Genomic DNA, 72,089 nt, shown 5'->3' on the forward strand with positions numbered 1-72,089 from the left:
GACTATCAACTTCCACTTCAATCCCCCACACTCTCCTCATTTCAGGGGAGCCTGGGAAAGGGAAATTAGAGCAGTGAAGTCAGCTCTGCAAGTAGTCCTTAAAGACCAAGTTGTGGCCAAAGAAGTCCTACTCACAGCCCTCATAGAGGTTGAGGGCATTTTGAACTCTAAACCACTCGGCTATGCATCAGCTGACACAGCTGACCCAGATCCCATCCCACCAAATCTTCTCTTGATGGGGCGGCATGATTCGGCACTACCCCAGGCAGTTTACGGCCCCTCAGGTACTGTTTCGAACAGAAGATGGAGACACAGTCAGGTCATCAGCGACCACTTCTGGAAGCGGTTCATACAGAACTACCTCCCAGGACTGCAACTCCGACAGAAATGGAGGAAGTCCACTGACAACATGGCAGTGGGACAAGCTGTTATGATTGTGGACTCTAATCTGCCTAGAGGCCTTTGGCCTGTGGGTACCATTTCCAAAGTTTTCCTGGGCTGATGGCATTGTTCGAGCTGCCGAGGTCAAGGTTAAAGACAGTACCTATGTTCACCCGGTAACTAAGCTTGTGGAACTTCCCAAAGTTCCTGAGAACTCAAATGATACTGTCTCAAAGTAGAAGGACTTTAGGATGAGTGTATTTGCATACAAATACTGGGGCAGCTGTTAAAAGTCCACTTGTTTACTGCACCTTGTTTAGACTAAGTCACCCACGATGCACCTCAGTATTGTACTTCCAGTTGGGAATGTGTTCAGTGCGGTTCTGCACAGCTGAGAGGTGCATCGGAGGAGTAACGTATTTACTTGCATTCCTGTGTGAGTTGATACTGTCACGATGAGTTGTGTGGCTGTCAGTGGCTGGACCCACGTGCAGGACTCGGAGACAAAACATTAACTTAAACGACAGCTTTATTTGCTGGTGAGTCACCCTTGGCGATACATAAACAACAACTTAAACTAACTAGACTGGAGATGCTGAAGGTAGACGACAATGAATACACACACAACAAACGTGGAGGACGCAACAACTGGCAGGGAAAAACACAGGGCTTAAATACATAGTGAGGTGATTAGCGAATGTGAAACAGGAGGAGAGCACAGCTGGGACTCATCAGACATGACAAGACAAGGGGAGGCAAAACTCAAAACATTGACATAGTACACAGACTTTCAAAGTAAAACAGGAAACTGAACAGACATGGACTAAACTAGGGGATACAGTGACAGAACAAGAGACACACTGACAGAAATGACTGTATACTAACAGAAGTAACACAGAACCATGACCTAAGAAGGAGAACACAAGAAATGCCAAGGACCTAGAGAGTTAGGAATACTAGCGACAGAAATCAAACCCAAGAGAATCAAAACACATCATGAAATCAAAGATAACTAATACAAACAGAAAAACACTGAGTCCACAGACTCAGGACCGTGACAAATACTGTGTGCGTGCTTACCACATGACTACACACATACACACACTCACACCCCCTTTACTTACATTTGAATGTTGTAATTCAATCGCATCCCTGCCAACGCTGTTCATCCTGTTGATGCCATCTGCCACCTCCTTATTAAAGTTATTTGAACTACATCACTGTGGAGTACCATTCCTTCTGACCGAGGAGAAGCGTGATAGGCAATCAGTGCAAACATATATTACACATCCACTTCTATTTGAAAATCATTTCATGTTAAGGATCACTGCCATTGAAGAAAGCTGGGTCTCCAACAACAACCAAGTGGTTTCATCAGTTTCCCCTGGAAGAGTGCAAAGTTTCCAAAACCAAAGTTGCACAGCCAGTCTGGAGCAAATCTGGGAGCAACTGAATTAGTCCCCAATGAGTTCTACCATAATGTGCAGAGGAATTTGAGTAGTCTGAGGGAGAGCAATCAGCAGAAACTTATTCAACTATGGTAAGTGCCAACTACCACAGATGACACCAGAGTTTTTTAGCCACGCCAATCTTTGCTTGCCCTTAGTCCTATTTGCTAGATTTATCTCCATGTGGTTCTCTCCACTTCCTGAACATAGAAATGAAGGATCACCATTTTGACAAACAGGATGAGGCCATTTAACACTATAAACCTATAGACTACAGCCCTACACGCCAACACAAATCCCTGTCCTAATGAGGTCACACATGATCCTTCCTTTAGTATTTAGGTATGGACACAAAACTGAGAACACAAAGTAAAGCAGAAAAACGGCACAAAGAGACTTTAAAGCTGATGCCTGACTGGTCATCATTTCATTACCTGTTGAAGTTCAGGGTTTGGCTACTGAGCTGGGGTTTATATTTGACTAAGCAATAACATCACTCTGGGTTCTTGGCTGTATAGCTCACTTTTCACCCAAAAAAGCAAATATCAGCCAAGTGCAAGTATCAGTCAAACATTAAACAACATGTATATTTTTAAAGGTGCCTAAGTAATACTTCAGTCAAGTTTTATTCTTCTGGCAACTTAAAAGACTGTAATGACAAAATAAAGCATTGTGTCTCTGATGAAAAATGTGGATAAAAAGGGCAAAGCAAAGCATCTGCATTTAACTTTTATCCTCATTTTAGTCTGGGCCAGTATTTTAATAACTAAATCAGGTTTACCTTTTTCTTTTTTAAAAAACACAAAATACTTTGGCAGAAGGCATTACTGAAATTAAGTACTTTAAATCAAACTCACATTTTTGTTTCTTTGTCTGATTAGCATAACAGTGTATGCCACAGTTAGAAGTTTAACTATAACCCCAGACTTATTTCATGACATAGTCTTTTGTTGGGGGCTGTCTTTCCCTTTGCAGAGTTGAACGTGTGACTGTCTGTGTCTGCATGACATTTTCATTCGCTGTATCAGCTCTTGGTGCTTCTTTTGAGCTCTCTGGCCATGAAACACGTTGCATTCCATCTCTTCCCATCACTGAGAATACATCGCTGCTGTACCAACAATGGATTGCTGTACTGTCTCTCCTTTTCCCAATGGAAAGGTTTGCATACTCTGTGTAGATACTAGTAGATACATACTGTGTAGAGTGCACTTTTGTCCTGTGTCTGTGCCATTTTAATTCTGATGTGTTAATACTGTCCATCCATCAGCAGAGGCAGGATGTCCAATTTAGTCTGCATTGGCATCCCTCTGAGGAGATGGAAAGGGTACCCACCAGTTGTAGCATAAGGGTAGCCCAATAACTGTGAAGAAGTTCTGTAACCACAGTTTTCCAGGCTCGTTGTGTAGCTTGTGCTTTCTGAATAGAGTCCTTCAGTTGTCTGTTAAAGTGCTCCACACCTCCGTTCACCTGAGGATGCGATCTGCTTGTCCTGATGTGGTTAATGCCATGCTCAGTCAGAAAATCAGCAAAAACAGAAGTTAGGAATGCAATCACAGTTGCAGTTGTGGCATTTGGGGTGAATGCAGCTTCAGGCCACTTACTAAAATAGTCAATAAGGTTTTTGGTAACTATTGTCCTGTTTTGTGTCCTGTGTCCTGTTTGTTTGTATATGTGTTTTTCTTGCTGCTGTTACAACCAAATTTCCCCTTGTGGGACAATTAAAGGATTATTCTATTCTATTCAAACCTCCAGTCATAGGTCTAATGTTCAAATGGATCAACAATGTCGACTGCAACATGTTGGAATGGACCTACTGGAAACTTGATGGGTTGTAATGGGGCAGCTCAAACAGTAGCTGTTTTATCACAAGCCTGGCAGGTTGTGCATGCTGAAAGAACTTTTGTGGACAAACTCATCCATGTGTGGCCACCAGTAGGCGGTGCTTGTTGCGAACCATGACTTGATGTCCCACGTGGGCCAGGTGCACAACTTTTCCTTGCAGAGATTTAGGAACTATGAGTTAAGTTCATTTCAAGGTTGAGGCTTTAGCTTTCAGACTGATGCCCTCACATTTGACTCTAGAAAAATTTGGTTTATAGAGGAATTCATGATTGGCTCAATGACTCCAAGGTACCCAGTTTCTGTGAGTACATAACAAGCCTAAATTGTCGTACCTCCACCACCTCATCACCTCAACAAGTGGCATCACCTCTCACCCCAACCAGTCGCAGCAGATGGCCCCACCCCTCCCTGAGCCTGGTTCTGCTGGAGGTTTCTTCCTGTTAAAAGGGAGTTTTTCCTTCCCACTGTCGCCAAAGTGCTTGCTCATAGGGGGTCATTTGACTGTTGGGTTTTTCTCTGTATGTATTATTGTAGGGTCTTCCTTAAAAAAGCGCTTTGAAGCGACTGTTGTTGTGATTTGGTGCTATATAAAATAAAATTGAATTGAATTGAATTGAATCAGTGTGTGTGCTGATGTGTTTTCCCAAATGTGGTAATATGTATATGTCGGGTGCTCCATCTGGTGACACTGTTGTCCTACTGGGAGATTTCAGTTATCACATGGTCATTTACAGCAAGACCGGTAGGCCTGTAATTGGGATGAACAGCCTTCCAGATCTGAAACTAATGTGATGTTTTGTTATTGCATTTTTGTGCAAAAGGGAAAACTCAGGTGTGGGAGGAGGTCAGTGATGCCATTGAAAAGGACCTTTGATCTGCCTTGAAGCAATTTTGGCAAACTGTCAGGTGACTAAGAAGGTAACTCATATGGTGTACACTGAGGGTGAGGTGCAGCTGACTTCAATTGAGGACATAGTCTAGTGACAAAAGAAATACTTCGAGGACCTACTTAATCCCACTGACATGTCTTTTATAGAGGAAGGAGAATCTGCTGATGAGGAAGACAAGATGCCAATTACTAGGGGTGAGGTCACTGAGGCAGGTAAATAACTTCTTGGTGGCAGGGTCTCTGGTGTGGATGAGGTTTGCCCTAAGTTCCTAAATGCCCTGCATGTATAGGGCTGACCTAGTTGACACGCCTCTACAACATTGGTTGGCGATCTGAGGTGCCGCCTCTGGACTGGTAGACTGGGGTGATGGTCCCCATGTTTAAAAATGAAGACTGGAGAGTGTGCTCCAGCTACAGAGGGTTCACGCTCCTCAGCCTCCCTGGGAAGGTCTATGCCTAAGGGTACTTAAGAGGAGAGTTTGTTCTTACTTAAAACTTGGATACAGGAGAAACAATGCGGTTGTCATCCTGGTTGTGGAACGCTGGACCAGCTGCTTATCCTCTTGAGGATATTTGACGGTGCGTGGGCATTTTCCCAACCAATCTACATGTGTTTTCTGGGCTGGGACAAGGCATTTGATCGCGTCCCTGGGAGTATACTATGGGAGGTGAATCAGGGGCATCTGACACGTTGCTACTGTTCATCCGGTCACTGTATAACTGTTGCAGGAGCTTGGGCCACATTCCCAGTAATAGGTCAGACTCGTTCCTAGTGCAAGTTGGATTCTGGTAGGGTTTCCATTTGTTACCAATTCTGTTTAGAGTTTTAAGGACGTCCCTAACTACATCCCTAACCTCACCTATGGTCACAAGTTCTGTGTAGTGACTAAAAGAATAAGATTGCAGAAACCAACAGCAGAAATGAGCTTTCTCCAAAAGTTGACTGACTTCTCCCTTAGAGATAGGGTAAGGAGTTCAGTGATCTGAGAGTGGCTCAGAGTAGAGCTGCTACTCCCCAACATGAAAAGAAGTCAGTTGAGGTGGTTTGCCTCCCAAGGAGGTGTTTCAAACATGTCCCACCAGAAGGGGGCCCTGAGGCAGACATACCCCTGGAGAGATTACATCTCTCAGCTGGCCTGAGAACGCCTCTGTGTTCCCCCTAGATAAGCCAGAGGAGGTGGCTGGGGCAAGGGGGGTTGGGGCATCTTTGCTTATGCTGCTGCACCCTCAAGCCAGCCGTAGGTAAGTAGAAGAAAATGTATGGATGGATGGGATGAATAAAAATAACCACCCCAAAAAACCACCAAAAAGATACTAGATACACCAGGTTATACACATGATGGCCCTCCTTCCTTGTGTAGGCCTGCTGTGTTTTCCCCCCGTTTGGTCTCCCTGTGTTACGTTGCAGGTTAGTAGTAGGTGGAGTTAATCAGTGCTGCTGATGGTGGTCCATGCCTGCAGCATTTAAGAGCTGTCTATCTCAGCTTTCTCTTTCTTTCTATCTCCGTCTCCCTCTCTTACCAGACATCCAACCCACCCAGCACTATGTTTCTTGTTCGGTTGACTTTGGCATTGCTCCTGTACAGCACCACCACTTAACAGACAAACACTCATTCAACTGCTGTCATGCCAGGAACCTTTTAACACATTTCATAACATCAATTATGGTTTCTGGCTTTTCTTTTCTTTTTTTACAACTGACATGTAATTTTTCATGAACAGCTGGACATTTTGCAGTCTGAGCCCTCACAGTTGTGTAGTGGAGGGATCTTCCTTATTATATGTTCTTGTTAAACAGAGAATGTGAAGATGTAGAGCAGCGGTCCCCAACCTTTTTTGCGTCACGGACCGCTTTAATGTCAGACAATATTTTAATAAATACAACCAAATAAAATGATACGATCAAAACAAAAACTGTGGTATTTTGTAAATATAATGAAAATAAACGCGAACTGTGTAATTGTGTAACTTTATTAGCAGCGTCCTCCTGAAAATGCACCAACAACATTAAGAGTAAAATCATCCTCTCTGCCCTTTGATGCTCTCTGGTCACTATATGAGTGACCAGCGTAAATATTTCTTTTGAAATAAGACACACAACTACAACACGGGAAAAGACCCAGGGAAACCAAGTTAATGATAAAAACCCTGAAAACCATAAATTTCACACCTGAGCCTCAACTCTTGCGGCCCAGTACCAAACGACTCACGGACCGGTACCGGTCTATGGCCCAGGGGTTGGGGACTGCTGATGTAGTTGTTGTTGTTGTTGTTAATTTATTTCAAACATGTAAACAATATACAGGTACATTTAGTAAAGAAAATAAGAGAGAGAGAAAAAAAATACTATACAAAAGTCAATACATTTCAATATAGCTACCGTCCTGATTCATTTACATGTTGAAAGGGAGTGGGAAGAAGTACACACTTATTTAATCCCACTCCTTTGCCAGAAGTTATCAGTTAATGTTTAGTCAGCTTCATTACTGATATAATCTGTAATAAAAATAGTGAACAGATTTCTGATATAATATATACTATATACTATGAAATCACATCATGAAATCTTTTAAATAGAGACATTCACTTAACTTCAATATTTTCCCTTTCTTTATAGTTCGAGAAGATCATATTTTTTTAACTCTTTTTGAACTGTTTTATGTTTGGAAGTTGCTTTAATTCCGTATTCAAACTGTTCCACAGTTTCACTCCATGCACAGAAACACAAAAGCTTTTTCTTGTAGTTCGTACCTTATAACTTCCTTCTTGCAAGAAAAACATACTCTGAATATTACCTGGCAGTTTTGCTTTGAATAGAATTTGTGCTGTTTGGAATTTCACTAGTTCGTCACTTTTCAATATTTCAGACTGCAAAAATAGTGAGTTTGTATGTTCCCTGTAACCTGCATTGTGGATGATTCGAACTGCTTTTTTTTTTTTTTTGAAGAGTAAAAAGTGAATGTAGTGTCGTTTTATAGTTGTTGCCCCAGACCTCTGCACAATAGCTTAAGTATGGTGAAACCAGTGAACAGTAGAGAATATGAAGTGATGTTCTGTCGAATACCTGTTTTGCCTTGTTTAGTTTGCAATGCTACGTGATACTTTGGAATGAACATATCTTACGTGAGCTCTCCAGTTAAGTTTTTCATCTGTTATTACCCCCAGAAATTTATTTTCACTGCCTCTTTCAATATCAACACCATTTATTTTTATCTTAGCATTTGTATTTAAACTACTACGTAGAGGACAGTTAGCTACTTGACTTTTAAAGTTTAGCAACATTTTGAGTGCTGTTATTCCCTCTTTTTTTTTTTTTTTGGGGGGGGGGGGGGGGGGCTAAAAATGTTTAATGTTTTGATAGACACACACCTAACCTGATCTAACCTCTGTTTCAGTGTCTAACTGCTGGTCACTCATTTGCACCACCCGCTACATCAGTCACTGGCTTTAACACAGACATCCAGGCCTGACTGGCATGTCGTCAAAACTGACACAGTGAGCATCTTATCAGACACAAATATTGTGCTGTCGGCTGGTATTAGTTTATTTTCTCAGTCTGAAAAGTCACTTCTTTCTGTCATGTGAACTTTTTAAATAAGGTTATGAATAACCTTATTTATAAGAAAAAACAGCCAAAAAAAAGCCCAGCCATGACTCATCTGTGACACACAGCAAGCATAGATTGTTTGTGTTTCCAAGACTTTGCTTTTTAAATAGCAGTCGCTGCTGGTGTGTGTGTTCTTTTTTTCTTACAGTGTAATTAGGTGACTGAGTTCTCAGCAACACTCACATTCACCTTATCTTCTCCAGCTAAGTTAGCGCATCATGTTGGACGGGTCTTAAAGTGGTCTGAAAAAAAACGTTCTTGAAATGAATACGGTGTGTATAAATAAATATATATATATATATATATATATATATATATATATATATATATATATATATATATATATATATATATATATATATATATATATATATTGCCCGCATTCTCCACCAGGCAAGACCCCAGGTGCAGGCTGTGTAAAGATGCCCCAGAGACAATCCAGCACATAACAGCAGGGTGCAAGATGCTAGCAGGCAAGGCATACATGGAACGCCATAACCAAGTGGCCGGCATAGTGTACAGGAACATCTGTGCCGAGTATAACCTGGAAGTCCCGAGGTCAAAATGGGAGATGCCCCCAAGGGTGGTGGAGAATGAACGAGCTAAGATCCTGTGGGACTTCCAGATACAGACGGACAAAATGGTGGTGGCTAACCAACCGGACATAGTGGTGGTAGACAAACAGAAGAAGACGGCCGTAGTGATCGATGTAGTGGTTCCGAATGACAGCAATATCAGGAAGAAGGAACACGAGAAGCTGGAGAAATACCAAGGGCTCAGAGAAGAGCTCGAGAGGATGTGGAGGGTGAAGGTGACGGTGGTCCCCGTGGTAATCGGAGCACTAGGTGCGGTGACTCCCAAGCTAGGCGAGTGGCTCCAGCAGATCCCGGGAATAACATCGGAGATCTCTGTCCAGAAGAACGCAGTCCTGGGAACAGCTAAGATACTGCGCAGGACCCTCAAGCTCCCAGGCCTCTGGTAGAGGACCCGAGCTTGAAGGATAAAACCGCCCGCAGGGGCGTGCTGGGTGTTTTTATATACATATATATATATATATTTGCATTATTTTAAGATGAAAGTGAGAAAAGGATTAGTTGTTTCCACTGAATTCCAGCTTGATGTTTTACTGTGCAGAAGTGGGCATCTAAGATCATTTCCCGCTCATGCCTGTGCTTTACATAAATCAGCCAGTTAAGAATTAAGTTAAGCAGCACAGGCTCCTTTCCATCTATCTCTCTCACGCTCTCTGTATTTCTTTTTCCACTTATCCACAGCTTTGCCTGTAGCTACTCATCTGAGAACAGAGCAGAGAAAATGAGGGAATCAACTCCATAGTGGTGCAGGATGATATGTAAGAACAATCATTGTGCCAGGAGGCACGATAAGCCTTTGAAAAGGAGGCTCATTTATGGAAGTTCTTTACCCTGTTGCTTTTTCTGTTTCCCTCTCAGAGCATCAGTGGGTTGTTTGCAGACTGTCAGACAATGAGTTCATCAACTGAGGGTGTCACAGTCAGGTCAAGAGACATTTTAATCAGACGTTCACACACACACAGGCAGAGGTATTAAGTCAAACATTTGGCCAGCAGGCATCCACCAGTAGTGGCTGACTTGAATTTGTAATATGTTCCCTGTGCCGACGGGCTGTAATCCAGCCCAACTACAGTCCTGCACTGCCCTCTTTAGGTCAACATGGGAAGTGATGAGGACAGAGGCAAAAATGTAAAAAGGTCATTTTGGTCCCGTATTCAATAAATGTCCAAATTGTCAGGAGTAAGAATATTTAGTTCAAGCATGAATTTAGCGCTAACCTTATTTACATATAACCTCTGAAATTTAAAGTGCAGTGAGAGCTGTTATTGTAAAGTCTAGATGAGTTATGTTATGTTGAATATTGACACCAAAGCTGTAATGGTGGAAAGTAACTGAACGACTTAAACTAAACTAGCAAAACTTGAATTCAGTTGAACTTTTTGTCAATTTTACTGTACGTATTTAATTTCATTTATTGCTTTAAAAATGATTGAAGTCTTCTTAAATCATTTCAATTGAAGATTAATCTTCTGCCTGTACCTCAAACATTTTTACACCACACTCTCGCTGAACTCAATCCTCCTGTGCAAGTGTGCTGCAGCTGTTCATTACACTGAATTATATTACATACTCATTTTTAATATCAATTGTGAATATGCCCCATGAAAAGCAGACAGAAACACTGAATAACTCTGTGTTATGCAGTAGCTCCACGTTTTTGAAGCTTATATGATGATGACTTTATAGATGGGCTATTTAACAATGAGCTGCTAACATATTTATAGTTTGAGTTGGACAACTAAAGTCTTAAATGCATTTTTTTTATAAGAAGCAAATCTTGCTGTTGATGCAGAGTAGGTGACAAACCACTGTGCCGTGCTCACCAGACACCAGATTACCGGGAAAGAAAATCATATCTGGAGATTTTTTTTCTTCTGATAACAGACAGGCAGCCATGCATGATGTCTCTATGGACAGATGAGGTGTACAGGTTCTAAACCATGCTTTCTGGTGTTTCATGTGACAGTAGCGGACATTTTCTAAATCATTTGCCTATTTTCTAAAGATTTATTCACTATAAACAGGGAACAATTGGTAAAATACATAGCTATAGGTGCATGTGAAATCGTGTCATGCTCTGCCACTTTGAATTGTCCAGTTGTTCACTCACTCATTCACTGTATAATATTTGCTAGAAGGTACAGTAATAGGGAACAAGTGCAGACAGGTACTAATACATTTCAGACACCACATGGATGTTGTGCTACTATGCCGTGATATCCCTGATTATTTTTTATTTTAAAATGGTATCAGAATATCTGGGGCCATGGACAAGTCAGGAGTTCTGTTTTTGACTGCAAACACTTGCATTTCACATTTTAATTAGTCCGGCCACAGAACATTTTCTACTTTGCCTCAGACCATTAGAAATTAGCTTTAGCCCCCAGAACAAGGTGGTGGTCTGGATCATGTTCATTTATGGGGTTTTTTGCATGATAGAGCTTTAACCTGCATTTGTTGATGACACTGTGAACTGTGTTCAGAGGCAATGATTTCTGGAAGCTTTCACGAGCCCACACAGTGATTTCCATGACAAAATCGTGCCTTTTTTAAATATATTGCCACCAGAGGGCACGAAGATCAAAGGAATGCAGCGTTTTGGGTTTTTTTGTCCTTGTCGCTTGTACACAGAAATTTCACAATTTTTTTGATATTATGTATTGTAGATGTCATGTTTCGGCTGTGTGCAGGCAGGAATTGGACCCAAACACAAACTCACTAGAAACGGGATTGAACTCAAAATGGCAGCTTTTATTGCTGAACAAAGAACTCTACAAATCCTAAACTGAAAAGAATCTAACAAAAAAAACACACACACACACACACACACACACACACACACACACACACACACACACACACACACACACACACACACACACACACACACACACACACACACACACACACACACACACACACACACAAGGAGAAACACATAGCATGAGGGCAATCACAACACTGACACAGAAACACAGGGCTTAAATACACTGGGAAATAACGAGGGGAATGAGACACAGAAGGAGAGCACAGCTGGGAGAAATCAGACATAACGACACCCAAGGGAAGCGAAACTCAATACATTCACGTAGGACACAGACCTTCAAAGTAAAACAGGAAATGTAACATAGACGCAGACTTGACTAGGGGAGACAGAACAACTAAGAAACACAGAGAACAATAACAAGGAGACAGAGGGCAGCTAAATACTCAGAAAACTAAAGAGAATACAAGAAAGCCAAACTAAGACACTAGACTAAAGAATAAACTGGGGCAACAAAGAGAACTAAGATCATAATACAAAAACTCAGAGACACAAAAAACTCAAAACACTGGGTCACCGACCCAGGACTGTGACAGTAGAAGATGAAATATTTACAGTCTTCACAATTTTATGTTGAAGGAGATCATTCTGAAATTGTTCCCCAACTTGTTGATGCAGATTTTTGCATATTGGTTAACCTCTACCCGTCTTTACCTAAAAATCCATCCTCTCAGCATCAGCAACATCCAACCTTTAGGAGTGGTCAAATCAACAACCTGGTTCATTTTTAAAACGAACGAATCCTCGGGGCACACACACAAATATAAACACAGTGGTATGAAAAAGTGTTTGCCATCCTGTTTGCCACACTTAAATCTTTCAGATCATCAAACAAAATTACATATTTGACAAAGATAACACAAGCAAACACAAAATGCAGTTTTCAAATGAAGGTGTTTATTATTTAGCGGAAAAAATCCAAACCTATGTGACCCTGTGTGAACGAGTGATGGCCCCCCTTTGTTTTAACATAAATTAGCTGTGGTGTATCACATCTTTGGAAAGTTGAGTTCAGTTTCTCAGCCTGATTATTATTATAAGACCTGCCTGACAAAGTGGAGTAGACCAACTGATCCTCAAAAGCCAAATATCATGCCCTGATCCCCAAAAAATCAGTAAGATCCAAAGAACTGTAGGCCTCACTTGCCTGAGTTAATGTCAGAGTTCATGACTCCACCATAAGAAAGAGATTGGACAGAAATGAGTTCCAAAGACAAAACCACTGCTCAGCAAATGGAACATAAAGGCTCGTCTCAGTTATGCTAGAAAACATCTTGATAATCCCCATGACCTTTGGGAAAACACTTTCTGGACTGACAAGACTAAAGTTTAAATTTTTGGAAGGTGTGTGTCTCATAACATCTGCGTAAAAGTAACACAGAATTTCAGAAAAGGAACAACATACCAACAGTAAAATATGGTGGTGCTAGTACAGTTCCAATCAAAAGTTTAAGACTGTTGAATACAACCATGCAAAAAAGTCATGTTTTGCAGGTTCCAAGTAGAGCTTCAACGTGCAACAAGAAGAAATTGGAGTGAGACAAAACATTTTTTGAGCATCCAATTTATTGAAAACAACGATTAAACTGAAACAGGCTGTTTTACAGCTGATCGATAGTTCAGGACAACTGTGTTTTCTACATGCCACACAGGAGGGGCGCCGAAATGGTCTGGGGTGCTTTTTCCTTCAGTGGAACAATGGAGCTTCAGGAGGTGCATCAGGGTGTCAAACAGCCGCTGGCTATGTCCAGATGTTGCAGAGAGCATCCCTCATGAGGGCCCTTGTTCTCAAGGTTCTTTATTATTTGTCACATGCATAGTTATACAAGTATAACACACAGTGAAATGTAGCCGAAATGTAGGGGGGGGTGTAGAGGAAGAACTATATATATATATATATATATATATATATATATATATATATATATATATATATATATATATATATATATATATATATATACACATATATATATATACACACATGTAGTATGTACACTGGGTGAATGTGCAGTAGTAGCAGCAAGCAGGTGAATTCTGTACATTAATATGAATAGACATCTGACTATTTTACAGGATAGACAATATAAACATATTTAAAATTAAAGGAATTGAAATGTACATTGTGCCTTGGTTTAGTGTCTGGAAGAGTCCTGTCTCAGTCAATTATAGATGATGTGAGAGGGCGGGTGTGTGTGTTTAGGGCACGGATGGCTTGGGGATAGAAGCTCCTCTTGAGTCTCTCTGTCCTTGCCCGGAAGATGCGGAACCTTCTACCAGATTGCAGAAGTTGGAACAGTTTGTTGCCAGGATGGGACGGGTCCTTCAGTATCTGCGCTGCTCTAGTCCGGCATCTCCTGGTGTAGGTGTCCTGAAGCGAGGGGAGAGCAATCCTGCAGCAGCGTTCTGCTGTACGGATCACTCTCTGGAGAGCTTTTTGGTCCTTCACACAGCTGTTCCCGAACCACGATGTCATGTTCTGTGTGAGGATGCTCTCCACAGCGCCTGTATAGAAAATCCTGAGGATCTTTGGAGAGACCCTGAACTTCCTCAGTTGTCGTAGGTGATACAGGCGCTGCCTAGCCTTTTTGGTCTGGATCTGAATGTGGGCAGCCCATGTCCGGTCTGAGGAGATGTGGACACCAAGATACTTGAAGGACTGCACCCTCTCCACTGGAGCTCCATTGATGATGATGGGCTTGTAGTCTCTGTGCTGACCCCTTCTGAAGTCCACCACCAGCTCCTTGGTCTTGCTGACGTTCAGCTGGAGGTGGTTGTCCTGGCACCACGATGCCAGATTCTTCACTTCATCCATGGCACCCAACACCACTGTGTCGTCAGCAAACTTCACAATGGTATTGGAGCCATGGGTGGCCACACAGTCTGAAGTGTAGAGGGAGTAGAGCAGTGGCGAGAGGACACATCCCTGAGGTGCTCCTGTGTTGATGGTGATGCTGTTGGAGAAGCACCTGCCCACCCTCACCACCTGAGTTCTGCCAGTGAGGAAGTCCAACACCCATGCACACAGACGGCTGTTGAGTCCCAGATCCCTCAGCTTTGTGAACAGTCTGCAGGGCACTATTGTGTTAAACGCTGAACTGTAATCAACAAACAGCATTCGCACATAGTTACCCTGTTTCTTGTCCACGTGGCTGAGAGTGGTGTGTAGGACGTGGGCGATGGCATCCTCTGTGGATCTGTAGGCGAACTGCAGCGGATCTGTGGTGTCTGGGATGGCGGAGGAGATGATGTTCTTCAGCAGCCTCTCAAACACCTTCATTACTACCGAGGTCAGTGCAACTGGCCGGTAATCGTTCAGGGATGAGGGTTTGCTGTTCTTGGGCACAGGGATGATGGTGGATCTTTTGAAGCATGTGGGGACCACAGACTTCGCCAGGGACTCGTTGAAGATGTAAGTGAACACACCTGCTAGCTGGTCAGCACAGCAGCGCAGCAGACGGCCGGTGATGCCGTCTGGCCCCGCCGCTTTCCTTGTGTTCACTCTCCTCAGTGCCGCTCGGACGTCATGCTCCGCGATGCTGGTCACCGGTCTCTCGCTGATGACGTCACTGTCCTCGGTAGTCAGGCGGTAGATAGCATTAGCCGCCTGGCTAACCTCGAAACGGGCGTAGAACCGATTCAGCTCGTTGGTGAATGCAGAGTCGGCGTTGATCGGCGCAGTGTCCCTGGCTTTGTAGTCCGTAATGGTGCGTAGTCCGTGCCACATACTCCGTGTGTCGCCTGGTGGAAGCGGCACTCCACACGTTCCCGGTACCTGCGTTTGGCATCTCTCACCGCGCGCCGCACGCCATATGAGGCCGCTTTGTAGGCGCTCATATCGCCAGTGGCGAGACCCGCGTTGTAGGAGGCGGTCCTGGCGTTTACTGCAGTGCAGATCGATCTGTCCATCCACGGTTTCTGGTTTCGGAATGTGGTGACTCTCGCAGTGGGGATAATCTCCTCCGCTAGCATATTGACGAAGCATACTGCTACTTCCGTAAACTCGTTGATGTCGACTGCGCATGCTCTGAACATGTCCCAGTCTACGTCGTTGAGTGCGTCCTGTAGCGTAGCTTCTGATTGGGCAGTCCACCGTTTTACTTCCTTCGTGGTCACGTCTTCCCTCCGTATGCTTTGTTTATACTGGGGAATGAGGAAGATGGCGTTGTGGTCAGACTTCCCAAAAGCCGGGTGTGAGACAGCTTTGTAGCCCTGCTTGTATGGCGTGTAGCAGTGATCCAAAATCCGATCCCCTCTCGTTGGACACGAGACATGCTGGTAAAAGTTTGGCATGACTTGTCTGAGGTTCGCTTTGTTAAAGTCTCCTGCTACAATGAGGGCTGCGCCCGGGTCCTTGTTTTGAAGCGAGCTCAGCACATCATGTAATTCGGACAAAGCCATACCTGTGTCCGCTTGGGGTGGGATGTAGACAACCGTGGCAATGACTGAGGTGAACTCACGGGGCAGATAGAAAGGGCGGCACTTAATGCTCAGGAACTCCAGATGTGGCGAGCAGCCGCTGGAGAGAGTAGAAATGCTCCTGGCATCACACCACTTTCTGTTTATCATGAAACACACTCCTCCACCTTTGGTTTTGTTCGACTCTGCCGTTCTGTCCGCGCGGAGCACAAAGAATGAATCCGACGGAGTTACGGCCTGGTCCGGCACGGTGGGGGACAGCCATGTCTCCGTGAAGCACAGAATGTTGCAGTCCCTCATGTCACGTTGGAAGGTGACCCTTGCTCTTAGGTCATCGAGCTTGTTCTCCATGGATTGTACATTGGCCAGTAGGATACTGGGCAGTGGTGCGCGATGCGCCTGCTGTCTCAGTCTGTTCCTAATACCAGCGCGTTTTCCCCGGCGCTTCTTTGTTCTGCGCCTCGGATGAGCGGCCCGTCCTTTGTTGTTCTCCGCGCCGCGTAGAATCTCTGGCGGCCAGGAAGGGTCAGGTTTAAAAGTGTCCAAGATTAGATGTGCAACCTTGGCACCGATGTTTACAAGTGATCCGCTGTCGTATACTATAAGACTAGAGGATTTTGGGATGTAAACCAGAGCAAAAAATAAGTAAAAAACAAGAAAAGTGGATAGTCGGAGCGGAGCGGTCAGGAAGGCGTCTGGACGTGGCCGCGCCATCTTGGATATCTTGTCTGTGTGGTAACGACTGGGTTTTTCAACAGGACAACGCTACAGTACACAATCCCCGCAGGACAAAGGACTCCTTCCAGGAGAATAACATCACTCTTTTGGACCATCCTGCATGTTCCCCTCGTCTAAATCCAATTGAGAACCTTTGGGGATGGATGGCAAGGGAAGTTTACAAAAATGGACAAACAGTTCCAGACAGTAGATGCCCTTCGTGCGGCCGTCTTCACCACTTGGAGAAATGTTCCCACTCACCTCATGGAAACACTTGCATCAAGCATGCCGCAACAAATTTTTTGGAACTTTGACTTCTGTTTTGACACTTTGACACTTCACCTGTTGCCTACTGGTGGTGGTCAGAGGGCCCGGTGGCGCCAGTGTCCGGCAGCCTTGCCTCTGTCAGTGCGCCCCAGGGCAGCTGTGGCTACAATGTAGCTTGCCATCACCAGTGTGTGAATGTGTGTGTGAATGGGTGGATGACTGAATGTAGTGTAAAGCGCTTTGGGGTCCTTAGGGACTGAGTAAAGTGTTATACAAATACAGGACATTTACCATTTGAGGGGCTTACGGGGGTTTTTGGAGGTGAGCTGAGCTTTTCATCAGCTGCAAAACAGCCTGTTTCATTTTAAGCACTGTTTTCAATAAATTGCATGCTCAAAAAATGTTTTGTCTCACTCCTATTTCTTCTTGTTGCATGTTGAAGCTCTACTTGGAACCTTGTTAAGATGCAAAATACGATTATTATTTTTTTTGCCAAGTGGTCTTAAACTTTTGATCGGGACTGTATGATGGTCTGGGGCTGTTTTGCTGCCTATCCTGGAAGACTTGCTGTAGTAAATGGAACCAAATTCTGCTGTCTACCAAAACATCCTGAAGGAGAATGTCAGGCCGTATGTTCTTGACCTGAAGCTGATGTGCACTTGGGTTCTGCAACAGGACAATAATCCAAAACACCAGTCAGTCTGGTGTGCTTTGCTGGTGTGTTTACTTGGTGCTAATTCTGTGTAAATGAGAGGGAGACAGATGTAAGAGATTGAAGACACAAGGTGGAGAGTTAGTGAAAATGAGTGAGTCTAAATACCTGAGGTCAACTATCCAAAGCAACAGACAGAGCACAAGAGAGGTGAAGCCTCTAGCTTGCCTAAGAGAACTCAAGCTGTTTTGCAGTTTTGTGGATTAGAGAAAATTAAAATAAATTCAAACTTGTGAGCCTAATCCTTTTTCTTGTTAAGTCATTAAGATGTCTGCTGTACAATCACTCCATCCAAAGAATAGTTCAAAGAAATCATTAAAATCTCAAAATTTCTCTGACATTCATTCATCCATTCTCCCTCACTATCATCAAAACACCACATGATATGTTTCATCAACCTGACTGTTTCAAACACAGTAAGAACCCCTGAAAGGTTTCCTATCTTTAAACATTACCTCTCAAAAACTGGGTGGTAGTATTTGAGGTATTTGAACCTCTGACAGGGTCCTTGATGACCAGGGGGAATCTGGTTGTATTTACAGGTTGTGTTTTTGCTGCATTGCAGTTGGCTAAACGGGCCACCTGGTGTCAGTGTTACACAGATGAGGACACAGAATAACAAGCTCCCAACTCCTTGTTTCTGACTTGCACTTAACATTTTAGTGTGATTGGCGCTTAAACATAGAGCACTAGATGGTTTAATCCACAAACACTGTTTGGAATTTTTAGCTGGAGGTCAGTGCTGTTATGATGCACAAATGACGTTCATCATCAAACTTTGAAGAGGTTTATTACCAAGGCTGAAAGGTTCAAAGGCTTCTGCTGTAGTTCCATAGTGATGGTTACAGTGCTCAGACTTGAGCATGAGCCACTGGCCAATGTGAAGCCACCAAAAGAGAGGGAGATGGAGGTATAGAGAGAGCGAGAGGGGGGCTGGAGTTTCTTCCCTGGTTGCTATGGAAACATACCTGCTCCTCACTCACAGCATCATCCCTGAACACAGAGACAGAAGTCTGTCTGATGTGCAAGAAACAGAAGACACAAGGCATGCATTCTAACAGTGTTTCATCACGATACACAAAACTCCTAAAACACTGATCAGAATTCAACAGCCTGTCTCCTAAAATCCAGGGTAGCATCATCACCGACACACACGCACACACAGTATAATGGGAATAACTCACATTCCAAACAAACCCTCAACACAGCCTACAATTTGACAGAACCTACTCAAACTCACTGCACGCGTGGGTGGACCTGAAATTCAATGAGCCTAGAAAACAAATGTTACTTCCATTCAGTGTCAGAAAACTCAACTGCAATTCTTAACAAAAGACTGTATATTTCTGTGACAGTCTTAATTTTATATACTCTCAGTAACTGATTAGTTAGTGTGTAAATACCGAACAATTAAACTGCTGTACCTGACAGTTTACCTCTCACATGGCCCGATCAGGTCCAGCCCTTATCCTTTGGACACCAAAGCATAAGGGCTCAAGTTCAGACTGTTTCATAAAAGACCACAAAAAACTCACCATTAAAACTCTGGTTTAAATGGAAAAAGACCATCTCTGAACTGAGGAAATGGAGCCTTAGAGTACATCTTCCAGCATCTTACCATGCTAGGATTGCAACCTTTCCTTGACTCTGTGAATAATACTCATTTCAAAGAACAGAAATGACACTGATCAATGGCAGTGACAGTCTGCATACTAACAATGAGGTCATGGCCCATGATTGGTCAGTGCTTCTAGTTTTCAGTCATTATGCATCTTTGCTATTTATAAGGTTGTGGATACCTGCAACCACCTGAGACTGAAGAAGTCCCTTGGATGAGTGACAATACGTTTCTCCTGCTGAAAATGCTGTGTCCACATGAATAGAATTAGCTTTCTGGGAGTTCCTTACCTGGAAGATTGAGCGTTCATGATGTATCAACCATGCATCCATTTACTTTTGCCCCATTTCACCCACCACTTCCCTACTGTTTTTGTGATTTTGTGGGAAATCACATTGCTTTTAATTTGAAGGTAACTGCTATTTTATCTATTTTTTGGTTTCGTTATGTATCTGCAGGTTTGGAAGCAAATACAGCTTTATTTCAAATATGCTGGAACAGACTTTGCTACTGAGTTTGCTTCTCCTAAAGATGTTAGCTCACATAAACTGTAGAGGCTTTTTTGGTTTCCTACGTATTTGTTTACTAAAACCAGAGGTAACGCCATGTGTATTGTTGTGTTCAGCTGAAAAAGCACAGAAGACTGGACAGGAGCTGTGATATCTGGGACAAGGCCCAGCTACTCATCTTTGTACCTGGAATGATGAAAGAGTTTTAAATGACAGTAGAGCTAGGAGCAATGCACTCAATGAAAAGGACTTACAGGGAGTGAATTGTTCATGGAGGTAACTGATAGGCTTGGGCAGAAACAGGACAAACTGGCAGGTGTTACAACCAATGACTGTTCAAATAAGGACAGTGGATGCAAGGATGTGGGATCTGAGAGCAGAAATTCAAGAATGAGAAGAGAGGTAAGGATATTTCAGAGCTCTCAGATGCAGAGGCATTTCTTGCTTTTACTGAATTATGTGATTTCACGAATTACTTAACTAAATAATTAACTAAATACCAAACTGCAAGGCCTATTTGCATGCAAAATATACAGTCTGGTTTTCATGAGAAAGTTACCATTTCTTTTAAGCCAGGTTGAAAGCATCATTCTTACTGGCATACCAATGGAGAAGATGTTGGTTCTCATCTGCCTTCATACGCAAACAAACATTCTTAGTGATGATATTTAACAACTCTAAATTATTTCAGTTACAATCGGCTTGTAGATCCACTGCCCTTCGCATTTCCAATTTAGAAACTGAATGTGAGTTTAATTCACTTGTTCAGCAGAAAAATTAAACTCACTGAACAAGATTAAACAGCTAAAAAAATTTGCAAAAGAGCAATCAAACTTTGTATAATTAAGAGACTGAAAGTTCACAAAAACATGTACATTTTGTTTGTGACTGCTTTTTGGGAATGTTGAAAAAAATGGTGAATAATTAAAATTTTATTATGCCTCTCACATTTTTCTAATGGTAATATCTAGTCTTACTAATAGCAGTTTATAAATAGACAAATTTAATATTGCACAAAATTGAGTTCGGCTTATTGGTGCAGCCCACCACAACAGTGTCAATTTCTCATAAAAAATAATTGCCCACTCCTGGTTTGAAAAAATACAACATAGACCTCTGGGGGCTTAAACCACATCATAAACTGGTTTATATAATTACATAATTGCTCATAGATAAATATAGCCACAATTACAAAATTGCATAAAATACATTTTTCAGGTAGAAAAGTTAAGTTAAGAGAGATGCTTTCGTAAATACACCTTGAGACGTTGCCACAGATGTGTATGTGTCACTGTCCTGTGAGTGCAGACTTTCTGCATTACATTTGTTCTGTAATTTTCAACAGAAAGCATCCTTTAAAGCTAGCTTCACAAGCTGATGAATGTATTTTGTTTCAAAGAGACATTTTTCAGAGCCTTGCTGGACTGACTGACTGCAGCTCAGGAGGTATTGGGTCATCTATTAATTGGAAGGTTGGTGGTTCAATCTCTGGCTGTAAGAGTCTGCAAGCAAAGTATCCTTGGGCAAAATACTAAACCGCAAGTTGTTCTCTGATGTGTCAGTGTTACACAGAAAGCATTTAGGTGTTTGTCTGAATGAGGCACAATGTGTAAAAGTGCATTTAGTCCTACAGTAGTAGTGACAAAAGTCAATTATGAGTTATGAATTTCTATTTAAAATGGACTGTAGACAGATGAAACTGTTTCCAAGTGAACCCTGTAGCAAAGATATTTGTTATAGATCATCTCAGTCAAGACTGTTATCTGCAGATGTCAGGTGAGCCACAATCATACACTAAAACGTTAAGTAAAAACCCAGCCACAGGCCAGTGTATTCCTAGTGCCAGTCCCAAGCCCGGGTGAATGGGGAGAACTGCTTCATGAATAGTGTCCAACGTATAATCCAAATCAAATCAAATCAAATCACTTTTATTGTCACATCACATGTGCAGGTACATTGGTACAGCACATGTGAGTGAAATTCTTGTGTGCGAGCTTCACAAGCAACAGAGTTGTGCAAAATACAATAATGTAAACAAGCAAAATACAAGAATGGCTACATCTGAAACTAATAAATATATGTACAATATATAATAGTATATGCATATTTTACAAATTAAATAGAGTAAACAATGAATAGAATATATAAAACAAATAAAATAAAATATACAGAGTGAGACATGTGCAAAACAGTGGCATTACTGTACAGTAATCCTGGCCAAATCAAACATGCAGATCATAAAGAATGAGATTTCTATATTGGATTGGTCAGGGCCTGGGTTAACAACAACTGTCTCGGCTGTTTGTTAGACAACAGAGACAAATGAAGATGAATGAGGGAAGGCATGTTGAGAGGTAGTGAGAGAGAAACAAAAGCTGGAGTATGGAGATGAGAGTAGCGACTCTAAATGTTGGTACTATGACTGGCAAAGGGAGAGAGCTAGCTGATATGATGGAGAGAAAGAAGGTAGATAAACTATATTGCCTGAAGTATTCACTCACATATCCAAATCACTGAATTCAGGTGCTTCTCCACCTGGCAAGCCAACGGACAAGTCTGGGTTTGGCAGCTGCCAGGAGAACAGTACTTATCTGACTCCATTATGGCAAGTATAAGGTTTGGTGAAGGGAGGATAATGATGTAGGGTTGTTCTTCAGGAGTTGGGCTCAGCCCCTTAGTTTCAGTGAAAGGAACTCTTTCACTATAGACAATTTCATGCTCCAAACTTTGTAGCAGCTTGGGGATGGCCCCTTCCTGTCCAACATCCCTGCCCACCAGTGCACAAAGTAAGGTCCATGTATCATGTCTTTAGTCTGGAAGAACTTGACAACTAAAGGGAACACCTTTGGAATGAATTACAGTTAGAGCGCAAGACAGGCCTTCCTATTCCTACTAACACGCTCCTAAACCTTGTGGAAAGCCTTACCAGAAGAGCTGAAGACATTATAGCTGTAAAGGGTGGGGAGACATCATATTAAACGGTATTGATGAAGAATGGGATGTCACTCAAGTTAATATGCAGACAAGCAAATACTTTTTGCAATATAGTGTCTCAGCTGTTTCTGGATGATTGCATTTGCCAGTTTAGCACAGTTAGCAGAGCTTTTAAAAATCATGACTACGACCAGTATGTTGATGCAACCTAAAATGTGACTTTGTTACCTTTCAGTGTCTTCACGTACCTATATGGCTCAAGTACATTGGGTATATTCAGAGAAAGTACCTGAATTTTTAGATCACTCAGATCAATGAAAAAGAGAAAGTGTGGTTCATTTGGCAATATTACATTGTTGTAATCATTCAATTACATATTCTGTCAATAGAGTTGGTCATTAGAGGTTTGCTTACTCTGCCTGACCAAAATGTGTGTTTAATAGCAATAAGCAGATCCACCATCACTTAAGGAACTACATTGAATTTGATATCTATATTTTATAGACTTTTTACATCAACAACTGACTAATTCTGGTAATTTGACCCATGAATAAGAGAATGTAAAGATCAGCAAATATCTGAAAAAAAAAAACATTACAATACAGACAAGAAAACAGAAACAGAAATTCATCATAGCTTTTGTATGTACATGGGCTGTCACTGTATTGCATGTGTGCCCTTCATTCAAATGTGTGTTAATGAAGAGGACAATCCCTAATTAGATAACACTAGTTGGCTTCTGATTTTATTTCAAATCATATACATGGTGGGTATTTCAGGTTGTTAAAAGCCTTTTTTGGTTCTGTTTTGTTGTTTTGTAGATTTGATACCAGTGAAGAATATCAATGAGAACTAGAAGGGACATTCTGAATTATGTGCCCCTCCACTGTCCCCCAGACTCTAGGACAGGGGTGTCCAACTCCAGGCCTCGAGGGCCGGTGTCCTGCAGGTTTTAGATGTGTCCTTGAACCAAGACAGCTGATTTAAATGGCTAAATTACCTCCTCTACATGTCCTGAAGTTTTCCAGAGGCCTGGTAATGAACTAATCATGTGATTCAGGTGTGTTGACCCAGGGTGATATCTAAAACCTGCAGGACACCGGCCCTCGAGGCCTGGAGTTAGAAACCCCTGCTCTAGGATGTTGATTTCCAAATGAAATGCAGCATTTACTTTCATCTGAAAAAAAGGACTTTGGACCACTAAGCAACAGGCAAGATACCTTTAAAGTCTCTGGTTCAGGAGCAGCTTGATGTTACGAATGCTTCCTGAAGATGTCTGTGTACGGTGGATCTCAGTCCACTCCTTGTGATGTTCCCCCAACTTTTTGAATATATTTTTCTTGTCAGAGCTCTCAAGGCTCCGGTCATCTGTCTTGTTTTTGTATCACACGTTTCCCTTCCAGACAACTTTCCATTAATGTACTTGGATACAGCACATTGTGAACAGCAATGCTTTTCAGCAAAGATCCGTAAAATAACCGATTGTATTCTGGACAACTTGGTCAAGGCATCAGTCTTCCCCATGACTGTGGTTGTATGTACATAACTAGACCGAGAGATACACACTATTTTAACTTTTTGAACAGTAATTTAGTCAAATCAAATGAAATATTCTAATAGTTTGAGGTAATTTCAATTTTGTTTGTTGTTGTTGTTTTGGGGGGGGGGGGGGGGGGTGTTAACTGGTGAGGCTAAGCAAGAATAGAATAACATTACTTTTGGTTTTTGAATAGCAGGAAAAAAAAATATTTCTAATCATAATTTTAACCAAAATGGAGCAGTCAGCAACAAGTATAAACCCAGGTCAGAAACACGGCTATTAAACGTAGCCTGAACAGCCCAGTCCAGTCACAAGAACCTAAAAGAAAGGCTTATCAGGGCTCAGTCTGCATTATAAAAGTGGATTTTATTTAGTAGTTTGGAGAAGAAATCTGTTTTCACATCCAGGAGGCTACTAGACTCTCACAGCAGTCTGAGAATGAAACATATGCACAGCAGTATAAATTCTTTTACTGAGACAGGGATAACATGTTAACTGACATGTGGGCTAAAAATGTATAAATGCAACCGCTACCTGCGCTTCATGCTGCAGCGGTCTGCCAGGTGAAACAGAGGAGAGAAAGGCTTGTCTTAGTAACAGCCACATCAAAGAGATTAGTGAAATACGATATATGTTCATATGAACATACATGCACATTATAACCTATTGATGCAACGTTGCTTTATGGTCTTGTGGGACCCACACTGAATTGAATGTATGTATCCAACCTGAGGGCCTCTTTTTGTTTTCTTAACAGTGTCATTTCAACCGAGCCTGTTAACGGAGGCGGGGAACTATATGCTAAAAATGCTCTGATGAGCAGCTAAAATGTCCAAGAAGAAGAAAAGTCGTCGTTTAAATCAGCCAATGGCAGCAGCGGAGCACCGCGCTGCGCCTCTCATGGTTCATTGGGGGGCGGGCCTTGCCGGGGAGGCCCCACCCCTCAAGGCCGCGTAGTTTGGTTGAGCACAGGCTGCAGTTTCAGTTTGTTTTATTCACCATTTTGAAGGTAGCTGGAGGTAAAAAAAAAAAATATATAAGAATTTTTGCGTTAGGAGGACTACTGGCTGCCGTACTTTTATTTTCACGCGCTAGCTCGGACGGTGGAGTTGTGCGTCAACCTCACTCCCCTCGGTGTTTTGCAGAGCGGGAATCTATATTCCTTCCCCCCCCCCTGTGCTTTTTCTTCTCCCCCTTTCTCACATCCTTAACCTCCACAGTATTCCTGCAAAATGTCAAGACCAGTGAGGTAGGTGTGCTAAATATGTCTTCTGCTCTCTCCGAGTTAATAACGACCCCGTGCTGGCGCCTGGCGTAGCCGATAACGTGCACGTCTCCACCATGTTGTGTTTTATGAGCTGGGAATTTGTTTATTTCATGAAAAAATAATGGGAATGTGTGCATGCGTGTGTGTATGTGCGCTTCTCTTCTCGCGTGTGCACCCTCATTTTTTCTAATATGGATCCCAGCGCTGTGGACTGTTCGCCATGTCTTGTGTGGAGATACGCGCAGCCCGCCGCCGTGTCGTGTCTATCATGCTTTTAAACGGATCCATGATGTGCATTGTTGGCTGCTATGTAGGCCAAGCGGAAAATTAGTCGGTGTGATTTAACCAGCTACGTTTTACGGCTTACTTAAGCCAGGCCAGATAACGTTTTCCCCATTTTGTTTGAGAATGAGAATATGGCTACCCATTCATCCAGGGTAGGCTCCAGAAACGCCAATACACCCCCACACGAAAAAAAAAAAATCTCCGGAGGAGGTGGTGGTCGGCCTCGGGATTTGATCTTGTTACCGCGCAGACTGTGCGTGTCGTGTTGTAGTCGCCATTACATCGCATTTCGGGGGGGGGGTTCGTACTTTGAGAACATTTTTAAAAATGGTGTCAGCCAACGAAAATGTCGTTGTTGTTGGGGGAGGAGGAAAAAAGAGCACTGAGAGCGGGTCTACATTTACAGAGCTGGCAGTAAATTAACACTGCTGGCTGATGTCAGAGGAAGGCGGAGAACTACAAGAAGTCACCACACCCCCTCCAACCCCCATCCCCATTGCAAGATCCCCGCTGTGATTATAACGCACGAGGTGCATTCAGACCTTTTATTCAGATTAAAATGCCTTTTTACTGTAAATCACATTAATGCTAATCTAATGTAAATTCAGTTCTCGAAATTTTGTGGCGACAACATGGAATCTTTTACTGGGTCATTCTCGCAGAGACAATTGGGTGAATATTTAGGGACTGTATGAAAATTACTCCTTATTTAAAAAAAAAAAAGCTGTGAAGTTAAAAGAAATCCGACATTAACTAATGTTCTTCTTAATCTTATATTCGGGTTGAGAAAACAGGGTTTCTGCCTTTCAGAGTTTATAAGCTTTTAAAGGCATTGCATTAAAATAAATTGTAAAAATAAGGGCTTAGTTGGATTTAAAATGTCTTGAGGTATTTTTTTTGTTGCGTTCAAGACACGCCTAGACTAAGAACGTAACAATGTTAAAATATGCTTTGTAGGATTTTAATATTTACTTTTTCTTTTTTTACATGCTAAACACAAAGTCTGTACGTGAGCCCTCAACAGGTATAAAACAAAACTAAACATGTCGATTAAGACAGGTGAAGTCAATGAACTTTGGACAAAATAACACTGCCTTACTCTTTTTGTCAACACTCAGAGCACAGCAATCACATTTGAATAAACTTTATTGGAATTGTTACTTAACAAAGCTTGAACATGTGCGCCATCCAAATGTTGCATGCCATATAGTCATTGTCTGGCAGTAAGTGATGGATTGCAGGGCTGCCTCATATAACTGAATCAGAATCAGAAAGGGGTTTATTGCCAAATGTTGAGCAGGTTTACAACATTAGGAAATTGCTGCGGTGCTTCAGTGCAAACATACTGTCATAAATTGCGATTAAATAGACATGAAAAAATAAAAGTAGGAATAAGAATTAAAAAGTGCTACGTAGAAAGATATGTGCATGAGATATACATGAGATATACATGAGATATATACATGAGATAAGAATTAAGAGTGCTGCACTGTGAAAGATTTGGGACAATGTGCGCCAACATAAAACCTGAAAAGGATGAAAGACTAGTGCTCTCAAAACGATTAAAAAAAGCAAAACTCAAAAATGTTTAAGCATTGAGTTATAATTTTAAAGTCACGAGGACGACCAGTAGAACAGGACAAAATGTCTTTAGGAACATAAATACTTTCATGCTGAAAAAAAGCAAAACAAATAATTAGCATGCGTTACGTAGAAAGGGCATTTGATACCTTGGGCAAGCTCTGCTGGGAATAGCATATTTTTTCTGTTTGTTTGTTTTTTTTTCTACACATAAAATAAAAAAAATAAATAAAATCAACTCGATTAGACACTTCCACAGATCCATTGATGAAGTCATTGCAGTTAAGATTTTTGCATTTTGTTCTTTATTGAGGTTGCCAGAAAGTCAATACTAAAAATGACTGTTGGACTAGATACTCATTTACAAAAGTGTTGTCCCTCAACCGAGACAGCTTCACACAGCACTGTTGCAGATACTCAGGCACACAGCCCCTCCCCTCACTAGCAGCTAAACACATGAACAATAGTTGACATTTAAAAAAACTTTGAGGAATTTTGTAAAGCTCCATTTTCACCAACATTGACGCATTACAGAGTTATAATAAATGCTAACCTGCCACTGTACCTTTTAATGTTAGCTATTAGCCGCCATCCAATAGCTACATTAGCTGCCTGTTAAATCCTCATTAACGTGGTGGCTAGCGACAGTGGCTAATAGGGCTGCCACGATTACGTCGACTAGTCACGATTACGTCGACTATCAAAATCGTCGACGACTGATTTAATAGTCGACGCATCGTTTGAAGCTTTGTAAGATCCCAAAAGACGCAGGAATAAGTAGTAGGATTTAAGAGTGTAATAACGGACTGAAACAGAAGATGGCAGCACTGCATGTACAAGGATGCCAGCTGCCGTTAAACCCCGAAGAAGAAGCAGCTGTGTCCCAGAATTCATAGCGCGGCCCAGCTCAGTTTCCAACGATGGCGGCAGCTAGTTAGTTCTAATGTTACTCTTATTATTCTTTCTGGGTCACAAAAAAAAAACGTTTAACATATTTTCAGGCGAGAATGTAGCTGTGTAAACCTCAAATATCTGCTCAGTTTATCAAGACACCACATATTTTCAAAAGCGCTCCGACGTTTTCGGAGACGTCTGTTACCCACTAGCTCGATAGCTAGCTGGGGGCTAGGCTCACTAGAGCTGTGAGAACACCGGACTCCCAGCAAATCGTTTTCAAACCCACCGCCGTCTTTCGCTACTCAGGTTAAACATGATACATAAGTCACTTAGATAACTTAAAAATGTTATTGTTTGGCTTTTTTCAGTGTTTTATTTGTTCCTGAGTAAATCGGTTTGGCTGAGATTAAAGTTATAGTTTTTACACAGCTGAATAAACGTCAAGCAGACAGCTGATTATCAGAAGTGTGAGATGCTCGAGAATATACTCCAGTGTCCTGTTATATTTTAGATAGCAAGGAGTTTATTAAACTTCACCGAAACAATCTGCAAATTTCATTAAAATTTAACAAACTATCATCTTGTCTTTATTTTTAGTTAGCACCTTAAACACTTACAGCTGTAAGCTAATGATAGTCATATAAGAGCAGATGCTGCTGGTGCAATAAGCTGTACGTTTTACGTCCAATGGATGATGATCTGATTAGTCGACTAATCGCAAAAATAATCGGTGACTAGTCGACTATCAAAATAATCGTTTGTGGCAGCCCTAGTGGCTAATAGTAAAATAATACATTAATATGGGAGCTATGCTGCAGGCGCTGTCAGTTCTGCCCATCTGTAACATTCATAGACAGTGTTACTTTAACATAATGCAATTATTTGTGCCTATAGTGTGTTACATTACATTACATTACAGTCTGCCAGAAATGATAGCAGCCTACTTTACCAACTCTGTTTGAATAGAAATGAAATTAGAAGCCATGTCAGCAGAAGCACAGCTATACCTCAGACACCTTAAAAATATTCTTTTTGTTGCGTAGCACCACCCAAAAAAAATCTTGAACACATTCTTTACAGGTATGTTGCTTGTGTTACTCATGCTATTGTTTTTAATGCTCAAATCTCCTGATCAATAATTTACTAGTAGTTTAAACTAGTAGTAACAAGGAATAATTGCATGAGACTATAACATTCCTTGATAATCAAATGTTTTAAATATTAGTGAGAAGCGTGGTACCTTGCGCTGTGTCTACAACTGCAGTATATGGTGATGCATTGCTTTGGTAGCGAGGCTTTATCAGTTAACTCTAATATAGCCAACTTCATGTATCTTTTTTTTGGAGGGGAGGCAAGAGCTCCACCTAGACCTCGGCAGCATAGCTTTACATTTTCACGACCTACTGGGCTACAGAATTTAACCATAGAAAATGGTTCGATTGGAAATACACTACACTTTGACCTACGCCGTAACCTGAACTGGAATATCATTAAAATGGTGTTTTTACAAGAAAAAAAAAAAGATGCAATTGTACACTTGTGTGTTCAACCCAGCTGTGACGACAATGGCACAATGTGCCAGATTCTAAAAATTAAGAGGCGCACAGCAAGTCAGATGGCCACAAAAGCAGTGGTGCATGCTACATGATGTGACGTCAGAAGTCGTCCCGGGCCACCCACGGTGGGTCACGTGGCGAGAATAAAAACACCATAAGAAAACGAAAGCTGTCAGTAAAGTCAGGAGAGCTATTCTGTGTAATTAAGAGCTGTTTACAACTGTTAATTTGGTTGTTTAATAAACAAAATCTAACGTTGTGCATAACATTGCGCACACAGTGTCAGATTAATTTGGAAATATTGCTAATGTCAGCATTGCTAGCACCAGCAGCCAGGGTTGTCAGCCTGTGTACAGGGTGTTTGACTGTTATTATTATCGTGATTTGTCCCCCCCGAGCCTGATTCTACTGGAGGTTTCTTCCTGTTACAAGGGAGTTTTTCTTTCTTACTATCACCAAGTGCTTGCTTACAGGAGTAGTCTATTTTAGGGTCTTTACCTTTACGATATAAAACACTTCAAGATGAATGTTGTTGTCATTTGGCGTTATATGAATTGAATTAAATATGCCAATTCAGTCAGATCAAATGACCAGTTCTGTAGCAGCTTTGTCAAATTACTTAGCCTAATAAACTGTGTGGTTATCTATATCTTAACACTGCTTGTTTATGAGCACATTATTTTATCACTGAAATTATAATGGGTTCTGTTGTAGATTAGTGGAGGTAGCAATTATTCTTTGTCTACCATCTGTGCTTGTATGCTAACATGAGATTGAGTCTGATATTCATTATACTTATGCCACATTATGCTACACTGGAGCTCAGTTTGCCTTAATTCTTGTATGAACTGCTAGCTGCACTCCTTTTTTTATTTTTTTATTTTTTTTAATGCAGCTGGTAGTTTTACTCATAGGCAGTATAAAAGCTGCATTCTTTTAAATGGCCACCGGGGGAGATACAGTTGCTGCAAAAAGACTGCCAACCCTTTATAGTCAGCATGTGTTGATCTTTTTGATGTTACATCACGTTGCGTGCACCACTGTATTTGAGGTGCTTCAGTCAGTCGTGCCCCGCTTCATTTTTGTAACCTGGCGTATTGTACCACGACCGTCACAGCTGGATTGAAGACAGTACGATTGTGTTAGTGTTCATCATGTTAATGATGGTCCAGTACAGAAGCTCAGTGATACAGGTGACTGTGTGATGATGACGTGGCAGCGAGCTAAGTGACCAATGCACAGGGTATACTGGTGCCCTGTCTGTTTGAAAACGGCTTTCTGATTTGACTTCTATAAGTAGTTTCCTGTTAAGTTTGTGGTCTGTTACTATTTTCAGGCTGTGTTGAATAAAATATCAAGCCCGCTTTGTAATACTTAGTCATACCGTGTTTCAGGGTAATACTGTGTATCAACGGTATACTCATTAGTTAGAAACTTCTGATTGACAAGGCACTGGCCAATTATCATTCACATCTGGTTTCAAAACACCAAGATGGCATTGTTAAAATCTTCAGAGAGTTCAAAACAAGATTTCTAATATCAGTTGGTGACATTGTTTTGCTGTATCCATATTTTGTACCGTTTTAGGTTTCACCAAAGTAACATTACCGGTTTAATAAAAGGCAAAATCCCACTGCTGATCTTATTCAGGACAGACCTGCTGTTTTGCTCTGGGAAAGTTGCCGTAGTCAACTCCGTCCGTTTCAGGTCCCAAAGTCAAACGAACACTACGGTATCACTGAGAGTTAAAAACTGTCTAATTTCTTTCATCTGTAATAAAATGATCAGCGTTGCTGCTTTACCAGGTGTAACAATTAAGTTTAACATCCAGGCATCCATGAAAACAGAATTTATTAAATTCAGTTAGAAGTTAGCGGGAAGTTAGCTCGCTAGCTTCCACCTAAACATGATATAGCATGTTCTGACTGAGTGATTTCTGAAACAAATTAAAACGTACAGCTCTGCTGTCACTTCAAACATAAATGAAGACAGAAAACTAAACAGCAGTGACATTTGTAGGGTTACTGAAGTTGGGCTAGCTGCAGAGGTGGGACCAAGTCATTGTTTTGCAAGTCTCAAGTAAGTCTCAAGTCTTTATCCTCAAGTCACAAGTCAAGTCTCAAGTAATGTCAGGCAAGTCAGAGTCGAGTTTCAAGTCACTGGTGTAAAAGTCCGAGTAAAGTCACAAGTCTGAAATTTTGAATTTCAAGTCCTTTCGAGTCTTTAAAAAAAAAAAAACGAAAAAAGAATGTTGCAGTTATATGCTAAATGTAAATATTAGACCATGTAATTTTTAAATCTGTGTTTTTCTCAACACATGACAAAATAGTGAACTTAGAAAATATACACAAATTGTGAAATTGCACCTCTTTAAAATGCAGCTCAATTAAACCTAGCTCCAAGAATAATTTTCACCGACAGTTCTGAGATAAGCTGCATGTTATTCTTGGATGCGGTTGTAGGACCGGCTTTAAAATCGCATGACAAAAATATCATACACATTAAAAAAAACTGTATCACCAACGTAGCCTGGACAACATTTGCTAGTTAGATGAAGTCAGCTATCTCATCTTAGCATATTTATATGCATATTTATAATCATACGGTTCTTGGAGTGAGTGCACACACTCATGAAGTTTAGTAACTTCAGGTCACTGCAACAAGTCCAGGTACAGTTTACCGACGAATGGGTGCAGGACCTTGAAATGCACCGTGTAGAACGAAAGACCATCGTACATATCATAAGTTTACCAGTCTCACAAATCGTCTTCATAAATACACATTCGTTAACCGTTTATTAATAGGACCTTTGAGCTCAATGGTAATTAATTAGCAGTGGAAATAATTTCTGGTAGCATCACAGAAATGTAGCAGTGACAATAATATTGTATGCTGTAATCGTACTGGGCAATTAGTGATACAAAAAACTGTTTTATCCTGTGAATAAAAGTATATGTTTTTGTCAATGTACCATAATAACAGAAGCGAAACGCAATATTGTGTCAGGACAATTCACTATTTATGCACAATAAACAAAGGAGCATAGCGCGACAATTTCTGTTCAGCGCCAGACTTGCTTGTAACCTATATCACCAATTATGTTATGAAAATGACGTATTAACTACTAAAAAACACTGACCTTCGTGTAAATGCTTGGAGCAGACTAACCTGTGAGCTGGAGTGTTCTGGGACGTTATATTTGATCTTTGAATGGCTGCAATCCAGACCATCCGTCGCGTCTTTGTTACTTTGGAAACATGGCTCGAACAATTTCTCTTCAACGACGTAATCCGATAACAACCGATCTCTTTACCCGTCGGCTTCCCGTGGCTGTCATGCGACCGGCTATTGCAGTTAATAATACAACGGCTTCTTGACATTTTTGTGTTTCTTTTTATCGCTGTGTGACTGATTTCAATTGAAAGCCTGCGTGGGCTAGTACCTCTTGCCACGAGTTCCCAGAATCCTTTGCGGTTCTACCCGTGAATGACGTCACATTTTCAATCTCTATATAATATGCATGTTAAATTTTATATTTGGGGTAAAATATCAAGTCTTTTCAAGTAAACCGGTTCAAGTCCAATTCAAGTCCCAAGTCATTGGTGTAAAAGTCCAAGTCAAGTCACAAGTCTTAGAACATTTTTTCAAGTCAAGTCTAAAGTCATAAAATTAATGACTCGAGTCTGACTCGAGTCCAAGTCATGTGACTCGAGTCCACACCTCTGGCTAGCTGGTATATAATGATGTGCTACGTGATTGCTAGCGACACAGCAATGTTAGCATAATATAAACACAGTGAAGCTGGAGGATGAACGCTAACTTTTTTCCACTCGATAAAAGTTAAGTGAGGGTTTCTGGTGGTTAGGGACAAATGCAATTGCATGGCAGGATGCTATAAACGGATCAAACTTCAGTCAGGAGAACAACTGAAATAATCCATCCACAATACGAGGTTAGTCATTAATATACTGCAACAACATGGGAATAGAGCAGCTGCCAGAGAATTCAACATTAATGAATCAATGATAGGGAAGTGGAGGGAGCGCAGGTTTCCTCATATTCCAAAATTGCTTCGTCTCTTTGCTTTTACTGTTGCTCGGCATAATTAGCAGATGATGTTGTTTGCAGCCGCTGCAATGCTTTTGACCAAAACAGGCACAGCTTGATGACCCCATCAACATGCGCTATCGCGGTAGAGCGGTATAGTCAAAATCTCTACCGTTGGCCAGATTTATATCGTTTCTACCGTATACCGTTTATACTGCCCCCTAGGGCTGGGCTATATCATACCATTCAGGGTAATACCGGTGTAATTTTGGGCAACAATAGGAAAATAAAATATTGCGATAGAATATGGGTAAAACGCGCATGCGCAGTGCCTATGTTTACATACGCACATGGCGGCGACGTAGAATGAGAAGAGCGAAAGCGGATTGTTAAATGAAACGGATGAACCAGAATTGGTTTGTAAAAATGCTGCAACTTCAGTGGTGTGGAACTGGTTTAGCTTTCGTCCGTCAGATACACAACAAAGCACTGTTTTTGGTAGAGCTTGCTAGCGGGCCGTCGTTATTACCATGTTGTTTGGAAAATACGGCACACTTAAAATCAACCCTTTGATTTTTCTGAAAATTGACAGAGCCCCTTATAATCCCGTGTGCCTTATGTATGAATTCTGGTTGTGTTTACTGACCTCGAAACAATTTTCTGTGGTACACGGCGCTCGAAAATCTGTCAAATGTTTTAGTACGACTTTGCTAAGCTACGAACCCGCACCGCTTGATGGATTGTCGGAGCATTACGGCTATCGTAGGCAGGCGCCTCGCGGAGTGATACGTACTGTGCTTCAACATAATATTACCGTATTGTGTGTGTATAACCTCTTTTTAAGTTTTGTGGATATTATACATGTTTATGCTGAGGATATGTCAGCCAGTTTCCACTGGAAATGCCTTTTGGTTAAACTGTCAGCAAGGAATTTGCACTGTTACGTTTTTATATAACTTTAATGCACATAAAAAACAGATGCTTGTTTAAGTGAAAATACATTGATGGTTTTTTTGCACTAATAAAGTTGTGGAGTTGTAAAGTATTTTGTCTAGTGTCAGTTATATCGTCAGTTATATCGTTATCGCAAATTTTCAAATGTATATCGTGATAAATATTTTTGGTCATATCGCCCTGCTCTACTGCCCACCCCTAATTCAGGGGTAAATTTTTTCCCAATGATTTTAACCTGAACTGTCTGTTTGTCTTGGTCAGTGCTGCTCTTCAGTTTTCCAAAGGGCGTGTTACCTGAAGTGCAGTCAAATACTGTCACTGAGACTTCCCCCATACACTTGGCCCAATTAGCCTTTGTAACTGTAGAAGGTAGACCAGTGTCCAGTTCAGGGCCCCCTGGCTGGAAGGCGTTTTATGTCTCGTACCAAATAATACGATCGAGACATTCATACACAGCCAGCACGTTGCCACTTGCACCACCTGAACTGCTGGACATTACATATGATAGCTTTGTTGCACTCTAGTCTACACTGTCTAATATCGGGTTATGGCAGTTAGGGCTGCCACGATTAGTCGACTAGTCACGATTATGTCGACTATTAAAATCGTCGACGACTAATTTAATAGTCGACGCATCGTTTGAAGCTTTGTAAGATCACAAAGGACGCAGGAATGAGTACCGGTAGTAGGATTTAAGAGTGTAATAACGGACTGAAACAGAAGATGGCAGCACTGCATGTACAAGGATGCCAGCTGCCGTTAAACCCCGAAGAAGAAGAAGCTGTGTCCCAGAATTCATAGCGCAGCTGTCAACAATGGCGGCAGCTAGTTAGTTTTAACTTTACTCTTATTATTCTTTCTGGGTCACAAAATAAACGTTTAACATATTTTCAGGCTTGAATGTAGCTGTGTAAACCTCAAATATCTGCTCAGTTTATCAAGACACCACGTATTTTCAAAAGCGCTCCGACGTTTTCGGAGACGTCTGTTACCCACTAGCTCGTTAGCTAGGCGGGGGCAAGGCTAACTAGAGCCGTGAGAACACCGGACTCCCGGCAAATCGTTTTCAAACCCACCGCCGTCTTTCGCTAGTCAGGTTAAACATATATATAAGTCACTTAGATAACTTAAAAATGTTATTGTTTGGCTTTCTTTAGTATTTTATTTGTTCCTGAGTAAATCGGTTTGGCTGAGATTAAAGTTATAGTTTTTGCACAGCTAAAACTGTCAAGCAGACAGCTGATTATCAGAAGTGTGAGACGCTGGAGAATATACTCCGGTGTCCTGTTATATTTTAGAAAGCAAGGAGTTTATTAAACTTCACCGAAACAATCTGCAAATTTCATTAAAAATTAATAAACTACCATCTTGTCTTTATTTTTAGTTAGCACAAACACTTCAAGCTGTAAGCTAATGATAGTTATATAAGACCAGATGCTGCTGGTGCAATAAGCTGTACGCTGTACGTCCAATGGATGATGATCTGATTAGTCGACTAATCGCAAAAATAATCGGTGACTAGTCGACTATCAAAATAATCGTTTGTGGCAGCCCTAATGGCAGTAACTTAATGTAATCTAATGCAGTGTGTTCTTCTTCACAGGAACAGGAAGGTGGTGAACTACTCACAATTCAACGAGTCTGATGACGCAGGTAAGTGAGGCTTCAGATGTGTTTCATTACAAATGGAGTGACACAAGGGCAATGTACAGATTAGTCTCTGCTATAGATATTTAGCATCAGTGCACAGTAATGACACAATTTTAAGGTAAAAAGTATGAGGTAAAAAAAAAAAAAAACCTGTCCTGTGAGGCGATACTGTGTTTTGGTACATTTATATGCGCACAGTTTCTCTTTACTTTGTGTAGGGTAATTTCCAATAAACCAAGTTCAAAAAAAGGGAGTCTATGGCTGACGCGTGTTCCTGGTTTCCAAGAGAAATGCTTCCAGTTGCATTATGGTTTGAAGACTGTTTTATTTATTACAAACTGAGGATGTAACAATGAATCTCCTTCCAAAAAAAAAAGGCATGAAAATTCCAAAAAATAGCAGTTATCCAATACTAGCTGTGTACACGGTCAGAAAACCGTGAGACTCCTAACCTCTCTGTCCATGCTCCTCCCCTTCCCTCTCACACAGGGTTTCATGCTACTACTGCACTTATGTAATGAATCTATGAATAATAAAACAAACATGAACTCAATCGTAAATAAAATATAAAGCAGACGTCTGGCGCTTACACTTTGTGTCGACCAGTAAATAAATACCTCTGCAGAACAAATGTTTGACAAATCTGTTCCAGTTTTGTGTCTGAAAGTAAACAGAATTTTAGCTGAGATATCAGATTTTAAATCCCCAAATATCAACGTTGGTTTTTAAAATGCTTCATCAGTTGGAATCTAAAAGATATTCAGTCTCCTGAGAAAATCATGGTCCAAGTTTCCAAGTTGAGGCAAAGTGTAACTTCAGGTGCTGGTTTGGCTCATGGGGCGAGAAGGTGGCTGGGTACGGCTGCCTTCCTGACCAATCGTTACTGCGATATCCAGCCAAAGCAACAAGGATGAACAAAGTTCATTTGCCCATTTTTGTCCATCCTATAAGTACAAAACTAATGGTCTTCTGTTAGTTTTAAGTATAAGCAAGCTAGCAATAACTGAGCCTAACAGCTGGTTTTATTCTGGTAGTGTTTTTCTTTTAATACAAAGAAGCAGTTTGTTGCTGCAACATTTTTGCCTCTTCTGGATTATGGAGATATTCTATATATGAATGCTTCTGCTCAGTGTCTCTGGATGGTTGATACTGTGTCTCATGCTTCTCTGAGGTTCAGCACGAACCGTAAATTTCAGACTCACCACCGTGAGTTATACCCTCTGGTATGATGGCCTGCTTTGGCCAGTCAGTCTCATTTATACGGTTTTATATATTAGGCAATACTCGGATTGCTGCCTTCCTATATACGTTCCCTGGTTGCAGTGAAACATGCTGGTCATTATTCTCTTCGTCCGCATGGTTACTTGTTGCTTTCTGTTCCATTTGCCTGAACTGAACTTGGCAAAAGAGCTTTAGTCCATTTAGCAACTCTCTGTTTGGAACGAGCTGCAGAACAACGAAAAAAATAACAGAATTCATTTATTAAGTGATTTTAAATCAGAACTAAGAATCTTTGAGGCCAGTTCCATAACATGCAACTGTTTCAATTAGATTGCTCGTCATTTTAATTGAATTTTATTTTATTTATTAACCCCCCCCAGAATATTTTACATTTATTTGTGTGTGTGTGTGTTGTTGCCTTTGTTTAATTGTGTAATTTGTGTAAAATCTCAGTGGGATCTTCCTGGTTAAATAAAATAAAAAAAATGAAGTCATTGAGAGTAATTTAGGGTGGTGACTTTAGCATTTAACTCAAAGCACTGTGATGTCTTAACTGGTATCTTGTAGAGCTGCTAGCATGATATTGAGTTGTGTGTCTTAAAGGTTAAAAGTGCGCTTTCTCCTTAGATGAGGAGTATGGTGACGACAAGCCGAAGAAGGTGCGACCAGCCCCTCGTGAGCACAAGCGCTCAAAGAACTCGCAAGATGACAGGTGAGCCCTAAGTGGAGATTTGGTAGGATTGTTGTGTCTGGTTACAGTTTCTAATGCAGCGTCAGACACTGTGATCAATTTTACACTTTATCACTTGGATGTAGGGCTGGGCCATATTATACCGTTCACGGTAATACCGGTATAATGTTAGGCAACGATAGGAAAATGAAATATCGCGATAGAATGGGAGTAAAACGCGCATGCGCAGTTCCTTTGTTTTCAAATAAATTGTTGATTTAATATATGTTTGAAAAGGAGAGATCCAGGTGACAGTTATCAGTTTTTCATACAGGGCTGGAAGAAGGGAGGACAAAGTACATCACATGTTGTGTGTATCATGTAGTTGACACATAGGAAAAATCAGGATATCAGAATATGCATATTTTTGTTAGTGAAAGATCTCAGTGGCAGGATATTAACTGTGCCAGAGACAAACACTGGCACCGTTTATGAATTTGTTTAATAGTTCTTGGATATCAAAGCAAGTGCCAGTTATAGTGCTGATTGCTCAGTCTCTTACTGCTGCTGCCACCTGTGGCCCAGCCCACCACAGGTGGCCTTTATTCTCTCTATCATGTGTGATTATCGCGCTGTTTAATCGGCATGTTGGTGTGTTATTTGGCAGATAAAATCACAGTTATGTGAATAAATTAGTCAAGTCTGAGAGACTGAATAGAGGAGAAAATGGTTGTTTTGTATTTTTACATTTTTTACTCAGTAATGCAACAGTAGGCAAAATGAAACATGCTTCCCACTGAATGAATAATGTTGAATCAGTGAGAGTAACACTGGCTGGAGCTCATCATGACATCTTTCAGACCAGTCCTCAGCACATTACGTCCATATTATTTCATCCATGCCAGTCCATTGCAGTCTGTCTTGTTGAAGAGTTAAATGGTAAATGGCCTGTATTTATATAGCGCTTTTCTAGTCCCTAAGGACCCCAAAGCGCTTTACATATCCAGTCATCCACCCATTCACGCACACATTCACACACTGGTGATGGTAAGCTACATTGTAGCCACAGCCACCCTGGGGCGCACTGACAGAGGCGAGGCTGCCGGACACTGGCGCCACCAGGCCCTCTGACCATTCCTGGCTGCCTTTCCTCGACTTACTGAAGACACTGTTTTGTTTATTTCTTGTTCTGCTCCCCAGTGAGGACTCTGATGACAAGCTCTCCAAACCCAAAAATGATTCAGCAGGTAAGTCAGTCTGAGCTACATGAAAAAGGTTGACTCTCTCTGAAAACAGCTGGAGTTTGATTAACGCTCACTGACTTCCTCTGTGTCGATACTAAAGATGACTTTGGCAGCGATGATGAAGACAATGACTTTGGAGAGGAGGATGAAGATGGAGGAAGTGACTATGAAGAAAAAAGAGGGAAAAAGGGAAAGAAAGCCAAGGTGGAGAAGCCCAGCAAGCGGGGGCCGAAGAGAAAACGGGCTGCAGGTAACGCAAGTTTGTTTGAAGGCTACTTCTAATTCTCTGCTACAACTCTGGCAGCATGAAACACTGAAGACGTATGCAGCTTTTAATGTTGATCAGCTTTGTTTGTTGTATATGGAATTTTACTTTGGACAGTGTTATCCACACACACGGTCAGATTGACTAAGAGGGGCAAATGATGATGCGCTCGCAATCTCAGGAATGCGGTGATGGAGAATGGGAAGATCTGGGAATGCTCTCAGGGCTTCAACTGGCATTATGCTAATTTATAAACAAAAGAATGCAACAAATCAAATAATGACCAGCAAACCTTTGCAAGAGTGGTCGGAAAACAAGCAATCAATCATATCAAAAAATCATACGGTAAATGTGTAGGTTTTCCTCATTTTCTGCATAAAATTCAGATCACTTAATGACAGCTGAGGAAGAAACAACGTTCTGATGTGAATGTGTTTGTGGTCTAACTGATCCAACAAGCTCTGATCCAGACTGTGGCATCGAGGTAGGTCTGGATCAGAGTTTAGGTGGAGATATTGAGGTGTTATTTATCTGTTAAATGCCAGGTCTCTCTTGGAAATGAGACTTTTACCTGGATAAATAAAGGACTAATAAAAAAAAGTTTGAGTGATCGAGCACATGATTTACTCTGAGTAAAAAAGGTTCAACCTCTGAGAGCGGCACATGTGTTTAACATTTCCACAAAGTGTTTTCTTGAGAAAACAAAACCACTCAAGGAATAAGTCATAGTTTTGAGATTGATATTAGTCATGGACTGTTTACTGGTCGCCTGGTAACTGGTCTAAAGGAAAAACTAACCAAGAGCCTCATTCTTGGTAAAAAGCTCTACCTTTATGTAGAGCTGGGCGATATGAGATTTTTTCATATCACGATATGTTTTTTTCATTTCAGGCGATAACGATATCTATCACGATATAAGCCAAATAACTATATTTGTAAGATTTAAATCTGCCGTTGCTCACAAGTAAAATGTGAAATAATCAGCAGCTTGTTTTTATTTAAATATTTATTTCCCATAATAAATTCAACAGGGTAGATGTACTTAAGGAACATGAGACTTTTTCAGATAAATAAAGGCAAATATTGCAAACTACACAAAAGGCAGCCGCTAAAGCGTTTAAGTTTTAAAATAGAACAAACGAAACAGACTAAATTGTCAATTCCACTTAGAAACAAAATATTAATTCTAAAAATAAATCTTAGTTTGTTTTACAGAAGAACAGACAAAACTGACTAACTTTTGTCAATATCAAATAAACTGAGAACTAAAAGGAAATTCTCAATCTCTCCTTGTTGTATAGCTGAGCTTTTCAAACAGTTTTAACAGTTACTTTAGTCTGACAAAAGCCGAATGACGAATTAGCGCTTCCAGTCAGAGACTGAGGCTACGTCCACACGTACACGGGTATTTTTGAAAACGGAGATTTTCCGTTTTCGTTTTAAAAAAATAATCCCGTCCACACATAAAGGCAGAAATGAAGGAAAACGCTGCTATGAACATGCCAAAGCAGCAGGTGGCGCTAGATTCCTAACCGTGCAGAAATGTTGGCCAATCAGAAGTCTAGAAGCCTCGGTGGGAAAAAGTAAACAAAGCTGGGGCATAGAAGCAGAACCGAGTCGTATGTGTGGAGGGACAGTAACTGTGTGTATATGTAAGCATTTAAACACTGCAGAGAGTAGAATTAACAGTATTGTAGAAATTCATTTCACCGAAACAATAACGTGGCGCACAGTGTGACGCATGCACCAGTTTATTGTATTTCCAGACTTGCTTTCGGCACAATTTACAGTGCACGCTACTCTGTTTTTTGTCAGACTTGAAATAGCCGAAATACCTTCACACTACGGACCTTCTTTGGCTCTTCCGTTCGACAATCTCTCGGCATTGGAACCATCATCTGTTTTCTCTTCGGTCACGCTCGGTTGATTTTTCTAGTCGGCACACTCATTTCCTCCATTACCCGCTGGCTGCTTCCCAAACAAACACACGTGCGGCTTGGCACTTGTGCTGTACGTAACAAGTCACGCGACGTGACGCTGCGGCTGTGATTGGTTCGGCTCTGCGCTACTGAATTTGGATTGGCTGACCTTTTTTTTTTTTTTTTTTTTTTAAAGAGGACAAGAGCGGCGAGGTCTATCGCGATAGCTTAATTTCTCTATCGAGTAAAAGTTATATCGCGATACATATCGTTATCGTTCTATCGCCCAGCTCTACCTTTATGTTTAGTTTTTTAAACTCTCAGAAACAGGCTGTAGTCTGAGCTTCAGATGTGGCGCTATACATTTTAGCCGCATCAAAGAAACAAAGGAGTTGGCAGCTAAAATGTCAAAACTGTCTAAAGTTTGATCGGTTGTGCTCTGTCTGTATTCTTAGATGTGACCAAACGAGGCGGATGTCAGTTTATCAGCTTTGTTCTGTGTAGCCATGGCGGTGTGTTATAGCTTCAGGAGACTCCACAATGTTATCCTTGTGGTTTTATCTTAAACGATAAAGAGATCATTGACATCGATCGCTTGACATTACACATCCAGCTGGAGGATATCTCACTCAGCCCACCACAGCTCGAGAGCACTGGATGTGCTCTCCTGGACATTTATTCCTCCCACACTTTCAACTGATTGAAGCGTTTGCTGTCCTACAACGGTCCCCGACACTGTGATTTATTATTACTGTGAATGGAAGCTACGGTGGACGAGGCTGATCAGTCACTGTCATCTGCTGAGCTGCGATTATAAATACTGACAACATATCGGTATTTGTAATTAATATATTAATTAATTAATTGATGGTCCGGACAATATCCTGTTCGTATCTGCTGCCCACTTTTTAGTTATAGCGGAGCAACTTTATGCTGCTGATTTAATAAATCAGCCTTTATATTTCTGCCTCATCAACAAACAAGTGAGTAGTTACACACAGAGAGCTCTGTGTGTGTGCGTGTGCAGTGGAGCCAGCAATGTGGGCCTTCAGATGTCCTACATGGCATAAATGGCTTACCTGCAATGCTCCACTGTGACTTTTCATTACACATCAGGGTTGTACATGTTGTGTTTGTGTTGTATTGCTTTGCTGCTAAGCTGTTTAGGCAGTATCCCCTCACGTATGTTCATTAGTTACAGTATGGATGTGAACCGTGCGCTCATGCTGGTAGCCTGCGTTTGTGGTATTCATACTGGAAGTGACTCCTCAACAGCAGCAGTAATAAGTTTTCTGTGTTTGGGGCACTCTGTATACATCATGGAGGGTGGATGGCACCGCCTAAAGGCCACAATATACCTGCTGTAATGGTCGTTTCACTCACCGCAGCAACCACAGGAAGCCTCTGCAGTAATTACCTGGACAATAGGTGTCGCCAATCAGACAGTCAATACCAAAGCTAAGACTTTGGAGAGGGGGCACAAACGCTGAAGTTTTCAAACTGTTCCAAGCGGTCTCTGAGCTCCTGAGCTGGAATATCATTAAAATGGCGGGAATAGCCGGCATGATTATGCACTCGTGTCCTCAACCCGGCGGCGGCGGCCACAGCGCAATGAGCCCAATTGCAAGAATCTGAGCACGCGACAAGTCGAGCACAATGGCACTGTTAATGGGTGCATGCTAACCACCAGCCTGCACTGGCATGGCTGCAGCTGTTTTGGTTTTTGCTGATCTCGCAGAGGAATGATGGGATGGGACAGTAGAACTGTCCTTTTTTTGTTTTTTACGACCAGTTGATGTGGAGGATTTGTTGTGGAATTAGTGGAAAGATCTACGTCTGAATAGAAATAAAGTTGCATGATACCGGAGATCAAATAAAAGCACTATACAGAGCAGCATTAAGGCACTGTTTCCGTTTGTCTTGTTTGTTTTACCCATCATCCTCTGAGTCGTTGTGTAACTGTCTGTGTGTGTTCTTGTGTAGATGACAGCGATGACGACAGGGAAGTGAGTCGAAAGCGTACAGTGCGTCAGGCGGCCTCAAAGGCCGTGTCCAAACAGAGAGAGATCCTGCTGGGAGATGGAGGCAGCGAGGATGAGGAACATGAAGATCAAGAGGAGCCCTACATGGACCGTATGTAGAACACAGCACACTTTGATACAGCAGCTCATGTCTTCACTAAAAACAATGTACCTGTATCTTCATTTGCTAGGACACAGGCAACAGTGAGCTGTTTTTGTAGTATGAATTTTTATCACAGCTTAAATGGTATTTTAACTAGTAATTGTTTTCAGACTTTAGGTCTGGTTTTTAGTTTGATCTATAGCCTCCATTCTTCGTGGCAATAGTACTCATACTGTGAGCATGCATGCACCTTTTCTGGCCTCTTTAAACCATAGATAAACCATCGTGTTAGTGATGCTTTTGTTTGAAGCCTGGAACGATTTGGTTCTTTTGAAACTGTACAGGAAGCCATGCAGTTCAAAAGCTTGACAAAAACAAGACACCATTCATCTAGCTGTTCATCCAGCACATAAGCCACTGTACATACCTCACTCTATCCAGGTATTCACACTGGAAATAGCCGGGTGTTTACTTTAATTCACTGTGTTCTCCACAACATATACACATGATGGGAAAATGGAGGCATTAGAAAACACCCAGATACAATATTTGGTCCCTTTCTGCTAACATAAACAGTGCATTTGATTATAACTCCTGTGTCCTGGAGGTTAATGTTCAACAGCGTGTTTATCTCCACAATTTACAAACTGAACTTCAAGTTGTTTTCACTCACCAGAGTTTGTCAGCTAAGCTAAGCTCAGTAAGCTTTTTTTCTCATAACTTAATTGGTTCTATTACTAGTTTTAGTAGTCTTTAGTCTTGTGTTTTTGCTCCCTGTATGTTTCTAGTAGAACGATAAAGCAGGTTGAGTTTGGGGGCAGAGCTACATTGGGATCGACAAGTCTTTAGATCATGAACATGCAGACCTACCCCTCAGTTTCAAAATGCCTGGTTTGCTTCTTGGTGGGACGCTGCTAATCAATAGGTGACGCTGAGGTCACTACTCCCATCTTTTATGTATAGTCTGTGGTATCACTTGTCTGTGATATCAGTAGACTCCCAAGACTTGCAAATTGGATGTGACCCAGAGAGCCACAACAGTCAAACTGGAAATGGAATCATCCTCTAAAGCCGCAGTGCTATCATGGTATTAACTGGAACTGGAAATGGATGAAGACATTAAAGTACCTCAGTGTTTGAAATGGTTTTTGTTTTAAACTGAAGCTGGGGAGGCTTTAATATTCCAGGCATGCTGTGTATGTATGTAAACAGTGACTCTTGTTCAGTTGGATACCCTCTGTGCTCGCTCTCTGAGATTCTTCTGTGTCCTGTTTGCAGCTGACGAGTCTGGCAGCGATGAGGACTTCATGGTGGAGGATGACGATGACAGCGACTACGGTCACTCCAAGAAGAGAGGCAAGAAGGTGATTCGACGGCGACGGACAGACAAGGAGAAGAAAAGCCCCAAGCCACGGCTAAAGGCCACAGGTGAGGCAGCCAATCAGAATACAGGTGCAGGAAGATGGGTCCCAGTATGCCTGTGACGTGGCTTCCTTGCTCACCGTAACTTCATTGTGCAGTCACAGGAGGTCACTGCAGTATTCTCCTGAACGATAGGTGCCGCCATTCAGACAGTACAACCACAAAAATGCTGATGTAGGAAGAGAAGTAGTCAAAACCGGAAACAACGACTTTCCAAGTGTTTTTTTTTTCCCCCACAAAGTTTTCAAACAGCTGCAACATTTCCCTCTGTATATCTGTGTATCTCTGAGCACACAAAACCTTCAGTTTTTACACCCAAGTTGTTTATTTTAGAAACTGTCAGAATATTAAATGAATATGTTAAGTAAGTTGACATGCTGGCTGTGAATCCTGTTCAAAAGTTACAATCTTAAATGCTTATACGAGGCTGGGTTGCAGGCAGAGAAGCCCAAGCCTTCCCCTCAGTCATGTCCAGCTTATCTGGGGAAACACGGAGGCATCCCCGGGCCAGCCAAGCAATATAATCCTTTCATTGAGTCCTGGGTGAGGTGTTCTAGGCATGTCCCATTAGGATTTGACCCAGGGGGTGACCATCTCCAAGTAGCAGTGCTATTTTGAACCCCTCTTGAATGACTCAACTCAGAACCCTATCGGTGAGAGAGAGGACAGTCACCCTTCTAAGAAACCTAATTTCCACTGTTTGTGTCTTATTTTTTGCCTTCAAAATAATGAACGATAATAAGCTGCAGCTCCATCTGGTGGCAGATGGCTACGTAACATTTAGGACACGGCGATTTGTAGCATTTTCAATGGAAATGTTAACAAATAGATTAAATAACGAGTGCGTCGAGTACTAGTGACAATAGCGGCGATCAGTCGACTAGTCATTACCCTGCCCTCCCTTCTCTCACCCCAACCGGTCGCAGCAGATTGCCCCGCCCCTCCCTGAGTCTGGTTCTGCCGGAGGTTTCTTCCTGTTAAAAGGGAGTTTTTCCTTCCCACTGTCGCCAAAGTGCTTGCTCATAGGGAGTCATATGATTGCTAAGTTTTTCTCTGTATGTATTATTGTAGGGTTTACAATATAAAGTGCCTTGAGGCGACTGTTGTTGTGATTTGGCGCTGTATAAATAAAATTGAATTGAATAGTCGTGCACATCGTGTTTTGTGTGCTCTAAAACGAGAGCTGAACAAAATTTTCCTGACAAATGCAGGAGAAAAAAAAACACACTCCGTTCCTCATACTGTCAGAAAAACTTTCCTGTCAGGATCAAGTTTGTGCAACCCGGCACATTCAGAATAATCCACCTTGATGAAACTACAGCACATCACCACTTTACTGCTCACTCAGTGAGCATCACATCCCTCTGTGTTTATCTGAATCTTTGTCTTGTGAAAGGGAAAAAGTGCTCATTTCTTCCAAAAGTACAAATATGAATGTGGATAATGACATTAAGTCATAAATAAAAGTAAGTCACTGCTTGCTGACAGAAATACTGCAGCAGGCTATTACAGGACTACACATATGCAATGTACATTAACAAGTACTTGTTAAGGTTGATGGTGCAAAAATGTGTCACTGAGTGGATCCTGATCAGAAATGGAAACAGAAAATATGAATTGGTTTGCCTTTGCTTTGCACCTTTGCTTCAGGTGTGTGCCAGTGCAGAGCAGTGGGTACCGACCAGTGTTAAATATATTCCTCATTGTGAGTCAGAGTTACATGGCAGCCCGCCTGTGTGCATTTACCTGTGCGATTAATCACTGACTGATTTGTGTCCTTCTCTCTGAAGTGACCCCCAGCCCAATGAAAGGAAAGGGGAAGGGGCGCCCCAGCACCAAGGCGATGGAGAAGAGCTCACCCAAAGAGGAAGAAGAGGAGGAGGACCCAGAGAGTCCCCTGGAGGAGGAAGAGGAGGAGCCCGAGAAGAAGGAGAGTTCCCCAGCTCCCAAGAAGACAAAGGAGGCCGCAGGAGGAGAAGAGGAAGAGGAGGACGAGGAGGAGGAGGATGGCTCAGAAGAGGAGGCACCCTCTGGAGAAGACTAGAAGATGGTACCCATTTGAAGCCCATCCTCCACATCTCTCTCTGTCTGTTCTCAGTGGGTTTTTTCTGTTCTTCTTTTTGTTGTTTTGTTTTTTTTCTTTTTGTTTTGCTCTGCGTTTAGACTTTTTGGGTTTTTTTTTTGGTTCTTTTGGTTTGTGCCGGTGGCCTGGCTCAGTGGTTTGGACTTGGTGTGCTTCTTTAACCTCCCCCCTCCTTCTCGCTGCCTCCAGCTTGGACATAGTGCTCCTGTGGCTGTACAGCATATGTAAGGACTTAGCATTTTCTCTTCATCCTTTCTGGATTTTCGTGTGAAAACTGTCAGCGCTAGCAGGCATCCGTCCCGAGTGTGAACACACCCCTTCACTGCTGTGTATCTTTGTTTCCTCCTCGCGGTTATCAGGCATGACTGGCCACACTCTTTACTTTTTTTTTTTTCTTTTTTTTTTACTGATATGTGTCGGTAAGTTGAGCACTGTATTTACAACATGACGTTGAGTGAGCACGTGCAGGCAGCGGTCAAGCCTTCACCCTCTCTGGTTTGCTTTTTTGGCACCAGGTGGTTGTTTTAGACGGTTCTTTGAGTTTGAGCAGCGTCTTTTAAATTCTTTTTAAAGCTAGCTCCGCTTCCTTCAGACACTTTGATCTACATAGTTTGCGGCTGCTGTGTTCGCTACATGTCAGACTGCCACCGTTGCACATTTCAAGAAGACGCGCGTGTGTGTGCCTTTGCATACACGCTTAAATTTTCATTGGGGTACTTTTTGTATTTTTCCTCTAAGCCCATCAGCTGCCTTTGTGAAATGGTTTCTGTTGTTGTACATCAGGCTTTCTAATAACCTCCTTTTAAAAAACTCACGCAATTTCTATTCCCTGCATGGCTACAGCATCTTCTGAACACTCAAGCCCTTGTGCCAGGCATCCTGAAACCGTTTTATTTTAAGAAAGAGGTGTTTTTGTTTTCTTTTCTTTTGTCTTTATGTTTTCTTTTCAGAGTTAAAAAATGAATGTTTTTCTCCTGTTGGTTATTGTTCTAATTCTCTATTCAGATTTTTTTTGTAATGTTTGTTTTTTAAGAAAAAGAAATAAAATGTATCTTGATTTTAAAGAAAAAAATGTCGACCCTATCCAATCTGTTCTTGCCTGATGGTTTGATCAGCCATCCCTTCTTTGACTTATTCTGTCCTTTTCATCCCCCTCCCACCCCCAAACACATCAGCTTTAGCGAGGTCCATGTTTCCTGGAGGCTTTTTTTTTTTTTTTTTTTTGCCCACATTACTGTTTCCACAAGTGGACACCTTTTTGACTCCAGATTTCCACAGTCCTGCGACTCGGGAGTAGATTAAAAGCGGGCAGCTCGGTATATATCCGGCATTTGTTTCTCTGTCAATGCCTTAATTTTCATTGAGTTTCGGTCGTGGCTCTGATTATATCGTCACTGGAGGCCCGAGAATGTAATCTGTCCTCAAGTTTTAGGTCTTTGCTACAAACGGCAAATTAGGCTTAAAACGAGTCAACAATCTGTACGATCAGCAATCCAAAGCCATAAAACGATCTCAAAACTAGTGACTCGGAGATCAGGTGCAGTACTTGTGAGATTAAACGTTTTTTGTTGTTTCTTTTTTTTTTTTTTGCAACAAATAGTGTTTGATGTCAAAGCGAAAAAACAAAGAAAAAAAGCAAAACAAAAAAAAACAAAAAAAAAACAAGTGTATTGCGGTCTTGGGAGTGTGTTTTCACATCAAGTCTGAGGCTGCAGTAAACGTCAGTCCTGGATGTGTACAGGACCCACTCGAACCTAGTCCCTGGTTCAGAAGCACATTCGATTGTTTTCCGACTGTCCTCGTTCGCAGGTTAAAGTGTTCTTTCTACGTTCAGGTCCTGAATTGGCACCCATCTGTAGCTACTGTCATTTTCTGATTGGAACAAAAAAACAAACCTCTGTTTATATCAACCTAACGCTGTTAGCGGTAGGGTCAGATAGCGGCTCGTAGTTCACAGCACTGAGGGCTTGAATGACGTTCCTATCATCTTCCCGCAGGAGCCACATGGCATAAGGCTATGAATTTCTCCTCACTCATTCATTCTACAACTTCTGTTCTCTTTCTGATGTCTTTTTTTTTGTTTGTTTTTCTTTCAATCTACCTTCAGTTGTACTGGCAATGTAAATGTAAGCCAAGTTGTGATTCCTACAGGAGACCAAGTGGAGAAGATTTTGTCAGTAGTATGGAAAAGGAACACTGAACTCTTGAATCTTTTTGCATGTTGTGGAAAAGTGCGAAGCGGTGATGATGATGATGGTGGTAATGGCAATATTGTGGTCTTACAAAAAAAAAAGTATTAACAACGATGTTGATAATGTTTTTGGTTTCCCAGCTTCTAATAAAGGCAACCTACTTTTTATACAGATTAACTACTTGTTTTGTGCCGTTGAGCTCTGTGTGGGTGGTGACTGGAGGGATGAGCAAGAAGGGTTTGATGGGTAATAAACTGCAGTGCTCCCTGACTACCACTCGGGGGCGGCGTGTTCAACAGCACCACTATGTTTTCAGATGTTTAGATGGGCTTAGTGACAGTGCTGCTGAGGCACTCCTAACCCAGAGGGGGTAGGAAGAACATTTGATGTGTGTGTGTGTGTGTGTGTGTGTGTGTGCATATATTCCCTCAATTTTACACTAAATGTGGGACCTTTCTATCTAAATAGATTTTACACAAAACACAGTACAGTTTATTTTTTTAGCTGGTCCACAATAAATTATAATTGCCCCAGCCACAAACCATCAGTCTAATGCCACCTGAGCTCTTTAGAGCTTTACACAACAAAAACTTTAGTAAGGCCTCGAAAGCCAATAAAACAGGATATAATAAAAGTGAACACTGATAATATAAAGTGAAAGGTCAGAGGCTGACTAAAACTACAGCGATTGGAAATAAGGATTAAAATTAAGTGCAGAGGTAGTTTGGTGTAAATCAGGGGTCCCCAATCCCAGTCCACAAGGGCCGGTGTCCCTGCAGGTTTTAGGTCTCACCCTGGGTCAACACACCTGAATCACATGATTAGTTCATTACCAGGCCTCTGGAGCACTTCAAGACATGTTGAGAAGGTAATTTATCCATTTAAATCAGCTGTGATAGATCAAGGACACATCTAAAACCTGCAGGGACACCGGCCCTCGTGAACTGGGATTGGGGACCCCTGGTGTAAGTGTTGCACCTTGTTGCAATCAGTGTTATAGTTGAGAAAAACTGAACCATATCTAGATGTGGTAAAATGTTTAGTAACTGAAATACAAACCAAAATGGAAGTAATGTTGTGTACTCAAGAGTACACTTCAAAAAATGGGGAAAAAAGGAACACTTTTTAATCAGTGTGGCATAAAGTCATTAAACGTTTTGTGATATTGATCTGGTCAGTGAAGTAGCTGAGGGGTGTTAATGAGATTAACAGATGGTGCACAAGAGAGGCAGCAATGAGACAACCCACAAAACAGGAATGGGTTTAAAGGTGGAGGCCAAGAAACATTTTTTCTCATCTTTTCTGGCTGTTGTCTAGTTTTCCAGTCGGCAAGGGTCAGTGTCACTACTGGCAGCATGAGGCGGTATCTGAACCCTGCAGAGGTCGCGCACGTCCAACTCCTCCAGGATGGCACATCAATACACGCCATTGGCAGAAGGTTTGCTGTGTCTCACTGTGCATTCTCAAGGAGATTCCAGGAGACAGATAGTCATTCTAAAAGAGCTGGACGGGGCCGGAGAGCGTCCTTAACCCATCAGCCGGACCAGTATCTACACCCTAGTGCGAGGGGGAACAGGATGAGCACTGCCAGAGCTATGAAATTACCTTGAGGAGGACACTGATGGGAATGTTTCTGACCAAACAGTCAGAAAACAGCTTCATGAGGGTGGGCTCACAGTCAGGCACTCTGGAGCCCAAATGATATTTGCCATAGAATATCAGAATTAACAGGTCCATTGCTGGCCCCCTGTTCTTTTCACAGATGAGAGCAGGTTCATTCTTAGCATATCTGACAGACTTGAAAGGGTCAGGAGAAGCCGTGGAGAACATTATGCTGACTGTAACATGGTTCAGCATGACCAATTTGGTACTGGCTCAGTGATGGTCTCGTGATGCGTATCCACAGAAGGACTCTTTGAGTTCAGCTGTCTTAAGGTTAATCGTTTTCATTTCTCTAAAATGATGTGGCATCGTTTCATTCCTAACACATTACCCAGACCTTAATGTGTTTTCTTTGTGTTGCTTTAAATTTTTTAAATAGTATATAAATGACATTTCTTTAGTTATTGTCAGTGACTTTATCTGAGACTCACTGAATTTTGGTATAGTTCTGCAAAATGATGCCCCTGTTGAACAATTTGTGAAATTTAGCTTCTCCTAGATATTCCACTATCATGTGTGAGTGATATTGGAAAGTGGAGGAATCACAGCAACCTAACCACCGTAAAGAACGTAGGTACAAACAGGGGTCGTTGAAGTCCATAGTGCATCTCCAAAGCTCCCCTGGCATTAACATCAGCACAAAAACTGTGCTGGGAGCTTCATGGCGTGGGACCTTACGATTTCCTTTCTTCATGTATGGACAAAAGTGTGTCCTGCTCTCCAAAATCATAGAAAGCCTTCCCAGAAAAGTGGAAGCTGTAATATCTACAAAGGAATAGGAGCAATCCAACGGATGTAGAATGAGATGTCATAAAAGCTGCTGGAGCTGAAATGTGTAGATGGCCCAATACTTGTCTATGTAGTCTTGTCTGTGTTCTTTCTTTTAACTCTCTGGTATGTCATTTATGGAATCACCAGCAATCAGCTGCGTTGATTGTATAACAGCATGTCTCAAATTAAAGCTCATCTTCAATATTTTTTAATACAGACAGTGGAACAAGCAGCTGTAGTGTCGGTGCCCCATATTGTTGTCTGCACTGCAGAGCTAACCTCGCCTTTGTGGCAGGTTTTTAAAACTTTTCAAGAGTTGTGTTTTGGTTTACATATTTAGTTGAAGCAGGTTTTTGTCCAGAAATGTCTAAAGGAGTGTAGAGAAATCAAAAACCCCAAAATGTCACGTGTCTACAAAAACAACTCAAAGAGGAAGGCTATCCTGCTTGGTGTCTGTTTGATGCTTAATAGTTAGTTACATTAGTAACATATTAGCCATCAACTTTAGAGAAGATATTTGGTTAATGTAATGTATCTCTTCCATACAACCACAAAATATTTTAATGTAATTTTTTGAAGGTAGTAGTCTAAAGTAATCAATAAAAAATTACTTATCCTAAATTTTCATTTCTGTTTGATCACGCTTGGCATGTTTTAAATGTTTCTGGTAGAATTTGTTCATTATCTACAAAGAAGATGAAACTTTAAGGAAGAAATGGTGAAGTGTCAGGGTATCAACTAATGCTTGCAAGCTTGGCTCGCAAGCTGCATCCATAAACTGCAAAAATCCAACACACAGCCATGTGTAGCATCCAATTAGAGCCAATTAGTAGAATAGTGAGGTAACAGAATTTGACTGTTCACTGTAACTGAAATACAAATTCGGATGAATGGCAGGCTATATTGTTTGTGAGAAAATGTCATTAAAATGCTAGAAAAGACACCAACTGCATAAACACAGTGAAGAGGTTCAACTATGAAGGCCTTCCAGACAGCTATCAGCAATACTGTCCATGGTCCTAATTCCTAACAGCCACCTCATAGTTGGGTGAAAGGGTGAAACTGTCCAAAGAGACCAAAACAATGGTCTCTACCAGGCTGTAAACATGCTTTTTAATGCTGTAAAGTTGGTCAATTCAACATGGGAGCCAATAGGGATTTACTCTGTTTGGAACTAGCCTCAAGGTCCCATTAGTAAGAGTGCAGTTTTTACCATGCCCTGGCTTCATTTTTATGCTGTGTGGCTCGCCTCTCTTGGCCTGTTAAGTGGCAATGCAAACACACATGTATGTATCAATAAAGACAAATTCTTTGGTCATCTTTCTGCTGATTCCTGATGAAAATGTTTATATACCTGTGCTATTGCGCAGGTCAACTTACCGTTACTATTAACAGCAATTCATCTGGCAATGCAGCCTGACTGTATCTATGATTCTGACAGCATCTATGCATGTATAGCTATGAGTTCTCAACCTTGCAACACTAAATCTCCCCATGTTTGCTCTGACACAACAGTGGCACCAATACCCTCTCTACTGTCTGTGGTTGTGCTTCTTTGTGTGAAGGCGTAAGCACATGTTCTCTCTCAGCTTCCCTTTTTACAACTTGTGTACATCTCGGCTCCTCAGCACTTTTTATTGCTGCATTGTTAACACTATGAGTTGAACACACAAAACACACAAACCAAGTCGTATTTAAGGTCACAGCGGTAGAAGCCAGTGACTGCTAACCAGATGGCAACATGCTCGTTTTACTTGGAATAACAAAGTGAGTAATATTGATTTTATTCTTACTGTCTGCTGTTTTATTGTCTCCAACGCACCAACACTGTGTTTCTTACACAGCTTTCTTTCCCTCTATTGTCACTTCAGAAAGCAGCATGCTCTGTAGCTTTGGGGCTCTAGGACTTCTTTTCTAATGTGTAGAATAAAAAGTAAATAGACTACAGAGCTTGAAAAGCTTCTTCAGAACTGTAGAAGCTTCTCAGATGAGAGGTGAAAATCTTCAATAAACTTAAAGAAGTCCAGTCGCTTTTCTTTCCAAGCTCCTTAGATGACCTGGATGACAGAACCGACACAGACAGTACACAATAGCAGAGGTGGGACCAAGTCATTGTTTTGCAAGTCTCAAGTAAGTCTCAAGTCTTTATCCTCAAGTCTCAAGTCAAGTCTCAAGTAATGTCAGGCAAGTCAGAGTCGAGTCTCAAGTCACTGGTGTAAAAGTCCGAGTCAAGTCACAAGTCTGAAACTTTGAATTTCAAGTCCTTTCCAGTCTTTAAAAAAAAAAAAAAACGAAAAAATAATGTTGCAGTTATATGCTAAATGTAAATATTAGACCATGTAATTTTAAAATCTGTGTTTTTCTCAACACATGACAAAATAGTGAACTTAGAAAATATACACAAATTGTGAAATTGCACCTCTTTAAAATGCAGCTCAATTAAACCTAGCTCCAAGAATAATTTTCACCGACAGTTCTGAGATAAGCTGCATGTTATTCTTGGATGCGGTTGTAGGACCGGCTTTGAAATCGCATGACAAAAATATCATACACATTAAAAAAAACTGCATCACCAACGTAGCCTGGACAACATTTGCTAGTTAGATGAAGTCAGCTATCTCATCTTAGCATATTTATATTTATATTTATAATTATACGGTTCTTGGAGTGAGCGCATACGATCATGAAGTTTAGTAACTTCAGGTCACTGCAACAAGCCCAGGTACAGTTTACCGACAGATGGGTAGTAGTAGTAGTGGGTAGTAGTGGGATGGGTAGTAGTGGAAATAATTTCTGGTACCCATCACAGAAATGTAGCAGTGACAATAATACTGTATGCTGTAATCGTACTGGGCAATTAGTGATACAAAAAACCTGTTTTATCCTGTGAATAAAAGTATATGTTTTTGTCAATGTACCATAATAACAGAAGCGAAACGCAATATTGTGTCAGGACAATTCACTATTTATGCGCAATAAATAAAGGAGCATAGCGCGACAATTTCTGTTCAGCGCCAGACTTGCTTGTAACCTATATCACCAATTATGTTAAGAAAAATGACGTATTAACTACAACAGCAGACTGACCTTTGCGTAAATGCTTGGAGCAGACTAACCTGTGAGCTGGAGTGTTCTGGGACGTTATATTTGGTCTTTGAATGGCTGCAATCCAGTCGCCTCTTTGTTACTTCGGAAACATGGCTCGAACAATTTCTCTTCAACGACATAATCCGATAACAACCGATCTCTTTACTCGTCGGCTTCCCGTGGCTGTCATGCGACCGGCTATTGCAGTTAATAATACAACAGCTTCTTGACATTTTTGTGTTTCTTTTTATCGCTGTATAACTGATTTTAATTGAAAGCCTGCGTGCGCTAGTACCGCTTGCCACGAGTTCCCAGAATCCTTTGCGGTTCTACCCGTGAATGACGTCACATTTTCAATCTCTATATAATATGCATGTTAAATTTTATATTTGGGGTAAAATATCAAGTCTTTTCAAGTAAACCGGTTCAAGTCCAATTCAAGTCCCAAGTCATTGGTGTAAAAGTCCAAGTCAAGTCACAAGTCTTAGAACATTTTTTCAAGTCAAGTCTAAAGTCATAAAATTAATGACTCGAGTCTGACTCGAGTCCAAGTCATGTGACTCGAGTCCACACCTCTGCACAATAGAGTTTTTTACTTCCACATATCCATGCTGTTACACTGGTATAAAGTTCAAACAGATATAAAGGTCATAAATAGGGGTGGGTTTTTATAATCGATTCATCGATTAAAATCGATTCTGGCTTGGATAACGTAAAATCGATTCATTAAAATCCTGAATCGATTTTTTAATATAAATTTATTTTGTCCGAAATGCCAGAATCTCTGGTGACATCTCACAAAATTTCAAGAACCACCAAACAGTAAATGAGAGCAGGTACAGGGATTCTGCACATAGACTTAAACACACAGCGCAACCCGCGGATCAGAATCAGTTAGATGTCGCCTTTCTCACAGTCGGGGCTGAAAGCCGACAGCTCGCTGATCCGGGTCCGCACTTTGTGTTCACGCCGCTTTCTTCATTATTCGCTTGCTTGTTATGCACAAGTCTACTGTTGCTTACAGCGCTGTCGGCCGCTGTTTTTTTCCCTTTTACATTCTTCCGAAAAGAAAACCTCATTTCTGCTGTTCAATACTGAACAAATTTAAACTTTTTAATATTATTCAAAATGCAAAATGCTTAGCCGTGTGTCTAATAAAACCGCTGTAACGTCAGAGGTAATGTTCATTAATTAATGGTTTTCTTTCGTTTTTGATGTACTGCAGAATATTTTTATAAAATCCCAGGCCAGGAAAACCTTCATGTTTTTCTGTGTTTTATCCTCAGCTACTTTGACACAAAGGCATCTGCTGTGATGCTCACACCTTGGATAAAGTCTTGCGAGTGTCAGCTTCCTTTTTATAGATACAAAAATATGTAAATGTTCTGATCTGAATTATACTTCTGACTGTCAAAATTTCCCAGATTTAAATCGAATCGAATCGAATTAAATCGAATCGTGGATCGAATCGATTTGGGACCTTGTGAATCGGAATTGAATCGATTCTAGAAATCAGTGACGATACCCAGCCCTAGTCATAAAGCTATCATTAAAAATGGCAGTTAAAGAAAACAGCATTTTATTCACTCCTGAAAACTGAAGTTCTGCCTATCAACGTCAGGAAAAAACAAAAAAATAAGTAGTCGACTGGTTTTTCAGTTTTTTGCTAAGCTGTAATAAGCTGACACCTCTGCTGCAGTCACTGACTTTAAATGCTAAAAACGTGGGGAATTATCAAAAAGGTTTAAAAGCTGCATTGACCAGCGAATCAAAAGCTTATGAATTTTACATTTGTAATTGTGTACAGTTGTGTTTATTACAGGGTTTATGTGTGGGATAGGGAGAGTTTTTAGTAACTGTCAGCCAAGCGGAAATCTGAAGAATGAAGCCGACATTAAAAACACAAAAACAGAAAACCAACAGTTAGAGTTCCTCTAATGCCCACTTGAGGCTGACTACAAAAGTGAGTCAATTCCCTTAAACTTGGACCTGACCTCCCCACTGCGTTTGGGGTGTTGCTGCTTTATGGCTGAAGCTTGCTAGCATTAGTAGATATCATAAGCCCCTCCTGCACATTTTGGGGTTTTTTTTCAATTACAATTCAGTACTACCTAATGTGCGTCATTGTCGTCATAGCAACCCATCTGTGGGTCCCGCAACGTAATTAATATGGCACACGAACGCTACAACGCTACAACAAAGATGGACGTCGAAGCAGAAATGTACCTGCTGCTCGGTCTGTGGCTTTTCGTCAGACTCTAGGACCATGATATCGTTTTTTGCAGCCATTGCTGGATTTCAAAAGTGACAGGTTTGAGTTTTGTGAATGAGAGGCTCTTGTGACTCATCGAGTGATGCTACTGACCAGCCAACCTGTGGCATGCAGTCTGCCAATGTCACATTTTAGTACCTGCTTGAATCACTTGGGACCCCGGCCGAGCAGGTACTAGAAAAGTACCTGGTACTATGGTACTATGACCTAACGGAAAACCCTTAAAACCGTAGCGACCCGTGCCGAATCGATCCGAGTAGGTACTAATGGAAAAGGGGCTTTAGTGTTTGGAAACAGGAATGTGGCAGGCAGAGGGTGGATCAAAACTGACTCGAGGCTAACGGGAGGTGACTGTACATTAATTTCAGTTCGGTTTCTACCTACCCTTTATTTGCAGTTGGCCATATTTTGATTGGGCATTCAAGTGCAGCACTGGGAAATCATGGGACAAAGTCCAGATGTTGTGCAGCAATAAGGTGACCATTTTTCCAGAATCTCTCTTGTATCTGCACAACCACAGTGTTACCTGTCTCCTTCATTAAAGCAGCAGCATTGTTTTTGTCATTTAGACACGATGCTCTTCCTCTTCCATGCTACTGTGTCTTCTCTTTCCCCTTCTTTCTCTCAGTTGTCTTCTGTTGTTGAAGTAGTACTGCACTGCACAGATGATGGTCTGCATCAGCTTGTAGAAAAACTTCAAAAACTGTAGAAACACGTCCTCCTCCAGATGTAAAGACATGTCATAGACTTCACTGTCCCATCCTGGATCAGTCTCCTTCCTTTTATGTCTGAGTAATGAGCGAATTTGAAAGTCAAGTCAGAGTCTTCCTGAGCATACAAGCTGCCGCATGAGGTTTAAGCAGTGCCGATCGCAATGAACAAATTGTGTATTGTATCATCCGCTTGAATGACAACGAAAGGGGCTGGTAATACCTGTTTGGCAACCTCCTCTCGATACGTTGAACATGTTCTCCAAATGTTTATTTTGAATTGTTTCGAAGCCTTTGAAATAGGGCTGTGAGGCCCTCTGAGCCCACGATCATCTGCATATATTGTTCCAAAAAATTCTCTTATAAATGTACGGGTTTAATAAAGCTGCGGATTCATCGTGGTCAATTTCACATTTCCCACAAAGTTTTAGCTGCATGTGTCCCAATCCAGTGAACTTGAACTTTGTGTCAAAGATTCAAGTTGCTGTTATTTATATTTCCTATCACCTTAAATTATCACTCAAAGACAAGCATCTATGACAGTGTATATATAGATGTATCATATATAAGAGACAAATATTGTTTGTTTAATTTGTTGGCATTATTTAATTTGGCTCAATGCTTACATATATGTGTAAAAAGAAAACGTACGAGCTGTGATAACTGTGTCTGATAGAATGAAGAGTAGACCGATATATTAAATATTCCTTTATTGGGTGAGAAAATCAGACCATGTCATAACTGCTTTAAGTCATACAGAATAGATATCAGAGCCTTAAACAGGCTGACTTCTGCTAAATGGGTCAAACTGGGCAGAAAGTCTACAAACACATAACATCCTTATAGAATATGATGTTACACTATTGATCAACTTAGCTCAGAATATATAAAGCATATAAGCAATTACAGCAATATGATGCAACAAACACAGCAGTGCTACTAATCCAAAATACTCAAAGCTTCATAGAACTGGAACAAACATTTATTTTTAGCTCCATTCTGCTGCTGATACATACTTTAGGTTTCTGAACATTAAACTTGTTTCTGCCTTTCATAGTGTGTAACTTGAAGGCCCTGAGTACTTTCTCCCACACTGAAAACACTGGAATGATAAAATTATTTAAACATTACCTAATAAGACTGATTCAGCTGATGTGCAGCAGTGGGTCCCTCAGTCTGTCCTCACTCTGGACACTTGCAGTTGTCACACATGGAAATCAAATGTGTAATAAGCTGCAGGATTCAAACACAAGTGTAACTTATAAACACATGTTCATACTTTTATTACACAATCAGAGAGAAAGAAACAGAGAGTGCAGGACAGACAGACAGGTGACAGTCTCAGGTGTAGACACTTCTACAAAACAGCTCAAGAGAAGGAGGATTTAGTGTTTGTGTTATTACGAGTGCTAAACAAGAAGAGTTCCCAGATGGTGCAGTGGACACATGTGTGTGATTAAAGCATCTTTCTTTCAGCTTAACGAGTGAACCGTCAGCTCGTTCAAACACACGTTAAAGTCCGTTTGGCTCGACACCACCGAACAGAGGCAGCAATATAACATAGCTAACATTAACAGTGCAGTGAATCCTGCTTGTGCCGCGATATTCAGGACTGCAAACCGAGCAGCATCACTGACTTTCAGCTTGTTGTGTTTGTGGATATATGACTGACTTTAATTATCCATAGAATCATCACATTCTCTGTAAGATTAAGGTCGACTATCGAACGGCGTATATTTTAAAGTGAAGGCTTTAAAACCAAGTTAGTTCAAATATCACTAATGTCACATAACTTTGCCGACATGTGGCCAACAGTCATGTTTTAATGTTGTTCATTATTAAACATTTGCACATAAATAAGTGACATAATATTCAGTACTTACTTTTAAAAGTTTACTCTTTGGCCGCTCCGCTTCAGCCGTTTGCCGTATTTTTTGGCAAAATTATCCACACCCACCGCCGCGCTATGAATTGTGGGATATATGGGACCACGAAGTGTACACCGGACCACACTTCAAATTTAGGGAAATCGATTTGGAGACCCGGACTGACCCCCCGGCTGCCAAGACTGGCAATAGGGACATGGAATGTCACCTCTCTGGTGGGGAAGGAGCCTGAGTTAGTGCGTGAGGTTGAGAGGTACCGGCTAGATATAGTCGGGCTCACCTCTACACATGGCTTGGGCTCTGGAACCAGTCTCCTGGAGAGGGGCTGGACTCTGTCTCAGTCTGGAGTTGCCCCTGTTAAGAGGCGGCGGGCTGGGGAGGGTATTCTAATATCCCCTCGGCTTGCTGCCGGTACGTTGGGGTTTTTCCCGGTGGATGAGAGGGTTTGTTCCCTGCGCCTTAGGGTTGGGGAACGGGTCCTGACTGTCATCTGCGCTTATGCCCCGAGTGGCAGTTCGGAGTACCCAGCCTTCTTAGAGTCCCTGGGGGGGGGGTGCTGGAAGGTGCTCCACCTGGAGACTCTGTTGTCCTGCTGGGAGACTTCAATGCTCACGTGGGTAATGACAGCGAGACCTGGAGGGGCATGATTGGGAGGAACGGCCTCCCTGATCTGAACCCGAGCGGTGCTTTGTTATTGGACTTCTGTGCTAATCACAGTTTGGCCATAACGAACACCCTGTTCGAACATAAGTGTCCATAAGTGCACGTGGCACCAGGACGCTCTAGGCCGTAGGTCGATGATCGATTTTGTAATCGTATCACCAGACCTGCGACCATATGTTCTGGACACTCGGGTAAAGAGAGGGGCTGAGCTGTCAACTGATCACCACCTGGTGGTGAGTTGGATCAGGTGGCGGGGGAGGACGCTGGACAGACCTGGAGCACCTAAACGCGTAGTGAGGGTGTGCTGGGAACGTCTAGCAGAGGCCCCAGTCCGCGAGATCTTCAACGCATTCCGAGGGAGACTGGGAACATTGAGTCCGAATGGACCATGTTCAGCGTCTCCATTGCCGAAGCTGCTGCATTGAGCTGCGGCCGCAAGGTGGTTGGTGCCTGCCGTGGTGGTAATCCCCGAACCAAATGGTGGACACCAGAGGTGAAGGGAGCCACCAGGCTGAAGAAGGAGTCCTATCGGGCTTGGTTAGCCCGTGGGACTCCGGAGGCAGCCGACAGGTATCGACAGGCCAAGCGGAATGCGGCTCGGGCAGTGGCTGAAGCAAAAACTCGGGTGTGGGAGGAGTTCGGAGAGGCCATGGAAAAAGACTTTCGGACTGCCTCGAAGAGATTCTGGCAAACCGTCAGGTGTCTCGGGAGGGGAAAGCGGTGCTCTACCTGCACTGTGTATAGTGCTGGCGGAGCGCTGCTGACGTCGACTGAGAAAATTGTCAGGCGGTGGAAGGAATACTTCGAGGACCTCCTTAATCCCACTGACACGTCTTCCGAGGAGGAAGCAGAGTCTGGGGATGAGGGGAATGACCCGCCAATTTCCGGGGGCGAGGTCACTGAGGCAGTTAAACAACTCCTTGGTGGCAGAGCCACTGGTGTTGATGAGGTCCGCCCCGAGTTCCTGAAGGCTCTGGACGTTGTAGGGCTGTCCTGGTTGACACGCCTCTGCAATGTTGCGTGGAGATCAGGGGCAGTACCCGTGGACTGGCAGACCGGGGTGGTGGTCCCCATCTTTAAGAAGGGGGACCGGAGGGTGTGTTCCAACTACAGGGGGATCACACTCCTCAGCCTCCCTGGGAAAGTCTATGCCAGGGTGCTGAAAAGGAGAGTTCGTCCGTTAGTCGAACCTCGGATACAGGAGGAATAATGTGGTTTTCGTCCTGGTCGCGGAACACTGGATCAGCTCTTTATCCTCTCGAGGATATTTGAGGGTGCATGGGAGTTTGCCCAACCAGTCTACATGTGTTTTGTGGACTTGGAGAAGGCATTCGACCGTGTCCCTCGGGGTGTCCTGTGGGAGGTGTTGCGGGAGTATGGGGTGTCTGGCCCATTGCTACGGGCCATTCGATCCCTATACAACCATTGCAAGAGCTTGGTTCGCATTGCCAGCAATAAGTCGGACTCGTTCCCGGTGGGTGATGGGCTCCGCCAGGGCTGCCCTTTGTCTCCGGTTCTGTTCATAATTTTTATGGACAGGATTTCTAGGCGCAGCCAAGTGGCGGAGGGCTTTCGCTTTGGTGGCCTCAGAATCTCATCTCTGATTTTTGCAGATGATGTGGTTCTGTTGGCTTCATCGGGTGAGGGCCTCCAGCTCGCACTGGAACGGTTCGCAGCCGAGTGTGAAGCAGCGGGAATGAGGATCAGCACCTCCAAATCTGAGGCCATGGTTCTCAGCCGGAAAAGGGTGGAGTGCCCCCTCCGGGTCGGGGATGAGTTCCTGCCCCAAGTGGAGGAGTTCAAGTATCTCAGGGTCTTGTTCGCGAGTGATGGGAGAAGGGAGCCGGAGATCGACAGACGGATTGGGGCTGCAGCTGCAGTAATGCAGACGCTGCACCGGTCCATCGTGGTGAAGAGGGAGCTGAGTGTAAAAGCGAAGCTCTCAATTTACCGGTCGATCTACGTCCCTACCCTCACCTATGGCCACGAGCTGTGGGTAGTGACCGAAAGAACGAGATCGCGGATACAAGCGGCAGAAATGAGCTTCCTCCGAAGAGTGGCTGGCCTCTCCCTTAGAGATAGGGTGAGAAGTTTGGCCATCCGGGAGGGACTCAGAGTAGAGCCGCTGCTGCTCCACATCAAAAGGAGCCAGCTGAGGTGGTTCGGGCATCTGACAAGGGTGCCCCCTGGGCGCCTCCTGGGTGAGGTGTTCTAGGCATGTCCCACTGGGAGGAGGCCTCGGGGCAGACCCAGGACACGCTGGAGAGATTATATCTCTCGGCTGGCCTGGGAACGCCTTGGTGTTCCCCGGGAGAAGCTGGAGGAGGTGGCTGGGGAGAGGGAGGTCTGGGCCTCTTTGCTTAGGCTGCTGCCCCCGCGACCCGGCCTCGGATAAAGCGGATGAAGATGGATGGATGGATGGATGGATGGATTTGGAGACCGCATTTGGAGACCGCATTTGGAGTACACTTCAGATTGGGACAGATCGTTGCGTCGCTGTGACGTAATAGGTCTCAAAATGCGTACTCTGAAGCGTGCGTTCACTGAATTGAACCACAGTTTCCTTTTTTTCTTTCCCTCATTTCAACTTCAACTTTATTTGAATAGTGTGGCGACCCACTAGAGGGCTCCACTCACACCCAAGCTGGGAGGAAGGGTTCTGCTGTGTTTGGGCGCAATATGCTCAGTTCATGTTTGGAGGTGAATAAAGTTGGAGTGTAAAACTAGAGCCCCTTATTTCATGTGTCACATGCCTCCATAATAGCACATTTAAAAACTATAAATGACCAAAGTGCTTTACAGGCTCAGCTAGCAAAAACAATAATAAGGGACACTAGAAATAATAGAGTAATCTAAAATAAAATAAATATTTTTTTACTAAGCACATTACTCCTCCTCCTCACTGAGTCTCGTCTTGTTGTGCCGGTTCTCCTATGTTGTGCCGTGGGTTTGTGGAGTGACTGTTTCCTATGTATAGGTTCGAGCATTTCTCAGTGCACAAATGGATCCTGTCAGTGCTCAAAGGGTGGGTGCGCAGTGGCCCTTCGATCATTCCATCCACTCCATAGTACGTCGACCCACTGGGAAAATCCCCCACATGCCGCATAACCAGTCCAGGCCTGTCCTCTTGTAATAGCAACAAGACACTAATGTGACAAGTTAGCCATAGTTATTTCAGACTAAAATAATCCATCCATCCATCCATTCGCGTCCGCTTATCCTTTTTAGGGTCGCGGGGGGCGCTGGAGCCTATCCCAGCTGTCATAGGGCGAGAGGCGGGGTACACCCTGGACAGGTCGCCAGGCTGTCGCAGGGTGTACCACGCTAAAATAATATTTTGTTATATTGAACAAGTATAGCACAATTACCTCCAACATTTCCACCTCTGCAGTATACCAATGGCACTTCTGTAGAGCAGCCATTATTAGCATTTTCCTGTTCAGCTGTATGACATCATTTCACGACTAGCATGAAGAACTGTTGCTAGCCCAAAGGTACTGCTCATTTTCCTAAGAATCAAGAAACTGTTGCTAAGGTGTGTACCAACGTAAAGAAGGGCTATGCCATTTACGCAAAAATAATTACTACTACTACTAATAATACATTCTATTTATAGGCACCTTTAAAGAACTTCACGGTCAACTTACATTAGTACAACAAAATAAAAACATAAGATAAGCAAATAAAAAACAACTATAAAAGTTAATCGAGGTAAAAAACACAATAAGACCAAGTCATAATAAAGGGTATGCAATTCTGAATAGATCGGTTTTAAGATGTAATTTTAAACCAGAGAGTTTGTAGTTGGCAGATCTGGTGGAAGTGCATTCCAAGGACTCGACGCTCAAGCTAAAGGCTCTGAGCCCCATGGTAGTGAGGCAAGCAGGTGTAACAGACAGAAGGGAAGCTGAAGAAGAGCAGGGAGGGTACGCATGGAGAAGATCAGATAAATATGGAGGAGCGAGGTTATGAAGCACTTTGAAAGTAAGAAGTAGGAAATTCACTCTTAGGTGAGCTGGAAGCCGATGGAGCTGTTTAAGAGCAGGTGTTATTTGTTCAGTGGATCCAATTCTGGATATAATATCAATATTTTGAACTAACTGCAGTTTATGGATGATTTACCATAGAGAAGAGAATTACAGCAATCCAAAACAAGATGTGACAAGAGCAGCGACAGGTATGGTGGTACTGTTTGGAGTGAGTGAAGGGCGAAGGCGGTTAAAATTACTAAGATTAAAATAAGAAGACCCTGTGATATTATTTTTGTGTGCCTTTAAGGAGAGAGTGCTGTCGAGGATGAAACCAAAACTCTTAACCCAAGAGGAAGATGTGATGACAGAGAAATAAATACAAAAAGAAAAGACATAAAAATAAGGAGTTTGGATTGATTGGCTAGCACGAAAAACAATGACCGTTTTATTTATTCATATTTACTGTTGAACCAGTCAGAGCATAATGCAATAATTTGCATCGGGCTTACGCTACAGTTACAGGAAGTGACAAAAGAAAATGCACTATAGATTACTGAGTGCTGAGTTTCAAAGTAAGTTAGTAATAGTTTAAAAAATAATTCAATGAACACATTTTTCAGTTGTTCCAAATGTAGCCCCAACAAGTGTCAGCCTTTACAAATCAACAGTAGCTGAGCAAATCATATGAACACATATGTAAAAACAAACCCAACATAGGAATGTCAGCACTACCTGTAATCCCGCCCACATCCTTAACAGAAAGCGTGACGTGAGTAATAATCTCACCTTTGTTGTCATTTGCGGCACATACACAGCTGTATACACCACAGGCTACTGAACTTTAAAGGAAGAAAACCAGTAGCCACTGCTGACTTTTCAAACAACTTTTGCTGCTCGAAGAGAGATCAAAGGACTTTGATGAGGCAAGTGGAAATAAAAATGCTAGTGGTTTATTGCTTAATGTTTTAGAGTGTGTCTCAGAGAAAGAGGAGCTTCTGGTTTAACAAGTGAGTGAATAACACACATGCACGCACACAGTGTGCCAGATGAAATCATTAGGAAATGAATGAATTATGTGCAATAGCTTACAGTAAGCAGGAGGCATACATACCACAAAGAAACAGACTGTTACATATTAACAAATTATGCAGTTTTCTTTGTCGTTCATTCTCAGGATTTTTAACATTGTGAGAATTCAAAGAGCCATAAGGTGTACTTATAGCAACACTTAAAACCATAATAATCATCTATATCCCTGACACACCTTACATTCTATACCTCTCTACGTCTAACGCCTAAAGGTACTATTCATTTTCCTAAGAAACAACAAAGCGCTTCTAAGGTGTGTGGGAAGGGACATGTCACTTATGGATAGGACGAGCTCAGACTATAGCCTCAAAAGTCCTCAAAACCAGATGATTTTACAGTCATGTTTACACCTTCACTGAAATCTATAGACAATAGTGTAAATGACACTAGACAGCAAGAAACACACTGAAACCACATTTATGGCAATGTTTATAGATTTCTAAGCAGTGATGATACTTCCTAAAAAATGAAAGGAAGTCAGAAAGATCTATCAGGAATAAATACTGAACCAGTTAAAATGATTTTAATTGCCACTAAGCACAAGATTTCTCATTAAAATGACAAATATCCTTTATTAATGTGCGTGACAGAAAAAAACAAGTTGTATTACATTTTTTAACATACAGATACATACAGGTAGTAAAACTAAGCATGTCACCTCCATGTTTTTATTTTACTCCGTTTTCGAAATTCACGAAATTGTTCCTATTAGTTTTTAGAGTTAGAGGTTTTTTTAAGTCTATTTTTTTTTATTTTAGTTAACTAAAAAGTTTTTCACGTGTAGTTTTAGTTTTTAGTTATCTATAAATACCTTGATGCACAGTATTGTTTCAGTCAGTTTCCATCTTGTTCAAAAGTCTAGTTTTTATGTACTTTTTCTTCAGTGTTTCTTTAATTCTAAGTTTAGTTTTAGTTCACAGTGATGGTCTGCCCAACAGAAAATGACTCAGTAGATTGATGTGAGTTGGTGAATGGCTAAAATGGGAGTTGAGGTTTTGCTAATAGATTGAACAAAATGACTTTTCCCCATTTCACATTTAGATATAGAAGGTAATCTTTTTCCAGATTTTACAACGATTTTTTCAGGCTTTGCTGTGCTTTCTTTGAATTATGCAGGAAGACACCACACTGGCAGGTGAAGATGCCGGCCTCTGCTGGGGCGCTAATGGAACCTCAAATAAAAAGGAAACTTAAGAAAGTTGTCTTTGCTGTTCTCTGATGACCGCTTCATTCACAAAGCACATCATGACAAGGAAGCTGTCCAAAACTGATGACCAGCCAAAACCCCTCTGGGAAACCCTTTTGTTTAATAGTTGTCTTTACATTAACTTAATATTTCATATCAGGACTAAAGACATTTGTACATTCAAATAAGTCTCTAAATAAAAAATTGAAGAGCCAAGATGGTTGTGAAAAAGTGGTTTCAGTGTCAGATGTGGAAGTTGTTGCTGGTGAACACTTTATCATGTGGCCTGGAGGTGTGCATGGCTGCCGGGACTGTCTACATCCCACCTCTACTGCTACAGGCCGGCATGGAGGAACGCTACATGACTATGATGCTTGGTAAGTGGAGGGGAAAAAAAATCACATGAGCATTACAATTTTATAGATGTTCCGTTTGTGTGTTTGAAACATCTGTTTGTAGTTTGAAGCACCAGTGCTGACAGTGCATGTCTACAACTACTAACTAGGAAATGTATTCAAATAGCTTCATTTAGTTTTGTCATTATATAATGATTTTTCATTATCAATAGTTTTCATATGTTTTTAAAACTAGCGGATCTTAGGTAGCTTAGTTTCAATAACGACTTTGATCCATGGACAGAATCAAAGATGGGCGTAGCAACTGTGACATCACTTGTTGCTTTGTCAAGTCTTGTTTTTAAGCCTTACATTGAGGTTTTTCACAGTTGCCATATTGGTTGCCTGATAATAATGGTCGTCTCTGGTTTTAAAACTGACAGCATGCAGTTTGATCAAAAACAAGAAAAGCAATAACACTGGAGAACCCCGAGTACTGTGGCTATTCATTAGCAAGATAGCAGAAAGCTAATATTTATTAAGCTAACAAATGGATACACCTAAGTCCTAAGTTAAGCGGAAAAATGTAAATAATGTCTTTCTTGCTAGCTAACTGTCACTGGGCGGGCTGTAAACCTTTCCCAGACTGTTGGTAACTGTAATGTCGTCAGTGCAGATAAAGTACGACTACAACAGAAGTTTAAGTGCATTATACCATAAAAAATAATGACTAGATCCCATCTGATACTTCCCTGGTAAATGATTGAGCTTTAAAGACCACTAAGAAGGTTAACAGGGTCTTTCTTTTTACCAGCTGTGACTCCAGTTTTGGGCTTGATCTTTATACCCATGATCGGCTCAGCTAGTGATTCTTGGAGAGGGCGCTTCGGTCGACGCACGCCCTTTATCTGGATCCTGAGCCTGGGAGTTTTGCTAGGCCTGCAAATAATTCCCCAAGCCAGGCGGCTGACTCTACTGATTTCACCACAGCACCCTCACTGGGTGCAAGCCGGCATGCAGGCTGCAGCTGTGTGCCTTGTCGAGTTCTGCGCACAGGTGAGTAAACTTTACAAGTAAAGTTGTACAAAAATAAAAATTATATACTCAGTTATACTATTAATTCTTATTCTCGTGCTTCTTGGGAACTAGATGAGGGATTAACAGGGATCTCTTCCAGGGGTCCAGTGGTAACCAACATGGATAGAGCACAGTCTCGTGTCCTTTTTTTAAAAATCCTTGACATCAGTTCTTTGCTTTGATGCTTCGTGGATCTGGAGTCTGTTTACACACTCACCCCACGAAGAGCAAAGAGGTGGAGCCATTAGCAAGTCAGTGAGCTAAGGGGTAGAGAAAGAAAATGTTTTTATATTGTTTAAAGCAGCAGTGCTTGTTCCTGTAATCACCATTAAAACCTTTACTGGGAAAAAGCTAGCGGCAGTCCTTCAGAACCTGTTTAACAAGCACTGACGTGAAGAAAAGTAAACTTTGTAGCTGCTCAATCCACCGCTGTTTGTTTTACACTGAAAAGGGAAGCTACAGCTGTTGTAATAAAATATGTAGATGGACTGTTAACCTCTTAAGCCCCAAGCCTACCTGATCTCCTGCCTTTTGCCTCAGTATCAGGGGGCGTTGGGGCTTAAGAGGTTAACTTAAACCATGTTTAAATCAGGCAGCATGCTGAAGGTTGGCAGCAGCCATCCTTTGATACCTGCAGCAAGCAGGGGCGAATCTAAAGTGGGGCATGGGTACTAGATCATACACTATTTCAGTGCGCCCCAGGGTGGCTGTGGCTACAATGTAGCTTGCCATCACCAGTGCGTGAATGGGTGGATGGATGACTGGATATGTAAAGCGCTTTGGGGTCCTTAGGGACTAGTAAAGCGCTATATAAATACAGGCCATTTACCATTTACCATTTATTTCAACACTTTCATAACATTGTTTTTCAGATTTAAAGTGAAATAACATGAAATATATTCATAAAATTATATTAGTATTTTTTAAAAAAAGAAAATACTAGCTTTTTCCCACAGGCCAATAAAAATGCTCATGGAGCAGTAAAACTCTGAGCCACTAACCTGGGGCTGTTAGGCTGGACATTATTAATATCTGCACCCTGAGGCTACGGTATTTTTGAAAACGGAGATTTTCTGTTTTCGTTTTAAAAAATAATCCTGTCCACACGTAAACATAGAAATGAAGGAAAATGCTGCTAGGAACATGCCAAAGCAGCAGGTGGCGCTAGATTCCTAACCGTGCACAGTGTTGGGGAGTAACGGAATACATGTACCGCCGTTACGTATTTAAAATACAAAACATGAGTAACTGTATTCCGTTACAGTTACCGTTTAAAAAGGTGGCATTCAGAATACAGTTACTTTGTTGAAATAAATGGATTGCACTGCGGTACTTTCCTGTTTCACTTTGTCGCGGGTCAGGACTGTTTGGGTTTTGTTTGACAGCTACGTTCTGTTGTTCCAGGCGCCAGCGTTACGGTTGCCATGGTTACAAGGCGACGCTCTCTCTCTCTCTGCGACTGTGTGTTTCCTGGGTGAGAGAGCGCCTTTTCGTTGTTGTTGTTGTTGTGCTAAGCTAACAGGCAGAATGCTACAAGCATAGCTCTAAAGAATGTAGCATCATGGGCAGTGTAGTCCGTGTTGCAGGGAGAATGGACTGCCATACACGTTATGTGTCTGTGAGCGCGAGGAGGGAGAAAAAGGGAAGTGGAAAGGTACGAGTTGTCATCGAGGAAAAACCGGAGCTGGAAGCATGTAAATATAATAATAACCACTGCAGCCAAGAAGAGTGCCTGACGAGCCCAGTTGTAAGTAAGCTATTAAGACTCGACTGTACACCGTGTTCGTGTTTTCCTCCGAAATTAACAAGTTCCGTTGGAGCAGTCTTTCAACGCCTCTCTCTGTCTCTGGCAAGCAGAGTTGACCCACACAACAAAGTAAAGCTATTTTTCGGCTATGAGCCGACAGGGACCCCGCCGTATTAGTCAGAGGTCCCTTTACTACAGTTCGGAGTCGCGGACCTTCAGTAATAGTAATAAATCACACAGCAATAGTACATTCACGTTGTTGTAAAAAGCATGATAATATATTAAGTAATCCAAAGTATGCAGAATACGTTACTGTCATTGAGTAACGTAACGGAATACGTTACAGAATACATTTTGGGGCATGTATTCTGTAATGGAATACATTTTAAAAGTAACCTTCCCAACACTGACCGCAGAAATGTTGGCCAATCAGAAGTCTAGAAGCCTCGGTGGGAAATAGTAAACAAGGCTGGGGCATAGAAGCAGAACCGAGTCTTATGTGTGGAGGGACAGTAACTGTGTGTATATGTAAGCATTTAAACACTGCAGAGAGTACAGTTAACAGTAACAGTATTGTAGAAATTCATTTCACCGAAACAATAACGTGGCGCACAGTGTGACGTCGAAAAAGGCGCACACCTTTGACGCTGCGTTTTCTCCGTTTTTCTCGTCCACACGTAAATGCAAAAATGGAGTTTTCAGAAATATCCACCCTGGCCGGAGTTTTTAAAAATCTCCGTTTTCAGTGACCGAAAACGCCGTTTACGTGTGGACGGAAGGTGCAAACGCATAGAAAAATCTGCGTTTTCAAAAATACCCGGGTACATGTGGACGTAGCCTCAGAATGTCTGTTTTCAACTGCACAAAAAAAACGAGTATTTCAGAATGCTGAAATACTCGTTTTTCTTCATTCCAGCCATCACATACACGTAGGCACACAAACATGTACAATAACACATTCACATGAACACACACCTAATCTACGTCATCCAGCAAATACAGTACAGTCAGAAGAAGATATAGAAGATAGAATATTTTATTGCTAAATTAATCAATTTACTGTATGAGATTCTCTGTCCCGAGGCTAAATTTGTAGTTAATGTAGTTATGAGTGAGTTTTTGTACCCCTAAAATCAAATCTAGACCTTCCTGGTTCACTTAATAACTTTGGCAATTAAACACTTGTATTATTATTTTTTATTTCTGAAAGAATAAGTCTTTGGTTGAGTATCATAATTACATGTATCAGCTAACTCTCAGGTTTCTCCTCAGGCCTGTCTCACCCTACTGCTTGCCCTGCTGTCAGATCTGTTCCCCGGGGAGGAAGAAAACCGAAAAGCATTCTCAGTTAATTCCCTGATGACAAGCCTGGGGGGATGCTTGGGGTAAGCCACTTATTATCTTTTCTTCCTAACTGGTTGTGTCTCATACTTCATTTCAGTTCAGTTATATTTATACAGTGCCAAGTTACCTCAAGGTGCTTTATATTGTAAGGTAAGACCCTACCATAATACAGAGAAAACCCTAAAATTCAGATGAACCCGATAAGTGAGCACTTTGGCGAGAAAGTGGAAAGGAAAAACTCCCTTTTAACAGGAAGAAACCTCCAGCAGAAGCAGATTCAGGGACGGGCAGCCATCTGCTGCAACCGGTTGGGGGTGAGGGGAGAAAGACAGGACAAAGACACATCATTATATTAGCTGTTGTACCTATGGTACAGCTGTATTAATAGTAAGATTTAAAAAAATTCTCCAACAGGCACAATACAGTCACAGCATCCAAGTAAGTGAACAGGCCTAAAAGACCTAATATTTCAACATTTAAAATGTATTTTTTCCAGGTTTTTGCTTCCTTCCGTGGACTGGAGCCAGGTGCCCATAGCAGTATATTTGGGAGGGCAAGAGGCTTTTGTTTACACCCTGCTCACCCTCCTATTTTTTGGCTGCCTCCTCTCCA

General features: G+C 41.9%; 2 protein-coding genes across 2 annotated transcripts in view; both read left to right on the forward strand.

Annotated features, from left to right (window-relative positions):
* The first annotated feature begins 25,239 nt into the window (after positions 1-25,239).
* nucks1a (nuclear casein kinase and cyclin-dependent kinase substrate 1a) lies at positions 25,240-49,854 on the forward strand. The gene is made up of 8 exons (XM_085405574.1): positions 25,240-25,549; positions 36,491-36,540; positions 38,386-38,470; positions 39,629-39,675; positions 39,773-39,922; positions 43,840-43,989; positions 45,259-45,408; positions 47,193-49,854. Exons 1-8 carry the CDS (start codon positions 25,533-25,535, stop codon positions 47,444-47,446), a joined length of 903 nt encoding a protein of 300 aa, XP_085261700.1. The 5' UTR covers positions 25,240-25,532; the 3' UTR covers positions 47,447-49,854.
* A 17,307-nt stretch (positions 49,855-67,161) lies between these two features.
* The window catches only part of slc45a3 (solute carrier family 45 member 3), a 12,148-nt gene continuing 7,220 nt past the window's right edge, over positions 67,162-72,089 (forward strand). Inside the window, exons 1-4 of the mRNA XM_085407843.1 lie at positions 67,162-67,351; positions 68,124-68,365; positions 71,406-71,518; positions 71,974-72,089. The exon at positions 71,974-72,089 is cut by the window's right edge and continues 354 nt beyond it. Coding sequence (XP_085263969.1) covers positions 67,192-67,351; positions 68,124-68,365; positions 71,406-71,518; positions 71,974-72,089 — 631 coding nt within the window. The 5' untranslated portion in view covers positions 67,162-67,191. The remainder of the gene's footprint in view (positions 67,352-68,123; positions 68,366-71,405; positions 71,519-71,973) is intronic.

Source organism: Rhamphochromis longiceps, linkage group LG5 (assembly GCF_057381845.1).
Source record: "Rhamphochromis longiceps isolate RC_006_pf linkage group LG5, R_longiceps_female_GT1.1, whole genome shotgun sequence".
NCBI lineage: Eukaryota > Metazoa > Chordata > Actinopteri > Cichliformes > Cichlidae > Rhamphochromis > Rhamphochromis longiceps.

Coding starts and splice junctions, on each gene's coding strand:
- nucks1a (XM_085405574.1), top strand. Junction 43,990..45,258: donor AGAGGAGCCCTACATGGACC/GTATGTAGAACA, acceptor TCCTGTTTGCAG/CTGACGAGTCTGGCAGCGAT. Junction 45,409..47,192: donor GCCACGGCTAAAGGCCACAG/GTGAGGCAGCCA, acceptor TTCTCTCTGAAG/TGACCCCCAGCCCAATGAAA.